The sequence below is a fragment of the Microcaecilia unicolor genome, chromosome 10 (assembly GCF_901765095.1).
Source record: "Microcaecilia unicolor chromosome 10, aMicUni1.1, whole genome shotgun sequence".
Taxonomy (NCBI): domain Eukaryota; kingdom Metazoa; phylum Chordata; class Amphibia; order Gymnophiona; family Siphonopidae; genus Microcaecilia; species Microcaecilia unicolor.
This window is the reverse complement of record NC_044040.1, coordinates 56,675,731-56,747,819: the sequence shown is the minus strand read 5'-3', so window position 1 is coordinate 56,747,819 and position 72,089 is coordinate 56,675,731.

Below are 72,089 nucleotides of genomic sequence, written 5' to 3'. Positions count from 1 at the left end.
TCACATTTTATACTCTTCTACCATTATACGGTTCTAATATTTCGTTAGCATAAGTTTTGACCACAATGTAGATAATTATTAGTTTCAACCACTCTGATCATGATTATTAGACAGGGCTAAAGCAGCATCATACTGATTAGCATGTTCTATTTCACTAGCAATCATTTATCTATGTTCCAGTAGCTTGGTCCATTTCGCCAGCAACTATTTATCTATGTTCCAGCCATTATATCTGCAAAAAGCCCCTAACCACATTCTTTAGTAAACACCTTGCATGGAACATTGCTTCATGTTCTTCTTACTGCAAGCCTGTCAGCAAGCCTGTCACCAGAGCTCATAAGCCTCTGGGTTACACAGAGGGCATGATTTTTAGGTCTTGCTGACAGCCTTAGGCCTCTGTACCTGTTTTTGGAAGGGCCTAGTTAGGTTCATTATATACAATACATAAATTTAAATTAATGCCAATTAGCACTGATAATTGATTATTAGCACATAATTATTGAAGCTAATTGGCTTGTTCATCAATTTTTTTGTGTGTGCAAATTTGGTCTATGCTCCTACTTGTTATTTATCAGCAGTCTGAGTTATACGATCAAACAATAACATTCCAATCATGATTCTTAAAAATAAGGCCAAGATACAATAGGTTCTATACATATAATAAGAATGAGTTAATTTGTTCAGAAAGCTTTGTATTTTACAAATACTAATTGTGAATGGATGGTCTGATTATGATTCTAGGTATAATACAAGTATTTCAAGTTACTTATTAATATTATGCAGCATGCTTTGAAATACTTGCATACTGTTCTGAAATATTTTTTATAGTTCAATAAAAACCAAGTTGTTTCAGAACCTCTTGGTGCATTATAAATGCTCATTAGTTTCAACTGTGTATTATACACAAACTATTGGCTAAATTAGGTATTTATTTTACTAGTATTTCCAATTACCTATAAGTACTGTACATAGTAACCTGACTAAATATTTTTCCAACTATACACTACATTTTTGTCACAATTTAGGTAATTTACACATTAGACAGATGCTGTGAAAACTTCCTGTATTAGTAATTATTTCAGTCCCAAGAGGCTGATTTACACATTCGCTACCTCCATATATCCGCTGAATAGAGGAGCTTCAAGCATAGGAAAAGGCAGAAATGACCAAGACTCAGAACTGTATATCTGTCTTAAATGTTGTGGGCACATTCCATAACTTGGTGCCAAGATGTAGGTACCATAATGGGGTATGCTTAGGGGTGAATTTCATATATGTCACCGAAAAACACACTGTTCTATAAGCTGTGCTTAAAGGGGTCCTTTTACCAAGCTGCGGGAAAAAGGACCCTGTGCTAGTGGCGGGTAAAAAGCCCCCAGACAAACATGACCATGTGGTAAGAGAACTCTTACCGCATGCTCATGCAGCGGGGAGCCCTTACCACCACCCATTGAGGTGGCAATAAGGGCTCCCATGGTAACCCAGTGGTAACCAGGGAGCATACGGAGATGCACGATTATCGCTGGGTTACCGTCACTCAAGTCATTTCCGAGGGTTTTCTTTTTCCCCCGGAAATGGCACATGACCGGGGCGGAACCACCAACGGCAGCCACATTGAGCCGGTGGTAGTCCCAATTTAACATTTGGTAAGCCTGCGTTGGGCTTACTGACGCTTTGTAAAAGACCCCCAAGGTTAGGTATAGTTTATAGAAGAGTGCTTATGCCTGGAAATCGAGCCTAACTTCAGGTATGACCATTTGCATCAACTGAAACTGGTGCAAATGTACATGCCTAAATTAGGTGCGCATCCCCCCTCATTCTATAACAATGTGCGTAAACGTTAGGAATGCCCCCATTCTACCCATGACCCTTCCATTTCCATGCCCCCTTTTTGAACCCATGTGTAACATATAGGTGCAGAAAAATAAATATCATTAAAGCATTCACAGAATATCAGGGAAAAAGAAAGCGAAGCAGAAGAGATGGATTTGGGTGAAGTTAGGAGGACAGGACTTTGAGGATGAGTGTTCTGATTTTGATGAAGTAGTAGGTGAAGTAAAAAGAGTAGATGTGGACAAAATGTAGATGTTTACAAAGAGTAGACCTGGAGATTCGGAATAAAATGATGTTTTCCTACCTAAGCATATGTGCTGTGCAAGCCATATGCTTAATCTGATTGTAAGCACTGACTTCCAGAAGTTAATAACCACTGATGGAAGCAGTTGCAAGCACCAGATAAGAACTGTATTAGCAAAGTGTTCCAAACAGCGTAAGTAGAAGTACAAAGGCTCCAGATGCTGTTGAGTCTATTACAGGTTTGTCCCTTCGTACTCCTGATGAGACTAGATGGAATATAACATACCAGCGCCTTATGGAACCATGTGTTATGCCAACTATTGTCATGGCCTTAAATAAGCTTCAGGGAGAGAAAGTCTGTTACCTTGGATTACTCATGCCAAGTATTCAGCAGGTCAGAAAGAAGTTGCTGAGTATTGTATGAGCTATGGAACACAGTGGTTCTGTGGCAGAAGAACTGAGTCACTGTGTTGAAAGACGCTTCCCTCATCATTTTTTAGTATTCTAGTAGCTCTGAGGACCTTTTACTAAGCTACAGCAAAAAGTGGCCTGCGGAAGTGTGAGCGTATCTTTTGGGTGTGCACCAGGCCAGTTTTTGCCGCGTCCTGGAAAAAGGGGCTTTTTTAAAGGGGCCAGAAAATGGACGGGCGGCAAAATAAATACCAGCACACGTCCATTTTCAACCTGAGACCTTACTACCATTCATTGACTTAGCGGTAAGGTCTCACCTACTGCCATTCACAGCTGGGTAAGCGCCATGCGGTAGAAAATAGAAAATATTTTCTACCGCATATTTTTGACATGTGCCAAATTCAGAATTACTACCTGGGACACGCAGTAGCCAGGCAGTAATGCTGATCTGGTGCACGCTGGATGCGCGTAGGGCTTTACGCACCTTTCTAAAAAGACCCCTCTAAGACTTATGCTGCACCAGTCAGTCATCCTAATATCAAGTTCCGCTGGGTGTCACTTGACAAGAAACATTGGGTGAAATCAGCCTTTCTAGATGAAGCAAGAAAAATCACTTCAGATGTTGGTAAAATAAATGAAGGTACCTCCATGACTACAGCAGACAATTTCTTCAATTTTAATGATGGTGAAAATCTTGGCAAATTTTGAAAATTAAAAATTGAAATCATGTTAAACACAACATGCCATAGTGTATGTATACAATTTAAAGATGTTTTAAATTAAATTCATTAGACGGCATATGGACATTTTACATGGCTAATATTATATTTTCTGTGTTTTTAAACATTAGTTTTTAAATATCAGTTTTTATTCTGTTTGAGATATTGTTTTCTATGTTATGTGTTATATGCTTTTACTTGAGACAATATTCTCCATGTTGTGTTTAACATGATTTCAATTTTTAATTTTCAACATATATATTATTCTCATTCTATTTGTATGTTATGTTTTTAGACCCCTGATGAAGGCTTTATAGCCGAAACACGGACCTTGTAGGGTCCTATTAAAGTCTATTTGGAGTTCTCATTCCGTGAGTTCTGACTGGTTTCTTGGATTGGATTTTCTTCCACTCTGCATTTGTTTTCCTTGAAAAAGAAAAACAGACATTATAAAGTAATAAAGTATGTAAAAAATTTGGATTTTATGTTTAGTGTTGATCGTCAAAATGGTATTTTGCATTTAGTATTTTAAATACTTTTTCTAACTTAGGGGCCTTTTTACTAAGCTGCACTAAAAAGTGACCTATGTTATTTTTAGCATGTGGATTCCCCGTGCACTGAGGCCACTATTTCAAATTTTCACGTTAATGGCCATACACTAATTTCCCAATTAGTGTATGGCCATTAACACGTGAGCCCTTACCGCCACCTATTTATGAGGCGGTAAGGGCTCCCATGCTAAAACTAAGGTAATTTGCAACATGCAGTGATTTGTTGATGAGCACAGGGCATGTCTACTCTCCACCCCTAAACACACCCGTGTTAAAAATATTTTATATTTTTTAGCATGGGATTGGCATGCGCTGAACCTATAACTACCATTGGGACACCTGAGCACATTACACAGTAGTGATTTTTAACTTGCAGTAAGCGTGCATTAAGCCCCTGATGCAGCCCATGAGAGGGCAAAACATGGCCTTGTTGGGCTGTTAGAGGAAGATTATATGTTGTTATTACTAATCTGTATTGAATAAATTCTGCTTTATCACGTGAGTTTGCTCCATTTTCGCTGTTCTGGATCTTGCAGATCATCTGCCTGTTTGTTTTTCTGGGACACTCTTGTGTATGCCAGCCATTTAGAATTTCAGACACATGCCCCCATGTGGCTTGGTGGCCATTTTATTTGTATGCATCCCTGCCATGGTGTTTGAAATTCATGAAGCCATGTTGCACATGGTACAGTGGCCATTTTGGTTGGGATGGACACTGCTGCAACCATGTTGAGTGAGGCTGCCTCTATGATGTCATGGTGGCCATTTTGTGGGTATCCTGGCATCCATCTTGTTGGTTGCAGACAGTAATTTTTACAGTGTCTCTATATTTGAAGATCTATGTTCCCAGTTTGTTACAGCTTTATACACTAGCTAATAATTTATTGTCAGAGAGTCACAGATGCTGGGGGTCATACAATGTGATATGCTACAATAAGATGCTTACACTGTGGTTTCTTGCTCAGAACTATTCGCAATATGCCACCATCGAAAAGCATGTGCAAGACAGCCAAAAGGCAACCAGCACCCTGCTCCAAGACTACAGCAAATAGACGGGTTATGAAGAGTGCCACGGTCTAGCCACTGTCCAACATGCATGAACCTCATCCGATGTACAGGCAGAGCAACCAGATATGGAAGCACTTATTTGTGAACTCCACCAGAAAATAAATAAATATGGGGCCTCAGCCATCATACAATGCCTGCAGGATACCTTTTCAGTACCCTCAGCAATTCCTTCATCTGCATATCTCATACAGAATGCCCCTGTTCTCCCATCCTTGCCTACTAGCTCCACAACCAGCACGATGCCCAGTGCTCTTGCAGCCACATCTGCCTCCACACTGGTAAATACCTCAGTAGCAGGCTGTACTAGTAGTGTCACCGGGGATTACGAGCTCTCCTTAGCTAATGTCATACAACAAGCCATTGAATCTTTCAAAGAAAAAGGATCCACTGTAAAGGAGATGTGGGGTGCATGGGACACTGTATCGATAGACAATGTGGTATGCGCCATATTTATTGTGATGAGTAACACAGTGTATTCAATCGACAAATTAGTTTTCTTTGCAGTTTTCACAATATATTATTTCTAATTCCAATTTTTCTTTTTCTCGTTTACATGATATCCACATCACTTCATTCTAGAAGCTATAAGATCCAGTACAAAAGCTTTTTTTATTTTTATTTCTATTTTGAAGACAATGTTCATATTTAAATTCTTGTTGCTGCCCTTTAATTGGTTATCAAAGGTCACTTAATCACAATCTCATTCACACATTTTGCATTTGCTCCACACTACCTCTTGGACACATTGTTCATCTTAGCTGCACTGTTGATCTCTTAGCTGCATCTTGAGTATCCATAAACTCATGTTCACCCATCCGCTCACTGTTTACTGTAGGCACGTCAGGTATAAGTATAGATCATACGTCATAGTTTTTATAAGCACATATGTTTTAAAATGCACATTCTTTTAGATCACATTCCAACTTGGTTTCTTTTCCCGTTATGTCTCCTCTTTCCTTTATAATAAAATTTTGTGTGCACATTGTTTTACAGTTACAGCCGCTAACTGTGGATGTTTTCCTGACATCATCACATTCTCTGTTTTTCGCTCACTTTTTCTTTTAAATACGGACCTAGCCCATCAGCTGTTTTCTATACTGCTTACTACAGTGCCTTACTCATGATCCTGCAAAAATTTTAAATCAACGGTCTTTTTAAAGGTGAGGTTGAAATATACTTTGTTTCATTCACTCCGCTTTTTCTCAACCTCACTTTGTTCACGATTTCACTTGAGCTGCCATATTCTAGATGTTATCCATTATTTAGTTTTTCTTTCACCACAGACTGCTACTATTTTATCTTTACTGCCACATTTAAACATTGCTCCAGTGACAGAGCATAATCCCTATTTCTGTCTACATCATCACCATCCACTAGAGCTTTTTAGATTGCTTCCTACCTGTGCGCATGCAGTTTGACTCTTTAAGATTTAATGGTTTCCGCTCTACATTCTCAGAATTCTCCAGGCATGCTAGCGCATTCTTCATTCTGTTCACATTTTTTCATCACTCCTATACTCAATCATTCAAATGTCTTTTTTTTTGCTCCCTCTGTGGTCTTCATATGAGGTAGTTTTGATTAATTCTTTTCATATTTTAAATATACACTAGTACACTATTGCCTTATGTTATATTATATATATTTTTAGTAATTATGTTTTCATTTGTTTAGACCATTACAATTTATCGTTGCTACTTCTGGACGTTCATTTGTTATTAATATAGAGGTCAGTCTCTTTAAGATTTTATTGTTTGTGTAACAAACACATAGCTTTTGGGGTTTTTTTTATACCACATTATCTTTTCTCGCACGTTGATCTAGGTTACATTTTCATTACAAGATTATCCAGACTTTACTTAATTTGATCATACAAACATAAACTTATGTTGAATTTCTCATCACACAATTCATCAAGATTACACTCTATGTTTATCCAAATAAATATTTTCATTGCTTTTATTAAATTTATGGATATATTTTTTATTTTTTTTCATCCCATTATAACAATTCATTCTCATTACAATGATCTTCTTTTGTAATGTATATTTTTAATATACATTTTGTTATATGCTTGGTAAAAATGTGTCATGTTTTATGTATGGAATATTACTATTCTTTTATATTGCACTTTTATCATGTTTTTGTTCTTGTATTATTCATAAAATACTTATATTTGTGTGTTGCATCTACATTATAAGTGTTAAAAATATAATAAATACATACACTCATACTGCACATTACTGTTGAATCTGATATGTTTATAATTTGCTTATTTTTATTTAATTTTTCTGTTTGTATTTCATTTTTATATATTGGTTTTAATCCATAGACTCCTGATGTAGGCCTTTTGGCCGAAACACAACGTTGTGCTGAGTCATTTCGTGTTCCAATAAACCTTAATTTACTGAATTACTACTGTGGTCCTGTCCTGTCTCATTCCCACTTTCCTCTCATTTTTACCATATTAATTTACTCAGGACAACACAGCAATGCAATTTTCCATGACAAATAAGCATACATTCTTGGTATCATTTTTATTGGTAACCCCACATGCCCTAGCCCCATGCCAGTATAAAGATATTACTTAGCAGCACCATGGTAACCTGATAATAATCCATGTTCCAGTTCATGTTTTTAATAGTCTGCTTCGTGCCACTTGAGTTCATGAATTCCAAAATAGTTCCCAAGTACAGCAAAACTTCTTTCCAGGAGATGAATCAAAAAGACCAATATTCCATCATTCCATTGTTAGCAGATTTATCATTAACAATCTCCAATTTATTAAGGATGGGGGGGGGGGGGGGGGGTCTGCAATCAACCAACAGTTTCCAACAGTGTCAATCCAGGGAACAAGTACCTGGCAAGATCCCAAAACAGTAAAACAAATTTTATGCTGCTCATCCTAGAAATAAGCAGTGGATTTTCTAAAGTCCATCTTAACAATGGCTTATGGACATTTAGGAAATTATCAAAACCATTTTAAACCCTACTAAGTGAACTGCTTTTACCACATTCTCTGGCAACAGATCCCAGAGTTTAATTACATGTTGAGGGAAGAAATATTTTCTCCTGTTTGTTTTAAATTTACTACATAGTAGCTTCATTGCGAGCCCCCTAGTCCTAGTATTTTTGCAAAGAGTAGACAAGTGATTCACGTCTATCCATTCCACTCCACTCATTATTTTATAGACCTCTATCATATCTCACCTCAACCGGCTCTGCTCCAAGCTGAACAGCCCTAGCCACTTTAGCCATTCATCATAGGGAAATCTTCACATTCCCTTCATTTTTGTCTCTGTAACATCTCTAATTCCACTATCTTGTTTGAGATGCAGTGACAAGAATTGCACATAGTATTCGAGGTGTGGTCACACCATTGAGTGATACAAAGCATTATAATGTCATTTTTGTTTTCCATTCCTTTCCTAATAATACCTAACATTCTGTTTGCTTTCTTAACCACTGATGCACAGTGAGCAGAGGGTTTCAACATATCATCAGTGATGACACCTAGATCCCTTTCCTGGTCTGTGACTCTTAATGAGGGATCCTTGCATCACATAGCTATAGTTTGGGTTCATGTTTCTCACATGCATTACTTTAGACTTGCTTGTATTTAACATTATCTACCATTTGGATGCCCAGTCTCCCATTCTCGTAAGGACCTCTTGTACTTTTTCACAATCCTCTTTCAATTTAACAATTTTGAATAACTTTGTGTTATCAGCAAATTTAATTACCTCACTAGTTACTCCCATCTCTAGGTCATTTATAAATATGTTTAAAAGCAGCGGTCCCAACACAGACCCCTAGGGAATCCCACTATCTTCCCCTTTTCATCAAGAATACTGATCATTTAACACTACATAAGTACATAAGTACATAAGTAGTGCCATACTGGGAAAGACCAAAGGTCCATCTAGCCCAGCATCCTGTCACCGACAGTGGCCAATCCAGGTCAAGGGCACCTGGCACGCTCCCCAAACGTAAAAACATTCCAGACAAGTTATACCTAAAAATGAGGAATTTTTCCAGTCCATTTAATAGCGGTCTATGGACTTGTCCTTTAGGAATCTATCTAACCCCTTTTTAAACTCCGTCAAGCTAACCGCCCGTACCACGTTCTCCGGCAATGAATTCCAGAGTCTAATTACACGTTGGGTGAAGAAAAATTTTCTCCGATTCGTTTTAAATTTACCACACTGTAGCTTCAACTCATGCCCTCTAGTCCTAGTATTTTTGGATAGCGTGAACAGTCGCTTCACATCCACCCGATCCATTCCACTCATTATTTTATACACTTCTATCATATCTCCCCTCAGCCGTCTCTTCTCCAAGCTGAAAAGCCCTAGCCTTCTCAGCCTCTCTTCATAGGAAAGTCGTCCCATCCCCACTATCATTTTCGTCGCCCTTCGCTGTACCTTTTCCAATTCTACTATATCTTTTTTGAGATACGGAGACCAGTACTGAACACAATACTCCAGGTGCGGTCGCACCATGGAGCGATACAACGGCATTATAACATCCGCACACCTGGACTCCATACCCTTCCTAATAACACCCAACATTCTATTCGCTTTCCTAGCCGCAGCAGCACACTGAGCAGAAGGTTTCAGCGTATCATCGACGACGACACCCAGATCCCTTTCTTGATCTGTAACTCCTAACGCGGAACCTTGCAAGACGTAGCTATAATTCGGGTTCCTCTTACCCACATGCATCACTTTGCACTTGTCAACATTGAACTTCATCTGCCACTTGCACGCCCATTCTCCCAGTCTCGCAAGGTCCTCCTGTAATCGTTCACATTCCTCCTGCGACTTGACGACCCTGAATAATTTTGTGTCATCGGCGAATTTAATTACCTCACTAGTTATTCCCATCTCTAGGTCATTTATAAATACATTAAAAAGCACTAGACTCTGTTTTCTATCTTTTAACCAGTTTTTAATCCACAATGCCAAAACATGTGGCCCGAAGTTGCACAAGGTAGGAAATACTTTGAACAGTGGGCATTCTGTTGTATAGTAGCTTTATATGCTATATGGGGGGATACATTTATTTACAAATGTTTGATACACCGTACATGCCTAGAACTGGCTTCTAAGCAGTTTACACAAGTCAAAACATAATCGTGTTGTGGCAGGGAAGGAATTGCTGAAAACCATCACTGTGTTTGTACACCTTTGGTATAACCTGCTGCCTAACTTAATGTGTTCTTAGAAGTATTACTTTGGACTTCATTTTCTATCAAAGAGTTTACTATTTTGACCCCCGAGGGGGGCCTTTCAGCACTGAGACATGGCCTGTGCCGGGTCTTTGACATTAAAAAATTTCTACATTGTTCCAGTCTTGAGAGCTTGATTGTACTTTTTTTTCTGTTTGAATGCATGTACATCAACATTTTATATTGCATTTACCACAAATGGACCATTAGGAGCAGAACAATGAGCAGTTCTTTATTAAAGAGACCCAAACAAAATAAAACATGGAAAAGAAAATAAGATGATACCTTTTTTAATCGACATAACTTAATACTTTTCTTGATTAGCTTTTGAAGGTTGCCCTTCTTCATCAGATCGGAAATAAGCAAATGTGGTAGCAGATAGTATATATAAGAGAAACATCAAAGCATTACTTTGACAGTCTGACAGAGAGGGAGGGTGGGGGTATGCATGGGGACATCAAAGCATTTCATTGATATTCTAACAGGATGGGTGTTGGTAGGTGAGAGGAGGGTAATAAACAGAGAAATACAGCTTTATGGTTTATAATGGGTTAGAAAACCCAGATCCTTATTAAGTCCTGTTTGTTGGGTGTCAAAATATTCAATCATTCTTATTTCAAAGGTCTTATGTTCCTGTATTGTTTTAAAATTACCTTTCAGTATTCTTACTGTGAAATCACTGGTGCAGTGTTCTGGTCTTGTAAAGTGTTGGCCCACAGGGGTGGGGGCTTGACTGGCACCGGCTATTTTCATGTGATGTCTGTGCAGATTGAAACTTGTCTTAAGCATCTGGCCTGTTTCTCCAATATAGCATCCTTCGTTACATTTTTTACACTGAATGATATATACCACATTGGAAGATGAGCATGTAAAATAGTTCTTTATGTTGAATATTTTTCCCTTGTGAATGACTGTGGGGTCTTGTGAAATGTTTTGGCATAGTTTGCAGCTGGATGTGTTACAGGGAAACGTGCCCTTTTCTTTTTCCGTCTGTGTTGGGAGTTTACTTCTGATCAGCTTGTGTTTTAAGTTTGGTGGCTGTCGGAAGGCCAGCACTGGTGGGGATGGAAATATCTCTTTCAGTAATTCATCTTCCTGGAGTAGCGGCTGTAGGTCTCTTATGATTTTCTTCAGTTTCTCCAGCTCTGGGTTGTATGTCACTACAAGGGGAATTCTGTCTGTGGCTTTTTTTTTCTTTGTACTGTAGCAGATTTTCCCTGGGTGTTTTGAGGGAGGAGGCAATATTCTTGGAGATTATTTGGGGATTGTAGCCTTTCTGTTTGAAAGATGCAGTCAGGGTTTCAAGGTGTCTGTCTCTATCCTCTGGGTCCGAGCAGATATGGTGGTATCTTGTGGCTTGGCTGTAAATAATGGATCTTTTTGTATGTGAAGGGTGGAAGCTGGAGTTGTGGAGGTAGCTGCATCTGTCTGTGGGTTTCTTGTATATAGATGTTTGTATACAGCCATCACTGATTGAGACTGTGGTGTCCAAAAAATTCACTTTTTCTACTTAAAGAGACCCAATACAGGCCATTGTTTGGTGACAAATTGTATGCATCAAGGGTAACACATATATGCAGGTATTCTTGCTAAGAAATACAGGTCTGCCAATAACAACAATAGCATGCAGTCTTATTTCCATTGTTTAATACCTTCTCAGAGCAACGAGGTAAGAACATATAATAAAAGTAGCAGTAATTGTCCTGCCTTCAGACAAAATACTGTTTTCCCATTTACCTCTGCATCAAGACTGCACAAAACATGCCCAGACCACCACCCCCTTGCCATACGGACATATAGCAATTTTAGGCATTCATATTCTGGCTTTATAAAATTGATATATGGATGTTTATGCAATATAGATGTCTAAATGTCAGTTTTCAGATGTCCAAAACAGGGATAGAACTTCTAAAGTAACCACCATGGGTTCCATTCTCATAATCTGGGGTCAAGATCATTGTGATGAGATATCAAACCATGTCAGATCCCATACCGTTAGGTCACTCTGTATTCATAGGCAGGTTCTGCTAACACACTCTTCTGAAACTATCATCAATCATATCAAAAGTTTTAGATCTCATTAAATGTCATTTTTATTAATATTAGACCATAAGTCTGTACTGATTTATGATTTGATTTATCCTTAAGAAGTCAGACCTGACATGTATAACTGAGTTCTTGATGTTGGTCTCTGATATTGTTATGATGAAACAATGTTGTCCTTAGTCCTACACATGGAATACTTAGGGGTCCTTTTAATAAGCTGTGGTAAGCACTAACGCATGCCTATGACAGCTAAAAATGCCTTACCATAGGGCACACTCAGGCATCCCATGGCAATTTTGGGATTGGTGTGTGCAAGTTTTTATTATTTTATTATTTTTTAGTGCTGAGTTGGGTCTGAGAGCGGAATGTGGGCATGCTCTGTGCTAACATTGCAGCGTGCTAACTGATTAGCGTTAATTGGAAAATTAGTGCATGGCCATTAATACAGAAAACAGAATGACCCGTGTAAGGTCGAGCTATGGTCACTTTTTACCGGAGTTTGGTAAAAGGGCCCCTAAATGTCATAATATAAAAAAGGGAGGTGGAGTTCTTGTTATACATGTATATAAGAATGGCCTTCAGTTAGTTTTTCTCTACTTATAGAAGTCCCATTGATGCATTATTGCTTGTCAACTCTTAAAGATCATTTAATTGCTGATTTTTCACCTTTTATTGATTTTATTTTTATCATGTGACTATATAGCACTTTTATTTTATGCAATATTAATTTACATATGGATATGATTCCACTCTCTACGGGACAAACAGATTTTCTGACTACATGGTCTTCCTTAGTCTTCTCTCTAATTGTTAAGTTCCGACACACAGGATAGTATTTTGTGTCAGTTCTGCCTCTGAAACTTATATCATGCAGCAGAAAAAGAGGCATGTAACTTGACTTGACTTCATAAAAGATTCCAACCGGCACCTGTTTCTCCAATAGCAGTCTTCTTCAGGGGAAATTTCATACTTTTAATATACAGACTTACTTGAGTGCTTCCAACCAAACACATACCATGCTGCCAGGCAGAAAAAGTATCACAAACATGGCGCCAATATTTAACTAAAACACCATCAACGATGTGAAAAAATGACGTCAAAAATTTGAAAACATCAATTTTATTGAAATTACAACCAGGGAAATGAAATCACAAAAACACTGAATGGCTTCAATCAAACTCCTTGTTTCCATTGATTGGAACTGAAAGATCCAATATTGCTCACAATGTAACAACTGTTGATCCCAATCATCATCTCTAATGCTTGGGGCGATCAATTTCATAGCATGACATTCAAAGTCCTCAAATTCATGTTAATGAAGAACACTGTGTGCCATCAGAGGGGCACCTTTTTCACGATGAAACAAATTGTACCTTTGCTCATTCATTCTAATATGTAAACTCCGTGTGGTATTCCCAATGTATATCTTATTGCAAGGACATCTGATCAAATACACCACCCCACAGGACTTGCAGTTAGTAGTGTTTCTGAGACAATACAATTTATCATCCACCGGATTCAGAAATTCTTTGCATTCCTTTGTAATCTTTCATGTGGTACAGTGATCATATTTAGAATGTCCTTTAGGTTGCCCCAATTGCAACGTCTCGAGGAAACAACACAGGACTAAGTAGCACCTTTAAATTGCGAACCCCTTGAAAAGGCTATATGTAGAAAATGGTTTTCAAACACAGGATGGGATTTCATAACATCCCAGTTGTTTCGAAGAACCTTGGCCACCCTTCCCTTCATGTATTTGATGACATATACATGTACGTCAGTGGCCACATCATTCTGGGCCTTTTACTGTCCAGTAATTTCATACTTTAGAAATACATTCACTAACAAATTTATTGGGCTGGTGAACAATTTTCCACACTTTAAGTTACTAGCCGAAGAATATTTAGACTCCCAGACCTTGGCTGAAGTTTGGCTACCTGCTGCATGATTTACAGTCATTTGATAGTCAGGAATATAACATTCCATGATCAATGCCTTATTATCAATGGCAAACATAAGGCTCCCTGGTATAGTTCAGCACCGAAAGAAGTAAAGTAAGCCTCTCAAAAATCAGAGAGAGCTTGAGAGAAATCTTTTTCAACAGACGATTGAGATTCTTTTCATTTAAAATCCTTAGAATATAAGTAGGCAGTTAATGCTGCTAGGGCTGTTCATTTTTAATCAAAAACTGAATCTGCTTTGAATCAGCCAAAGGAGCCATTTGAGATAGTGAAATATTTGACACAAACGAATAGAAACATAGAGCTAAGTACTAATTTTATACTTGGTGAAAAAATTGATAAAATAGTGATGTATATTCAGAATTTTAATATACTGTCTGGCTCCCTCACTCTATGTGGCAAACACCAGATTGCACCAATTTGCGATGATCTTTGATACTGAGGTTATATCAGTTTTAAAATCTTTGAAACCATCACAATCTTTTCTGAACCTATAGAGGGGCATTTTCAAAAGGATATCCAGTTCATAATGTCCAAAATGAACATCCATCTCACATGTCTTTTCCAACAGGAAATACGTCAGGATTTCATATTCAAAAATATGCAAGATGGGCATTCATATGCTGAGGACATCCAGCAAGAACAGTCATTTTACAAACTGAACATCCAGCTTAGGAACAGCAAAAAAGCAGGGACAAGGACATCTGTCTGGCAGCATTCTTAGAAGAATGGCCACACAGATGTCCCTGCAGAGTAGAGGGGCAGTCTAGTGGTCAGTGCAGTGGACTTCAAAACAAGGAACCAAGGTTCAAATTCCACTATTAATTATTTTCTGTGAGCCTATAGGAACAGAAAAATATATACTGTACCTGAATGTTCATCACTTCAATAGTTTTCAGGCTTGCAGGTGGCTTATATATTTAGCTACAGTACATAATTTTCTGCATCTGGAGGGCCCAAAATAAAAAGAAATATTTAAAGTGGGATTTGAACCTGGGTTCCTTGGTTTAAATCCAGTGCTTCTTTGTGTCGGTACGCGCCAGTACGACGTACCAGCACCTTTTTTCCTAGGGACAGCTCACCAGCTCACCTGCCCATCCTTAGCTCCCCGACAGCCCTGCTTTCTATTCCTGCGCCCCATAACGCGTTTAAATCTTTTTTTGCCTGAAGTTGCAGCGCTGACGGCGGCATTAGTGAAAGGACCATGCTCACCTCCTCCAGTCTTCCATTTGTTAGTTCATTCCCTCTCAGTGTTTCCGCGAGGGCGGGACATTGAGAGGGAATGAACTAATGAAAGGAAGGCTGGAGGAAGCAAGCCTGGTCCTTTCACTAACACCGGCACTGCAACTTCAGGCAAAAAAGAAAAAGATTTAAACGCATCGTGGGACGGCAGGAACAGAAAGCAGGACTGTTGAGGAGCTAAGGGCAGGCAGGTAGGGTTGGGGTTGGTACTGGAACTTGACGGGGGCTTAAAAGGGGGGGCAGGTGGAGGCTGGGGTGAGTTTCTGGACATGGAGGGGAGGATAGGGGCAAAGGAGAATTGCTGGACATGGATAGGAGGGGAGGGCAGGGGTGAGAGTAGAAATCGCTGGACATAGATGGGAGGGGAGGGTGGAGGAGAATCGCTGGACATAGAGGGCAGGGAGAGAGGAGAATCGCTGGACATGGATGGATGGAGGGAAGGGCAGGAGAAATGCTGGACATGGATGGAGGAGAGGGAAGACAGGAAGGAGATGCACATGGATGGAGGGGAGGGGAGAAAGGAGAAATGTTGGACATGGTTGGAGTGGAGGGCAGGGAGGAGAGGAGAAATGTTGGAGGGAAGGAAAGACAGAGGAAGGAGATGCACATGGTTGAAGCGGAAGGGAGAGAGGAGAAATACTGGACATCGATGGAGGTGAGGGAAGACAGAGGATGTAGATGCACATGAATGGAGTGGAGGGGGAGAGGAGAAATTCTGGACATGCATGGAGGGGAGGGGAGAGAGAGTTGAAATGCTGGACATGGATGGAGGGGAGGGAACAGAGAGGAAGTGAGATGAACATGGATGGAGGAGAGGAGAGAGGAGAAATGCTGGACATGGATGGAGGGGGAGAGGAAAAATTCTAGATGTGGATGGAAAGAGGAAGGAGATGCATACTGATGAAATGAGGGAAAGGGAAAACAGGAGAAAAACTACACATGGATGAATAAAATAGGCAAAAGCTGGATCCACTCTGTACCTTCTACAGACAGGTCTGTGGAGGACCCAGCTTTTACCTATGGATGTAGGGCAAGAAATGAAGAAGAAAGGAGGAAAGCAAAGAAATAAATGGAAAGGAAGCCCTGGAAACAGAGTTAAGGGAACAGAGAGAGCAGCAGAATCAGAGACTGGGAACAACATGATCAGAAAAACAAAGTCACTAGACAACAAAGGTAGAAAAAAAAATCATTTTATTTTCATTTTAGTGTTTGGAAGATGTCCAATTTGAGAATTTATATCTGCTGCCTTATTTTGCTGTGGGTATACTAGAGCTGTAATAGCTTATAGAAATTATTTATAATGAAAAAAATCACAAGTTATTTTTTTCTCCTATACTGGTATAGTATTTTCAATGTTACTGCTTATATGCACCATGGCTGGTATAAGGGGTATTGCTACTGTGGGTGTGGCTACTATAGGGGCAGAGCCATAGATGGTGATCCAACCCATAATGAGTACCGGTACCTTTTTTCCTACAAAAAGAAGCACTGTTTAAATCCCATTATACTAACCAGTAGGCTACTCCTCAGACTCACTTCCCCCTTTGCTAAGAATACCCATAATACCTGAAGCTGTTATGGCACCTGGTATCCCCTCTCAGTTTCATTCAGGGGAGATGAAGGGGAACAGCAACCACTGAGGTATTAAGGAAATGTCATGCCTTAATCCCTCTAGTGGTCAGCTGCTCAGTCAGAGCACCTTTTTATACCCTAGATGTGACTGAAAAAGGTCCCTTTTCTGTTTTTGTGAAATTGGGTTTTGGATGTTTCAAACACATGGATATCCTTTTTTTGGGCATTTTGAGGCATCCACATTCTTTGAAAATAATCTGCTTTCTGTCCACTAGTACTAAGAGGGTACATCAGGAGATTGTCCCTATTTTGATCTACTGTATATGATAAATGCCTAACTCAACTGTGGTTTTTCTCCACTTTGTTGAAGTGTGCAAGTGTGAAGAAACATAGAAGTATAGAAAATGATGGCAGATGAGAAACATATGACCTATCTAGTCTGCCAATCCATACCATCTATTATGACTTCCTTTTCTTTAGAGATCCTATGTGCTTGTGCCAGATACAGCTTTGTCTCCATTTCCTCATGTGGCAGGCCATTCCATGCACCCACTGCCCTTTCTGAAAAGAAGCATTTAACCCTGAGTCTATCCCCTTTCACATTCTATGTCCCCTTGTTCCAGTGCTTACTTTCAGTTGAAAGTGACTTGCCTCCTGTACATTTATGCAACTGAGTTTTTAAAGAGGAAGTTGTCAACATGGACTACTGTTAAGACGGGTTATTTTAGCACAAGTCATACTATGTTAACACAGGAGAAATACTATTAATAGGTAATTTTAATATGTCAGATGTTGGTTGGGGTATACCTATTGCATGGTCTTTTAGAAGCAGGGACTCTCTATAGGGGAAACTATTCTAGCAGTTGGTAATGGAACCCATTTGGGATGGGGTCATACTGGACTTAGTGCTTACCAATGGGGAGAGTGTTTCAGATGTTATAGTTAGTGACCATCTGGTATCCAGCGATCACCAGATGGTGCAGTTTAATATTAAGAAAGGTATAGAGAGAGTTCATTAAAAACTGAAGGTTCTAGACTTAATAGAGTAAGTAAGAGGAAAAGAAGGCCACTTTGGTTCTAAAAGAAATAGTTGAGAAGGTAAGGAAAAAGAGGTTAGCCTTTATAAACCACAAGCGATCACAGAAAGGGGAAGACAGGTGACCGTCTGGAAAAGCTAAGAGAAGCTGGTAGAGTAGTCAGGAAAGCAAAAATGCAAATGGAAGAAACAATAGCTAATATGGTAAAAAGGGGGGGACAAGACATTTTTTTAGATATGTTAGTGATATCATCTCAGGGCCAGGACTTTATGCTTGGGTTATCCCTTAATTAAAAACATATAAGTCTATTCATAAAGTTTATTTTCAGTTCAAAGAACAAGACTTTGCAATTCACTACCTATGGACATTAAACAAGCGTTATCACATTTTCACTTCCAGAAATTTTTTTAAGACTTACGTGTATGCGTATTAATTAACTTTCTGGATATTACGTTCCAATGATTTTTAAGTGAAGTAAGGTATGTATCTAGTATACTAACTGTTTGTTTCTACTAATTTGTAATGTTTTCTTCATATGAAGAGTTTCTCTTGAATATGTAAACCACCACGAAGTCCTCTGTGGACCAATGAGTGGTATATAACACATAGATAGGATAGGATAGGAGAAAATGCAAAAATGGCACTGTGACATTCAAAGGTGAAGGGGAGAAATATGTAGAAATTGATAAAGATGAGGCGGAATTGCTTAACAAATATTTCTGTTCTGTATTCACAGCTGAAGGGCTGGAAGCAGGACCACAGAAGACAAACAGGAATGTGGAAGGAAGAGAGTGGGACCTACAGGCCAGTTACTCTGACTTCTATGGCAAATAAATTGATGGAAACACTTTTAAAACAGAGAATAGTAAAGTGTTTGGAATCCAGTGGAGTACAGGACCTACCAATGGATTACAGGACTCAAGGCAACACGGTTTCACTAGAAGCAGGTCTCGTCAGACCAATCTGATTAATTGATTTGATTGGGTGACCAAAGAGATGAATCAAGGGAGAACGCTAAATGTGGTATATTTAGATTTTAGCAAAGTCTTTGATATTGGCTTTTTAAAATTTTATTTATTTCCAGACATGTGATATACCACAAATTGAGTCTATATAGGCAACTAAGCGTTTATAACAATAAAAACAAAATTCTTCTCATTCTAAAACTTTGAGTGGAGGCAGAAAAAAAATAAAGAAAAACAAGTAAAAAACGAAAGGGCAATTAAGCAGAGGGAAAAGTGGAGAAGAGAAATGTTTTCAAAAGTACTTTGAAAGACTGAAGAGGCATATCAATTCTAAGATGGGGGGGGGGGGGGGGAGAGATTGTTCCATAACCTAGAGCCTAAGTAACTGAAAAAGGTATCACGGGAAAAAGATAAGTGAAGAGCAGTAGTAGAGAAAAACACAAAGCAAATTACATGAAGAGGATCAGAGAGAGTGTGAGGGGGGTATAAGGAACAAGGAGTTTGTGCGGGTACGCTGGAGCAGTAGGGTTGCAGCCCTTAAAAGCAAGCATAAGAAGCTTGTACCTAATATGATAGGAAACTGGAAGCCATTGTTCTAAGCAGAGAAGAGGAATAACATGATCAAAACAATGTGCACAATGAATGAGTTTGACTGATGTTGATTGGAATAACTAAAGACGCTTTAAAGAACAGACTGGAAGGCCTGCGTACAGAGAATTACAGTAGTCCAACCTAGTTATAACAAGTGACAAATGAGAGAACGGATAGATTATGGTGACAAGAAAGGCCGAACTGAAAGTATACACGAGAAAGCAAAAAAGGAAGAGTTAGTCATGTTATCAATCTGCATTTTGAAAGTACGTTTTGAATCAAAGACTACCCCTAAGATCTTAACAGAATCACTGTAAGAAAAGGAGTGCCATCAAGAACTGGAGAAGGGACAGGTGAATTCAGATTAGAAAATACTGTAGTTTCACGTTTAGTTTTGTTCAAAAAGAGACCATTATCCTTCAACCAAGCAGACACCATAGTGAGACAAGTATTCATTGTGTCTGATGAAGAAGAGGTGCATGAAGAGTGAGAAAGAATCTATATAGCATCTGCATAACAGAATGGCTGACAATCATTTTCCTAGTGATAGTCAATAAAGGAGACAAAAAAGATATTGAATAGTGTAGGGGATAAAATAGAACATTGAGAGACACCAGAAAGAACAGGATAATTAAAGGGAAAATATCTTGAATGACTGAGTTGATAAGAAAGAAAACTGTGAAACCACGAGTAGACAGTACCAGAGATCCCAATAGAACTAAGACAATTCAGAAGGAGAGCATGATCAACCAAGTCGAACGAGGATGAGAGGACAAGAAAGATGGGGAGACAGTAGAACTAAAGGACATGAATTGAGGTTGCAAGGTATAGATTTAGAAGTAACATTAGGTAGTACAATTTCACAGAGAGGTTGCTGGATGCCTGGAATATTCTCCTGGGTGAGCTGGTGGGAATAAATATAGTGACCAAAAACACAGAGGATCCCTAAATAGATACAGCATGGAATCAAAGCACAATTTAAATGACCTTTACACTTTGAAGAGGGCATGAAGGGGTGTAGAGTATGAGGAGCAGTGGGTAAAACTGACTGCAATTAGCGTGAATTGCCATTTACTGAGAGGTTAATCCAAGCTCAAAAAAGTTGTATGAATTTGCCGATGGAATGGTTGGCCCACATCTTCTACAGATGAGGACTGAGGGTGGAATGTGGAAGAAAAAGTATTTGATAACCCCCATAATTGGACAGAACAGAGAATGTAGACAGCTGAAGACTTGGATAAGTGGCTTGATGGTTGCACTAGTGCTTTAAAGGCAGTCTAGCTCAAGTGAAAAAAGGGCTTTTATACAGAGATTTCTATGGTCTGTACATAATACTTTTATAATTTAATTTTAGAAAAGAATCCAAAAGTTAGCAACTTTCAGGTATTATATCTGTGATTTTGGGGGCAACCCACCCTGCAATTAGACATAGTATGGGATGGATATAATGGCACATTGTTTTGTATGTTGCTTTCATATAACATTGCATGATTAAGTTATGCTGCAGCCAAATTGTTGGGCAAACTGGATAGACTATACAAGTCTTCATCTGCCATCGTTTACTATGGGGCCCTTTTACTAAGCCACATAAGTGTCTATGCATGCCCAACATGTGCCAAAACGGAGTTACTGCACAACTACCATGTGGCTCTTTTGGTAATTTCATTTTTGGCACGCGTCCTATATGCATGGCCAAAAAATAATTTTTATTTTCTGCCGTGCGTATCGGACGCATGCCAAGTGGCATTTGGCATGCGTAGGTCATTACCACCCGGTTACTGTGTGAGATGTTACGGCTAGGTCAATGGCTGGTGGTAAGGTCTCAGACCCAAAATGGATGCACGGCAATTTTCATTTTGCCGCACGTCCATTTTCGGCAAAAATGTTAAAAAGGCCTTTTTTACAGGTGCGCTGAAAAATGATTCTGTGCGCACCCAAAACCTGCGCCTACTCTACCGCAGGCCATTTTTCAGTGCACCTTAGTAAAAGGACCCCTATGTTACTATTTTACTATGTTATGCTAGAGGGGTTCACAGTTAAAATTAATGTTCAAGTTAATGTATACTGTTGTAGTGTTCTTTCACTTAATATTACATTACAAAAAAATAGTAAATGTTCATTGAAAATTGCATTCAAAAGGAATAATGTTTGGAAAAAGATTACAGCATGAAAAGAAAGGGAAGGTAGACAAAAAGAAAGCATCTTTTTTTGGGAAAGACAATGCTGTCTTATTATATTGTAAGGAAGTGTTCTAATATGGCTTTTTGACACACCAGATTTTAACTACTCCATATATTATCTCGCATAATATGTTTAGTAGTGTTTCTTGTAATGTAATTTTAGATGCTTACTATTCAGGTTGCAAATGTGGGTGATTTAAAAGCTTGCACTGCCAATAGTAGCCAGTGTCTTTATTTAAACAAAAAAATAGCCCAGAAATGGAATTTTAATAAACTAATAAAAATGCTATTGTTCAATAGGTAAGAAAACTGGCTTCATATAACCTGAAAAATATTGTTTAGGGTAATTAATACACAATACCACATTATGCATTTGGTAATGTTGATGCATAATTTTTTTAGTTCTAATGCTATAAAGTAATTGAGAGAGCATGCTCATTTGTTCTAATAACTACCAAGATGCACTTAATAAAGTGAAATGTAATAATACTTGTAATTTGATCTATTCATAGGGGTAATTTTAAGAGTCTACTACTCTCCTTAATGCAGATAACATTCATAATTTATAAAGTGTTGTGATGCCGAATTGACAATGCCTTTGTTTTTTGTGCACTTTTGAGATGATTCTGCAGCCTTCATTATCTGCATACCAACCTGAGGATTATCAAGGGCAAACAAAAGATAATTAACACCAGAAACAGGCAATGCAGGAGCTACTAACTGAGGTTTCTCATTTAATGCAAAACCTTGAGAAACTGGAAAACGGAATAAATATGAGAAACCTTTTTTTTTCTCTCAGCAGAAAAGTATTTCATAGTCATCCTTCTTTCAGGATTAAAAAAAAATGCTATTTGGAAGGAAAAGGTCGTTAAACATAATAATGGTGAATTTACACTTTTCTTAACTATAATCAGCACAAAGACTGTTTTATGCAATGCTTGAATGCCAGAGATAAATCAGTTGAGTTCTTTGTGTATCTTCTCCTCAGATTGTCAATTTGCAAATCTGGGTAGAGAAGGAGACTAATGTACTAAACTTGTGGAATTTCCTGAGAGTCAGTGGCCTTTTCATGTACAGATAGAAATCAATAGTATAACAATTGTGCACGAAAATTCGTTATGGGGCCAGAAGAAAAAAAAATAGCAATTCATCTATGGTTGTAATTCGAAAATAAGTGTGCAAAGACATTTTCGTTTGCATGTTATTGAAAATTGTAAACAAAAAATCACTCATGAAGGGCAATTCTATAATCTAGTTGACTACATTTACATGTGCATTACATATTTAAGAGGCCCTTTTACAAAGCAGTGGTAGGGCTACTGCGTGTGTAGCATGTGCCAAATCAACATTACCATACGGTTAGTGCGCCCATCCGGCGGTAATTTCAAAGTTGGCGTGCACTGTTTCCTGCGGTAGAAAATATTTTTTTATGTTGTATTGCAGGGGGCATTCCTTGCAGTAAATGGCAACACAGCCATATTTGCATGTGCTGTATAAGTACTGCGCATGTAGCAAGTGAGCCCTTACCACTATGTCAATGGGTGGCGGAAAGGGCTCAAGCAGTAAATAGCCATGCGCTACTTTGAATTTTAGCACATGGCGATTTACTGCCCCCATTTAAAAGTGCTTTTTTTCCCAGCCACTGTAAAAAATGGCCCAGTGCGTGCCAAAAACACATGCCTACACTACTACAGGCCACAGTTTCCTGCGGCTTAGTAAAAGGATCCCTAAATGTCTTGATCCTAGCACTTACTCATGTATGTGTGTGCATACCCACATAAATGCTAGCAGGGCTCTAGATACTGTTCTAAAAGTATCCACTTAACTTGCATAGTGCATATTTGCAAGGGGGCATAAAACAGGGGGTCAAGCATGCACAGTAGGTAGTGCTCCCACTTAGAAGGGTAGATTCAGATTATTTTAAGCTACACATGCCCCTGTCTCATTTAGGGGCCCTTTACTAAAGGGCGGTAGGGCTACTGTGTGGGTGGCATGTGGCAAAATGGTGCCCCATGGTATTCTATAATCAGCGCATGCCAATCCCCACACTAGATAGTATAAGTTATTTTCTAGCAGAAGGGGCGGTGAGTTGGCATGTCCTTCAGTAATCAGGCAGCGCATGGCAATCTCTGCATGTTGCCCGATTAAAGCAGGATTAGTGTGTGAGCCCTTACTGTCAGCAAAAAAGGTGACACTAAGGGCTTAGGCAAGAATGGCCACACACCAATTGTGAAATGAACGCACGGCCATTACTGACACAAATTACATTTCCAACCTTTTTCCACCATGCTAGAAAATGGCCAGATTGTGTGGCAGACCCAAAACAGTACAATATATTTTATGTTGCTTATTCTAGAAATAAACAGTGGATTTTCCCCAAGTTCATTTTAATCATGGTCTATGAACTTTTCCTTTAGGAAACCATCCAAACCTTTTATAAACCCTGCAAACTAACTGCTTTTACTACATTCTCTGGCAACAAATTCCAAAGTTTAATTACACATTGAGTGAAGAAATATTTTCTCTGATTCATTTTAAATTTACTACTTCGTAGCTTCATTGCGTGCCCCCTAGTCCTAGTATTTTTGGAAAGAGTAAACAAGTGATTCACGTCTACCCGTTCCACTCCACTCATTATTTTATAGACCTCTATCATATCTCCCCTCAGCCATCTTTTCTCCAAGCTGAAGAGCCCTAGCCACTTTAGCCTTTCCTCATAGGGAAGTCATCCCATCTCATTTTTCTTTTTCGTCGCCCTTCCCTGTACCTTTTCTAATTCCACTATATCTTGTTTGAGATGCAGTGACCAGAACTGAGCACAATATTCATGGTGCGGTCGCACCATTGAGCAATACAAAGGCATTTTATCCTCTTTTTTGTTTTCCATTTCTTTCCTAATAATACCTAATATCCTATTTGCTTTTTTATGCACCATCACACCCTGAGCAGAGGATTTCGACATATCATCAACGATGATACGTCAAAACTACCTTTCCTGGTCGGTGACTCCTAACGTGGAAACTTGCATTATGTAGCTAAAATTCGGGTTCCTCTTTCCCACATGCATTACTTTGCACTTGCTCACATTAAACGTCATCTGCCATTTAGATGCCCAGTCTCTCAGTCTCATAAGGTCCTCTTGTAATTTTTCACAATCCTCTGGTGATTTAACAACTTTGAATAACTTTGTGTCAGCAGCAAATTTAATTACCTCAGTAGTTTATTCCCATCTCTAGATCATTTATAAATATATTAAAAAACAGCAGTCCCAGCACAGACCCCTGGGGAACCCCACTATCTACCCTTCTCCATTGAGAATACTGGCCATTTAACCCTACTCTCTGTTTTCTATTTTTTTTGTGTGTGAAAACGCCACTCCTAATATTTTCTGTCCTTCTGGTGATATTATGTAAGCTAATATTCAGACTGCAGGAGGGAGCCTGGTTAACTCCTGCAGTCGGCAGTCAGCCTAGATGTTCAATGCTGGGCTGTTTCCGGTGACCAACATTGAATATATGTTTATTTTTGGCCAGTTTAAACTTAACCGTCGAAGTTGATCTTCTGAGATAGCCGGTTAAGTTTAAACCAGTCAAAGGTATTCCAGCTATTTAATCGGCCCAATGTAGCCACTTATAATAGCCGGTTATGTGGTGAATATTCATGGATAGCCAGCTATATCGTCTCATATAGCCAGTTATCTCCTAGCTGCTAACTGGGAATAGTCTGGATAGCCAGTTAAGTGCTATTTAAGGGACCAGATGCTGTTCCTGACCGGTTAGATGTTTTTCAAGATCGGGGGGGACAGTCTTTTTCTCTACCTCCTCTACCGGGTGTAAATGTCAGTACCCAAGTTAGGTACACTGAAGCAGTATTCTATAACTATGCATGCAGCATTTTGGAAGACCCTCGACACAGCCCTGGCCATGCCCCCTTTTGAGTTACACGCTATTAGAATTAGGTGCCTTGCCTTATAGAATAGCAAGCAGCCAGATGCATGTGCAAATTCTAATGAGTGTTGGCATCAATAATTGGATGTTAGCGCCCAATTATTGATGGTTAATGACTCATTAATCCATTAATTTGTGCACACATCTCGGCAGAGTACCCAAATTTAGGCATGCAAATTTGGGCACCATATATAGAATCCTGGGACTTGTATATGTAGGGAGAGAGAATGGAGACTCTTGTCCCTGCATGCTTAATACCAAAAAGCAACAGATCAATGGCTAGTTGAAAGCCATGTGGGGACTCGAAAAAGGATTTTTTTTCCAAGGATCTCTATGGTTTCTTCCATGTGTAGTAGTGCTTACTTTTGAAGTGCCATTCACATTTTATGCATGCATAAACTGGTACTTAAATGTTTTAAACAAGATATACATGTCTAAAATTGTAGAATGTGCACGTGGTAAGGGGACATGGTATGGACATGTTTTGTGTAGGTCTAGGGCAGGCCAGTGTGAATGGTCTGGGCATGTTTTGGGTGGGTCTAGGGCAGGCCTAAAAAATGAACGCTTACTCCCATTTCAGAAGGAGAATAAATGTTTATGTCCTAACAAATCAAAAGTGTGATCTACACCTGCTACCTATGACATCTAGGTTTTATAAAGTGTTCCTATTGATCAGTGCTCCCCTACAGGATTTAATGGAGGTCACCCCCTTAATCCTATAATGCCACCCCCTCCCCTGAAAACCAACCTGGCAAATGAAAACAGGCTTTGTGACATCTCTGTTTCTAAAATGGCTAAGGTAAATATTTATGTTAGGATACAAACATATTTATATTGCTATTCCACAACATAAATAGTTGTGTGCCAGTGTGTAAATGTTATGCCTGTTTTGACCCATTGCTATTTTAGATGGGTGGTACCTCCTGAGGGGTTCAAAATCATTGTTCAATTTACTACAGTCAATAGTACAGAAAAGGAAAGAGAGACAAACTCCATCATTCATAGGAAAGTATAGAAGAGATAAAGGCTAAAATTAATGAGAGTCCCACAATCTCCAGCTGTCCAGCAGTTCTGCCCAAGTGCAAAGGGAACTGACTAGTAGTCAGTAAAAGTGCTATATACTGAAAGCATGCCTAAAAAGGAATGTCTTTAGTTCAGATTTAAATTTTATTAAGTTTGAGTCCTGTCATGAAGGAACTGGCTGTATGATGTATTAAGGCCATCTAAGTATATATTGAAATCTCCAAGGATGATCAACTGAGAGAATTATAAAGAGTGATTTGTAAATAAAGTCTGTAAATGATGAAAGGAACTCGAGGAGAATGGAGGGAGATAGTACAGTAACAAAAAGTTGATGATGTCATCAGACTGAATTCTAAAGATTCTACTAGTTGATGGGGGTTGGTATACAGTAATTAGACTTTTAAGGAGGTGAAATAAATAATGGCTAGACCTCTGCCTCTCCTATTTTGGTGGTTACTAGCAATATTGTAAATCTAGTCGAAGTTGCTTGGTGAAGGTAAGTGGTGTCTAGTCCACCAGCCATGTTTCTATTATGCTGCATGCATAATTATGAAGTCTCCAGCCAAAATCTGCTTTCTGTAAAGAGAGCAGATGCTTAAAAGACCTATGTTAAGTGTTTAAGACAGTGTTGAAAATAGGATTTAATATATGGAAAATTGTTGGGATAGGTGTTAAGATCTTACCTTTGGAGGTTCCCGAGGACATATTGAAGGAGATCTCAAACTCTAAGTCAGAGCAATTGAGAGTTGATTTGACATAAAGTGAAGGAGTGTTAAGATCTTCCCTTTAGAGGTTCCAGAGGACATATTGAATGAGATCTCAAACTCCAAGTCAGAGCAATTGAGAGTTGATTTGTTGTAAAGTGGAGTGATATGAGAGAAAATATGAAACAGATGGTAGGGGTTCCAATAGTCATCATTGGTCATATAAAGATGCGCAGTCAGGGTGCACATGAAGTGACATGCATGTAAGAGGTGTGTGCCACAAAGGGCCTCCTAGCAGTGTTGTATCTTGAAGGGGACACGTCAGACTGAGTCAGAAACAGCTACGTTTATGGCAGTCGAGATAGTGGAACTGAACTGCTGGTACAGTGGGCAACTTGGTGATGTCACTTGCAAGGGAGAAGTCATGTAGATCCCACATCAGGAAATGGATAATTTTGGGGCAGCCTTTTTGCTATCCTAGCTTTATCCAGGCACTCACCTGGTTATTAGACTGAAAATCACCACTAACCAAGTATGTCCTTGCCCCCCCCCCCCTTGAGTCTGCCTCAAGACTGCCCTGGCACTACCTGGGTAGTGCTGTGGTGGTCACAGCTGATATTCAGTGGTACTGTTTGGTTAAGTGCACTGAATAGCAGAAGCAGAGCCAGCCATTGGTAGGACAGAAGGGATGGTCAGCCTTGAGACAGTGGACTTACCAAGACTGAAGATTAAACAGTTTTCTTTAAGCAAGGTAATGACAGAATCGAGACATTCTTGGATTTGTAGTATACCCAGACAGTGCAGATCATGACAAGAGAGAGATACAAGATATCATTTGCATAGTTGAAGGTAGTGACATTGTGTTTCAGGATAATAGTGTAAACTGGGCTTAAGAAAATATTAGAGAAGTGCAGCCAATACTGATCCCTGTGGGACACCACATGGACCTGAGAAGACAGATGAATCAATGTTAGTAATAAAACCTGATAGCTACAGTCTGAGAAATAGGAGCCTAACCAGCAGTGCACAATACCAGAGATCCCTCATGTGAACAACAAATCATGATCGATGGGGTCAAAAGCTGAACTGAAATCAAGAGAGATGGCAAATGTACTATGACGTGTGTTAACCAAGGCTGTGAAGAGTGTCTCAATAATATGTCCGGTTTAAATCTGGACTGACATGGGTGATATGAAAGCGTTCAATATGCTGTATAAAAACAAATTTTTCTGCAAGCCTAGAGAGGATTGGCAGATGAGAGATAGGCATGTAATTAGCAGGAACAGTTGCATCAACAGAAGATTTCTTCAGAATGGGACAGATAATAGCCATCGTTCATTTGGATGGAAATTCACCAAGAGATGGATTGATTATAACAAGAGAGGAATCAATCCATAAAGTTTAATCTAGGGATTTGGCAGATGGTCCTAGGATCATGTAGTAAGTCTAGCAAAGGCAAGCAGTTTTGTTAACAAGATAGGTATGGCCAGATTAAAGTTTTCCCAATGACTGGAAAGTGAAGATGGGTAAGGTAGGGCAGAAGTAGGAATCAGGGTGGCAGTTTTTTAAGACCAGAGAGTCAGGAGGAGGGTTACCAAGGGTAGAGATAGAGATTGGTTGTGATACTGGCAAAGGGAAAGAAGAGTGCAAAGGAGGAGAGTGCCAGGTAACAGCAACAAGGTCTGGAAGAAGAGAGCTGGGATATGGTTTTATTTATTTATTTATTTATTACATTTGTATCCCACATTATCCCACCTCTTTGCAGGTTCAAGGTGGCTTACAATTCGTCATGGATACTGAAATAGAAGAGAGTATACATTTGGCTTTACAGAGTGTTTTGGGTTACATGAAGACGAAATACATGATAGTGTAAGAGCAAAAGGCATTATAAGATAATGCTGGATGTATTAAGGGTTGTACAGTTACATGTGTTGCTCATTGTGATATATCTTGTCAAAGAGATAAGTTTTTAATGCTTTACGGAAGTTGGTCAATTCATAGACCGTTTTCAGGTGACGTGGCAACGCATTCCAGAACTGCGTGCTCATGTAGGAGAAGGTAGATGAGTGCATTAGTTTGTATTTCAGGCATTTGCACTTAGGGGGATGAAGATTGAGGAATGTACGAGAAGATTTCTTTGCGTCCCTGGGTGGTAGGTCTATTAGGTCCGACATGTAAGCTGGGGCGTCGCCATGGATGACAGTGTTTTTGAATGAATATTGGAGTTGTTCACCTTGTCAGTCTAATATTGCCACTTTGCCTTTTTGATTTTGTGGTGGTACAGATGAAGGTTTTAAGTATGTGAAAGGGTCATTTCTGTTTGGTACCTATGCCAAAGATGCTCCATGCATTTGACTTATCTTTTCAGGCAATATACTTTACTATGACATCAAAGAGAACTGGTATATGATGAGTGAGAGGATGATTGGAAGGGGGTTAAAGCATCCAGGGCTGACCAAAGGGTAGAATTCAAGATGTATATTTGATCTTGAAGGGGAAGGCATGAATAGTCCTCCAGGAAGAGGGAGGAGAACAGAGCAAGGGAGGATGGATCAATGTCCCTGAGATTTCTAGCTGGAGGAAGGGCAGCTGAATTCACAGAGTAGTTATGGGAGATGAAAGTTACAAAGGAAATTAGGAAGTGATCTGACCATGGAAATAGCAGGTGGAAGGAGGAAAGGTGACAATCAGATATGTGTTTGGTGAAAACTAAGTCTAACATATGACCAACACAACGTGTTGGGAAGTGAATGTATTTTTGTAGGCTCAGGTGTGGGAGACGCTGAAGAAATCTTCTGTCCTGGGATCTTACAGGTTGGTTGATATAAATATTAAAATCTCCAAGAATTAAGAGATTTGCAAAGTCCACAGAGGCTTCAGATAGGGTTAAAGAGAGGGATGAGGGGAATCAGAAGAAGGGGGTAGTAAAACAACAGTCTGTGAACAGGAGTGGAGAGGTCAAGATGAATAAGTAATTCTTCAGGGTAGGATACTAGATTGGAAAAAAGTTCTGAGGCAGGAAGATATGAGTTGTGAACAGCTACGCCACCACCCTATCAGGTGGAGCATGACAAAGAAAAAGAAGAGTAATTAGGAAGCAAACATTCCATCAGAATAGAATTTTCCCCATTGTAAAGCCAGGTTTTGGTAAGGCTAACCCCTCCTGTTTATTAAGCCATGCTAGCGGCTGCCATGCTGCAATGCTGACACAGCCTATTGTACTTAGTCCCCCCCCCCCAGACAGGGTTATTTCCCAGAGATGTGGTCTCAGGACAGCGATGTTATAGTCGTGGCTGCTGTCAGAAAACACACTCAGGATTAGGGGACTAGTGCAGGATACTATCCTCGTCTTCCGCCCTCAAAGGACGGAAGAGGAATTAAAACTAAAGTTCAGGATTTTTCTGATAAAGGAGAACAAACTTATTTTCCCATGTTGTTTAAACAAGTTTAATTCAATAACTAAAGCATTTAAAACGAACATAAACTCAACTTTCTTGTACAGTAAATCAAACTTTGCTTAAAACTCTATAACCAAACATACTAATAACTTTTTATCTTCCTACAGATACCAACATCTACTTGTATCTAGCTCACATTCAGATAAGTGTCTTTTTCTGCAATCTGTTCCTTAGGAAATGTAAATGTTATTATGTATCCTTCACGTGAGTATAGTCTGACAAGAATTTGATTCTTTGCTTTGCTCTCTTTTCAGGTTTTCAGTCACTTTTCTTTGCCATGGACTTTGGGTAAGTATCTCTTTTTTTATTTTCTTTCATGTGTTTCTGTGTATGTCTCTTTCCTATTATGTTTCTTGTTCAGTGTATACAGTTACTTAGCTGTCGAAGTTTTATTTCTTTTTCTTCCCGGCCTTGCTTGCGTTGGAGCTCGTGAGTTGTCCGGTTTTCTTCACTTTTTCTTTGGTCTTCCTCCTTCACCTCTCTCTTAATTAAAATAATTGGAAGGAAAACCTTACTCTTCCTACTTTCTTCTTTTAATAATCTTTATCAGGGAGTGCTGTCAACAGCGTAACTGTGGGCTCTATTTAAGTAAAATCAATATAAATAAATGGCCCTTACTTTCCAGTGCCTATGCTATTGATTTCTTTTCCCTACTTATTCAGAGAGAGATTGACCGTCCCTTTCACACAATTACTCTTGCACAATTCTCAATCACGGTTATTCAAACTCCCATTGGTAAATTTTCCTTAAACTATTACTCTACTTCCATTGAATTATTCCTTAAATTTATCCCTAAAACCTTACCCAAATACACCTAAAGCTACTATTACTATTACCCCAATAACCCCTTATTAACAAATTCCACTTAACTCCTACCCTGTACCCCAGTTCATACAAACCTAACAAAATTTTAAAACTTATACTAGAAATCACATCCTCCTTACACACCTTACTTTCATTCACCAACAATTCCCAGAAATTTCCCCCAAAATCCTCACTTTTACTTTTGAAACCCTCCTCTCACTACCAGCACCTCCTCAACACCTCCACTCTCTCTGACCAACAATCTCACTCTGACCAACTGCAACACCCCGGTTGCCTTGGAAACCAGCCTTGGCTTGCGTTCCAAACCAGCCTTGGCTTGCGTTCCAAGACCCTTCCAGCCAATCCCTGACTAGTACCAAGATTCCACTCTCCACTGCTGACCAGCGGAATTCTGGCCAGCAGTGCAAAATCCCCATTTTAACCCCATAGAAACTAATGGAAAAATAATAAAATTAAATAAAAACCCTATAAAACTATATCCGAATCACCCCAAAATTTCTACACCAATTAAACTTCCCATCCCCTATTAAATCCTGCTTTTAAAATTTAAAAATACCACTTTTTACGGTCCGCCCGCAATTATCTCTCCTAAACCCCCCTCAAAAATCCCAAAATAATTTAAAACCCACTCTAAAAATTCAATCCCCCTCCCCTCTACCTGCTACGTCGAATTTAAAATTTTACCATGCAATTAACCCCTTAAAACCCACACTACACCAGAACACCCCCCAAAAATATTAAAATTTAAAATGTAACCCCCCACAAAAATAAACAAAAATACCCCGATTCCAAATATGCAAAAATATTTCCAATCCGTCAAACCCCCGATTTTTTAAAAATAAAAAACCCAATTTATGTAAATTAAAAATCAACCAATTAAAATTCCGGGCCAAACGACCCCTTACCTTAATGTATATTTTCCCCTCACTTGATCCCAACCAACTGATCCGGTCCCGCTGGTCCTGGCCCGAAAACGGAGTCAAAAATAAAAAAGCACCGAAGCCGGCCCAAAATTTAGGCCCCGGCTTCGTCCTACTCGCGAAGACGCGCGTTCGCGAAATGTGCATGAGGCGCGCCGCCTCATGCACGCTCGCGCCGACGTCCTCTACTCTCGCCGGCCATTAAAAATGCTGGCTCTTCCTCGCAGCGCTGTACACGCGTTCCGGGAGACCGGAAAACTTCCGCGCTGCCTCCTGCAGCGCTCCTCCGGCCTCCCCGACGCTGTCCACCGCCCTGGCTCTCCTCTTCACTCCCGAGGACGCGCCCACCCGTCCCCGGGAGCCAAAAACCATGGCGCTGCCCGGCCCAACACCACATCGGCCCCTTGACCCTGCCACCGGCCCAAACGGGCCCGAAGTCCATCGGGAATGCCCCCGGCAGCGCTCCCCTCGCATGCACGGGCCCACCAATCGCCCCGGGAAAAAACTCGTCGCTGCTTCCCCATCCGGCGATCTCCTCAAGCCAGGGCCCCACTCCCCAACAGACGGACGCCCCCAAGAAATCGCCACCAGCCCCTACAGCGCTCCTGAACCCTCCAAAAACCCAGGTAAGTTTTTTTTTTCCCTTTTATTCCTTAACCCTGGTTACATTCGCGCTGGCTTTAAGATCGAATATTGTCCTCAATATTCCCTTCACTTACCAACACTTTTCACAACTATTAACCCAAACACACCAGACATTCCTACCACTCTTACCCTTCCACTCCCAAGCTTACCCCAAAATCTAGTTCACATCACACCACTGACCCTAGCCACCACATATATACCCAACACTATTTTCAATCCTTTCACTCTACCATTCTAACAGTCTCCCAATCCACTTCTCACAACCACAGTTTCCGCAAATTCCACTTAAAACTAATAAAGTGAAATACCTCACCCTCTGCTCCAACCTAGGGCACATATAAATCCCCCTAAGGTTAAACAAAAAAAACAGAAACTATCTCCCTTTTTTTTTTCTCCTAACAGCAAATATCATTTGATTGAACCCAACAGGAACCACAGTTTATATATATCAACAGCATCCCCATCATATAGAATGCGTGTGAATGAGGGGAAACAGAATTTTGATCGACATCTATCAAAATTCTCCAAAATCACCATCCCTCATTCACCAGCTTAGCTCTCCCTTTACGGGATACGAAGTAACCAACTTCATTATGAACAAAACACCCAATATCTAACTCATTTTAATATATAATTTTCCGTTAGAAATGTTGAACACACCCCTTTATTACTTCTATGTGAAGTTCTCACCTTTCCATCAGTTATACATTCACTTGTCAAAACCCCAGGATTAAACACAAATTCGGTAATAACAGCATAACCCTTTTGTTTCTCTTTTGGAAGTACTACCGGAATACCTTTCTTATCCTCTGGAAAGACCAATTTTTCTTGAGTTTGTTCCCCTTCAATATTTATTTCCTCTAACACAAATTTTCTTAACAAATCCCTGTGAACTGTTTTATCCCCAAACTTTTCATTTCTGATTTTTATAACATTGAAATTCTCCCCAAACATTTCCACCACGCTATAAGGAAAAGGTTCCCAGGTGTCCTGTATCTTGTGTCTGCCTGGAAATCTCTGTCTCCGCAACAAGACCCGATCCCCCTCCTGCAGCACTCAAGACATCTGTGAGGAACCTGGACCAGCATCCTTTCTTGTGTCTGGAGGAGATACATAAACTCTGGTTGAATTTCTCTTTACTCAAGGACGATTCAGCTGCTGGACCCTGTCTGGCTCCACTGACAAGACGACCAGAATGGGTAACTGTCCCAGCCTTCCTTTTCAGTTCTACCACCTCAGCCTCTGCGTACTTCTTGTCCAAAACATCCACTCTTTCAGGATATTCTTCAGAACTTGTATCATCCAGAAATGGGCGGTTCAACTCTTGAAGACTTAGTCCCATGACTTGTTTAATGTGCACGTCTTCTTTCAATTTTTGAGCCTCCATTTTCAGGGTACTCTGTGTCAGTGTTTGCTTCCGATCCCGTTCCTCCCTCTCATGTTCCAGACCATACTGCTGCAGCCAGACCATATCACTCTGGAAACTTGCAGGCCTCTCGTTCTCTTTGCTCCCTTCAAACTCTTTGGTCATGTCCCTGATGTTGGAAGGATCAGGATCCACCTCACATGGTACCACCAACTCTGCTATTTCCAACCACTCAAAGTTACCCAGCACTTTCTGTATCTCTTTCTCTTCATATTCAGTGTCCGGGCAACTGGTTAGCTTTTCTTCTTTCTTCTGTCCAAAAATCAGCATTTCCTTCTTGCTCGTTTCCAAGCCAGTCACGATCACTTCTTTTTTACTCTTCCCACAAACGTTACCTCTTAACGATTGATCACTGTCTGTTCTGGTTTGTTTTTCCCTGTGCTTCTGTGTAACCAGGGTATCAGCTACTAAGCTCCTCTCGGGTAAGTTCATCTTTTTGGTAGCAGAAACCAGTACCGCTGCTGTACTCTTCCTTGTTTGTTGACCAATTAAGAACTTTTCTGGCATTACCGGTATGATTTTGCTCACATTTCCCTGCATCTTTATCATGCTACTAGATTCCCTATTTTTGTTGGAACGCTTCTGGGAAATGCTGGACCGAATACTCGCAATCTTCACGGGCTCGCCCATCAAAGAAAACAGGTCTCTGAATAATCCCTCCAGGTACCGAAGGACATTCATGCCTACTATGCCGTGTACTGTCTGACTCTCTACCTGTCCATTATTGAAATTATCTTTAACAACGAAAATGCATCGCTCCGGCACTACTTGTCCCAAGCACTGAACATCGGCATCTATATATCCAAGCACAGGCAGGTCAGTCCCGTTCACTGCTACCAACGTCAGTTGACTGGCATCTTGCAGGCAGCCGGTATTCGGGAAGTTTTTATAAAAAAAACTCGCCAAGATGGTTGAGACGCTGGAGCCAGTATCTACTGTGCAGAGCGTTTCCACTCCATTTATTAAAACTTTTAGTATCGGGCTGTTTCCAATCGCTCGCTCCCCAAAATAACTTTCTTCCGGATTCTCTTCTTTATTCACATATTTCTGCATCCGGACAGATGGCTTTCCATCCCCTCCCTTCACAGGAGCCAAAGTATCCTCCCGAGCATTATTTGTTTTGAAAGTACCACTTGTGCTGGGTTGTTCTGGGTTATTCCTGTTGTCCCTAACAACCGGATATTTGCCTCCCTGCTCATTTCTTGGAAGGTTACTTCTCTCAGACTGGCAATTCCTAGCTATGTGCCCCGGCTCCTGGCATCGATAACAAATCAGCTCACCCATGGCAGTTCTTGAGGGTCTCTCTCCATAGGAATTCCTAGGGTACTCTCTTCTAATATTGGAGTATCTCATTTGCTCTCTCTCCATCCTTTGACGTCTCCATTCTTCATCTTGCTTTTCACATAATTTAGCAACCATGTTAGTCAACTGCTGCATCATGGAAACCGTTGCAGACTCCTCAGGACGATAATAATCTCCGGCATCTTCTCTCGGTCTTTGTAGAATACGTTTAGGCCCTGACTCCCAGGTTGCCAGACCTCTTTCCTCTCCAGCCCACCTGATGGCTGCTTGCATCAGCTCAGCGAAAGATAATCTTGGGTTGTCCTCGCTTCGCTTAGCCACTTCTCGCTTCAATGACTCATCTCTCAAGCCCAAAATAAACTGCTCCTTCAATGTCTCGTCAGGGTCTCCAACACGTCTTCGGTCTCGGGCGATGATTGCCTCCAGCTTCTCCTGCAATTTATATGCATATACTCTGATGGAATCCCTATCCCCTTGGCGAAGATTGTAGAATTCTTGGATTCGTAAACCCAACGCCACCTTGTCGCCATACACCTGCTTCAACAGTTCAAAGATCTCCTCAACTGTACAATCCCTGGGAAGAGAGTACTTTACTGTGTCCAAAGCTATCCCCTTCAGATGGTCACGCACCATGTCAACCTGGTCTTCTGCTGGAATCCTCATAAGTCTCATCCGGGTCCTCATTTTTTCAATCCACTCACTGACCTTTAAATCCTCTGGTCCTTTAGGAAATCCACTAAAGTCAGGAACAGACCTGTCCTGCGGGATGATCACCGTATGCGCTACGACTTGAGGCACGGGAACAGCGTGAGCTCCAGATGCTTCCCCTTCCATGTTCTTCTTGCTCCAGGAACGGGTGTTACCACCGAAACAGAGACTCCAGGCAAACCCAAGAACACCTAACCAGAACACTTAACCTTATCCTAAATAAATCACACTTTTATTTTTTTAATTAATTATCTTTATTGATAGTTACCTCCCTTTAAAGAATCTCTTCCGGAGTGGCTATACCCACACTCCAAATTCTGCAGATTAAGCCCCCAAATTTAGGAAAATCCTGCCGACTACGCCAAATCTGTACTTAGTCCCCCCCCCCAGACAGGGTTATTTCCCAGAGATGTGGTCTCAGGACAGCGATGTTATAGTCGTGGCTGCTGTCAGAAAACACACTCAGGATTAGGGGACTAGTGCAGGATACTATCCTCGTCTTCCGCCCTCAAAGGACGGAAGAGGAATTAAAACTAAAGTTCAGGATTTTTCTGATAAAGGAGAACAAACTTATTTTCCCATGTTGTTTAAACAAGTTTAATTCAATAACTAAAGCATTTAAAACGAACATAAACTCAACTTTCTTGTACAGTAAATCAAACTTTGCTTAAAACTCTATAACCAAACATACTAATAACTTTTTATCTTCCTACAGATACCAACATCTACTTGTATCTAGCTCACATTCAGATAAGTGTCTTTTTCTGCAATCTGTTCCTTAGGAAATGTAAATGTTATTATGTATCCTTCACGTGAGTATAGTCTGACAAGAATTTGATTCTTTGCTTTGCTCTCTTTTCAGGTTTTCAGTCACTTTTCTTTGCCATGGACTTTGGGTAAGTATCTCTTTTTTTATTTTCTTTCATGTGTTTCTGTGTATGTCTCTTTCCTATTATGTTTCTTGTTCAGTGTATACAGTTACTTAGCTGTCGAAGTTTTATTTCTTTTTCTTCCCGGCCTTGCTTGCGTTGGAGCTCGTGAGTTGTCCGGTTTTCTTCACTTTTTCTTTGGTCTTCCTCCTTCACCTCTCTCTTAATTAAAATAATTGGAAGGAAAACCTTACTCTTCCTACTTTCTTCTTTTAATAATCTTTATCAGGGAGTGCTGTCAACAGCGTAACTGTGGGCTCTATTTAAGTAAAATCAATATAAATAAATGGCCCTTACTTTCCAGTGCCTATGCTATTGATTTCTTTTCCCTACTTATTCAGAGAGAGATTGACCGTCCCTTTCACACAATTACTCTTGCACAATTCTCAATCACGGTTATTCAAACTCCCATTGGTAAATTTTCCTTAAACTATTACTCTACTTCCATTGAATTATTCCTTAAATTTATCCCTAAAACCTTACCCAAATACACCTAAAGCTACTATTACTATTACCCCAATAACCCCTTATTAACAAATTCCACTTAACTCCTACCCTGTACCCCAGTTCATACAAACCTAACAAAATTTTAAAACTTATACTAGAAATCACATCCTCCTTACACACCTTACTTTCATTCACCAACAATTCCCAGAAATTTCCCCCAAAATCCTCACTTTTACTTTTGAAACCCTCCTCTCACTACCAGCACCTCCTCAACACCTCCACTCTCTCTGACCAACAATCTCACTCTGACCAACTGCAACACCCCGGTTGCCTTGGAAACCAGCCTTGGCTTGCGTTCCAAACCAGCCTTGGCTTGCGTTCCAAGACCCTTCCAGCCAATCCCTGACTAGTACCAAGATTCCACTCTCCACTGCTGACCAGCGGAATTCTGGCCAGCAGTGCAAAATCCCCATTTTAACCCCATAGAAACTAATGGAAAAATAATAAAATTAAATAAAAACCCTATAAAACTATATCCGAATCACCCCAAAATTTCTACACCAATTAAACTTCCCATCCCCTATTAAATCCTGCTTTTAAAATTTAAAAATACCACTTTTTACGGTCCGCCCGCAATTATCTCTCCTAAACCCCCCTCAAAAATCCCAAAATAATTTAAAACCCACTCTAAAAATTCAATCCCCCTCCCCTCTACCTGCTACGTCGAATTTAAAATTTTACCATGCAATTAACCCCTTAAAACCCACACTACACCAGAACACCCCCCAAAAATATTAAAATTTAAAATGTAACCCCCCACAAAAATAAACAAAAATACCTCGATTCCAAATATGCAAAAATATTTCCAATCCGTCAAACCCCCGATTTTTTAAAAATAAAAAACCCAATTTATGTAAATTAAAAATCAACCAATTAAAATTCCGGGCCAAACGACCCCTTACCTTAATGTATATTTTCCCCTCACTTGATCCCAACCAACTGATCCGGTCCCGCTGGTCCTGGCCCGAAAACGGAGTCAAAAATAAAAAAGCACCGAAGCCGGCCCAAAATTTAGGCCCCGGCTTCGGCCTACTCGCGAAGACGCGCGTTCGCGAAATGTGCATGAGGCGCGCCGCCTCATGCACGCTCGCGCCGACGTCCTCTACTCTCGCCGGCCATTAAAAATGCTGGCTCTTCCTCGCAGCGCTGTACACGCGTTCCGGGAGACCGGAAAACTTCCGCGCTGCCTCCTGCAGCGCTCCTCCGGCCTCCCCGACGCTGTCCACCGCCCTGGCTCTCCTCTTCACTCCCGAGGACGCGCCCACCCGTCCCCGGGAGCCAAAAACCATGGCGCTGCCCGGCCCAACACCACATCGGCCCCTTGACCCTGCCACCGGCCCAAACGGGCCCGAAGTCCATCGGGAATGCCCCCGGCAGCGCTCCCCTCGCATGCACGGGCCCACCAATCGCCCCGGGAAAAAACTCGTCACTGCTTCCCCATCCGGCGATCTCCTCAAGCCAGGGCCCCACTCCCCAACAGACGGACGCCCCCAAGAAATCGCCACCAGCCCCTACAGCGCTCCTGAACCCTCCAAAAACCCAGGTAAGTTTTTTTTTTCCCTTTTATTCCTTAACCCTGGTTACATTATTCAAAGTGAATGGGCTGTGTCAGCATTAGTGCACTGCAGCTGCTAGGGTAGCTGGGGGGGGGGGGGGGGGAGAACTGGAGGACAGCCCTTAATTATTTGTTTGTCCTTCAGATGGTCCAAATCCCTGGTTACTCACTGCACATGTATTAATTTGCTTCTTGAAATTATTGTAACTTGTGTTATATTCTGTACATTATTATGCTTTATTCACTTTTTTGTTTGTTTGTAAGCCACATTAAACTTGAGTCTATTTCAGGCTAATGTAGGGTATAAATTTCATGAATAAATAAATAAATACAAGGAAGGAAGAGGGAACAGCCTTTCTGAAGTGCAAAGGGAGACACGTGGGGTAGGAGCACAGTGTCAAATACAACCAGAAGGACAGGCAGAAACAAAAGGACAGTGGCCTCAAAATGGGGTGGGGTGGGGGGGGGAGGGTAGACTGGGTTCTTCCAAGGAGCACGACCTGCTCCTTGGACTTGTTCATTAGTCCTTTTACAAAGGCATGCTAGCATTTTTAGCACATGCTAAAATTAAGCGTGTGCTAAACATTAAAGATGCCACTCTCTAGCGTTTAGCGCATGCTAGTTAGTAGCGAGCGCTAAAAACGCCAGCATGCCTTTGTGAAAGACCCCCTAGATGTGCAGCCATAGCACACACCAGACCAGCATGGCGCAAATGCTGCAGCAGTGTTGCTAAGATAGTTACCCCCTGTTTACTAAGCTTTGCTAGTGGTTGCTATGCGCTAATGTCGACACAGCCCATTCACTTTCAATGGGATCTGTTGGCGTTGCCCTGCAGCTTAGTAAACAGGGAGTTTACTGTGTGATATCACCTTGATGTGTTGAGGGAGATGGACACAGGAGGCGGAGTCAGCTGTCAATAAGCAGAGAACAGGTTAAAGCAGGGTCTGAAAAAAACAACAGCAGCAGGTTAGAAACAGCTAATAGCAATATGAAGTAAACAGCACAATGATTCTTAAACTGATCTGAATGCTGTAGTTTTACTTGCTGGTTCCAGGATCAAAGTCTAAGGATCAAGTTTTGTGGATTCACAGTCAGCAAAACGCGAACTGGTTTAGATTCCGTACTAGCTGGTTCATGTACCATGATTGAATACAGGCTAGTAGCAAGAGTCTGTTCAGATTTGATGCTGAATACCTATCAGACACTAACAGCAATTTACTAAATACTCTTAAGGAGGACTTGCAGGTACTCAGATGCAAATGTCTGTGGGTATTAAGTATCTGCTGCTACAGACTTGAAGGAAAATCCCTGGACTGACAGTGTATTGTACACAGTTGAGAAATGTAAGAATGGAAGCTTTGTTTAGCATATCTATTTAAAAGTTTTATTATAAGCTAAATAATTATCTTTTAGATTCTGACTGGCTGCTTTAGATAAATATTATGAAAAAAAAAAACCCTTTTGAAACCTCTTGACCTAACCAAATTTTAAATTTAGCAGGAATAATCCCCTCCGCTTACTTTCAGCTAACATTTTGATAATGCTTTCTTCAGAGAATTTTTCCCATTTTTTCTACCACTATCAAAAGAAAATCCCAACAACACTTGATACATGGATCTATGTGAAATGCCAGTGGTAGCTCAGCTAAAACTGTCCTGAAGTTATGAGGAATTGCTATACTGGGTCAGACCAAAAGTCTACCAAGCTCAGTATCCTGTTTTCAACAGCATTCCAAAAAGTAGAGGGATTTCATGTTGCTTGACCCAGGAATGAAGCAGTGGTTTTCCCTACGTCTGATGTATTAATAACAATTTATGGACTTATAGGAACTTGCATATAATGGAGGTGGTGCATGGAAATCTGCCATGCATATTTTTAGGGATATCCTGAAAACTTGACTGGTTTGTCCTCTATATATTCAAATACTGGTACTACAACTAGCCAAATATTTAAAACAGTGGGTTAAGAACCAGGGATGTCAGTATTCAAATCCCCTGGTGTTCCATGTGATCTTGGATTTCACTTACGGACCCCTTTTGCAAAGCGTTGGCAAGCCCATAGCAGGCTTACCACATACTAAATCAGAACTACTGCTGACCCAACGTGGCCGTTGGTAGTTCTGTCTTGAGCACGTGACATTTCCGGTGCACCAGAAACATCTTTTTTTTTCTAGCGCGACGTTAAGCCTGCAGTAATCAGGCATCACCATGTGCTGCCCAGTTACTGCTGGGTTACTGCAAGTGCCCTTACCGCTACCTCAATGGGTGGCGGTAAGTGCTCCCCAGGACATGGTCATTCAGTAAGAGTTATTTTGCCGCATGGCCATTTTTTTTGAGGGGGGGCTTTTCACCCACTGCAGTAAAAGGGCTCTGGCCCCCCACTGCTACCGCATGGCCCTTTTTCCACAGCTTAGTAAAAGAATCTCTTAACACTCCATTATCTCAGATACAAAACAGACTAAGCCCAGTAGGGAGAAGGAAATATCCAGCCTATGTTATGTTATGCCAGTTCTGGAGGGATTCCACAAAACAAGATCCATACCATTTAATCCAGAAATTAAAAACAAGTTATAAACTGTATTAAATTAAACATATTATATTAATTAGTCAGTTTGAGAGACAAAACTTACGAAAGAGAAAGATTTCCAAATTCCTTCTAAATAAGAGATAATGACCATAAGATCTTAAGGCAAAATTAAGTTGATTCCACATCTCGGCCATCTGATAGTAAATGGTAGAGGAGAATCAGCTGATAGATTCAATTGGAAATCTTAGCAAAAAAAGATGTTTTGTATCTCGTAGTTGACCCCCTGCAGTACAGACACTAGGTCCAACATGTAGAAAAACTTCATTGGTTAAAATTCTAAAAAAATGTAACATACATTTAAACTGTATTTGTGCAGGTTATGAGAAGCCAATGAAGTTTAGAATAAAATATTTTAAGTGACTCATATTTAGATAAACCAAAAATTAGTCTGTTAGAAGCATCAATGCAACTGTACTGAAAAGGCAAGAACTAAATAAAATCAGTCATGCTGGAAAGACAAATTCTGAACCTTAAAGGAAAAAAATGTATTGCTAATTATTTTATTAAGTAATATTAAACAAAACAAAACCAAGAGTAAACAGTTTTGTACAGCAATGAAAGTTCATTTTAGTATGGGTGGTCTGCATTTTCATACCTAGAGGAAAATTATTAGTAAATAAAGCCCAAACAAAATTTTGTGCCTTAGGTATAGAATGGAAAACATTGCTGGAGTTTATTTTCCCACATTTCTTGCCTATTGCAACAATGCCTATTGAATGGATCCTTCAGTATTTTAAATACAGAGGTATTCTGAAAGTGTGATAAAAATCACCCACTATGATTAATCCAGTACATTAATTAAACATTCAGCCTTCAGAGGGAGGGTTAAACATGTTTTTGATTTAATGACCTACTTATAGTATCGAGGAACAAATTAAAGTGAACTATGATTTTCAAAATGATTTCTTTTATTGTTAGCTTATAAGTAGTAAGCATCTTATAAAAATGCAGCCTACTGTGTTTATTGAGCAAATGTGAGGGTTAATGACGAACAGATTAAACATTGGTTGGCTAGAAAAATTATATCTTTGTTAGACTGATACATGCTTTTTCTTAATATGTCAGATTGGCAGGCTTTCCTAAATCAAGAAACATTTTTCAATGAAACACTTAATTTACAGTAAGTAGAATGCATCATGAAAAAAAACAAATAGATCAAATTAACAACATTTGAGTCACTTGCACAGAATGCTTTGGTTCAATATTAGATAGCACGAAACTGAAGATTTCTCTCTTAATTGTCAATTAAACCTAACTTTATTACAAGATACTCCTGCATATCAATATTAGATTAAGTACTAAACATGAATACGTACTCAGGGGCTGATGCTCAAAACTTACTAGGCTTGTAACATTTCATTTAGACCATTTTTTAGCTGTGTTATGAGCGTATATTATCGTGCGACTAATGCACAAAGAGGGTCTTTTACTAAGGCGCGCTCACGTTTTTTGGCACACGCTAAAATTGTGGACACGCTAAATGTTAGAGACGCCAATGCATTCCTATGGGCATGTCTAACGTTTAGCGTGCCCACAATTTTAGCGCGCACTAAAAACATGAGCGTGTCTTAGTGAAAGACACCCAATGTTTTTCAGCACTGCTTTTACCGTTCACAAAAGCAGTGACAGATAACACACTGCAAATATATTAAAAACAAACTCATTAGTATCAAAATGGGCATTCCATGTGATGCACAGATGTTCCCATGCAATGCACAGAAGGACGTGGCAAGTCTGAGGTGTGAAAGGGTAGCTTCTCAGTGGAGTGATCTGCGTGAAATTTTGAATTCATACGCGTGTATTATGTGTGTGTGTTCCACTCAGAACAGTACCGTAAAAAAGAAAAATGTAATGGAACAACAACAAAAAAAAAAGATAATCCTGGTGCATGCATGTGACGTCCATCTAGGATGCATGGTGAAAGCATTTTGCTTTATGGCAGGATCTCTCGCAAGTTTTCTTTCACCATAAAATTTTGCTGCAATAGAAATCTGTTCTTACAAGTGTGTGTGTACCTTGTGCTCTGATAAATGTGTTTGTCTTGTGCGTCTGTCTTACACGTGTACATTGTGCATGCATTCTGCTGCAACTGGAGATATGAAAGGTGGTTTCTTCCTGTGCTTGTATGAAAATGGTGAGCAGAGATGAGAGAGGACAATGAGGAAAAAAGGAAATGGCAGTTGATGCCATTTCTGCTTTTGTTTTTCCAGGGCATGTGCAGAACATCAATGCTTACCGTGAGACCATTTTTGCATCCAGACTTTCCATGCCTCTCATTTGCATGTGAGTTCCTTTGAACATCGATCGCTGTTCCACATTTGGTCACTTCAACCACGGCTATAAACACACACAGATGTTAATGGCGACTTTTGAGCATCAGCCCCTCGGTGTAATGCCAGTCTGCTGAAACTATTATTTTAATACTTAGAAATGCTATGAACAATGATGAACCGGAAATGAACACCTGCTTATTGATCGATTGTATTTAGAAATACTATGAGCCATGATGAGCTGTAAATGGACATTTGCTTATTGACTGATTGTACTTAGAAAGTCTAAAGCAATGGTTTTCAACCCAGTCCTCAGGGACTACCTGGCCAGTCGGGTTTTCAGGATATCCACAATGAATATGCAAGAGAGAGAGATTTGCATAAGAAGGCAGCACATGGTCCCTGAGGTCTGAGTTGAAAACCACTGGTCTAAACACATGTGGTAATTTCAGTATCATAACAACAATTTAAAAACACCCAGTAAGGATACAATAACTGAAAGGTTCAAACAGCACTTTATCAATAGTCAGGGCAACACACAGAGTAACACCATTTAACCTGTTGCTAGTATTCTTGACAAAAAAATGTTATTTTCTTAGTTCAAAATCTAAAAAAAAACACTATTGCCAGCAAGCCAAAAGAATTATTTAGTGATGGGAAAATGTCCTTTGGTACATTTAAGATACGATTACAAAAGGGATCTGCATCTTTATAATTCTGAATTTGCTATCAGAATCATGCTAGCTTCAAGTAATGTCTTAAAATTCAAAAGTGGGGTTTTAGCATATATATTTAAGGTACTACGTCTCTTCCAGTTCGCATGGAACCTACAGATGTGCAAAGCATAATACATAAATGAATGGCAGAAGCTAATGAAAGAAATGTGTGTAAAACTGAAAAGGAATGATAACAATGTATCTTCTCAGGCCCTGCCCAGGGTTCTTTTTCAAGTAACACCATAGGATGTTTTACAATAAAATGTATTGAAGGTCCTTTTACAGTCAATCTTTTCCATTTCTGTCTCAGTCCTGACTTTTTATACAGTATAAGTTACCATACAGTAATACTGATGCTCGCTGATGTTTCTGACACATTAAAATTAGGGTACACCCCCAAAACATTTCCCAGGAAGTAACAATTGAGAAATTGAGATATATATTTGGTAGATATGTCAGCCTTACACTGTTTAAAACATGCATATATATAACATAATTTCTGAGATTCATAGGCCAATGGTTTATTTTTTTTTATGCAAATATGTAAAGGTTAGTAGTTATGCTTTGAAGTCACAAACCAGGAGCCACCATCTAAGGCACAGTCCCTACTAAACTGCCCCCTCTCCCACCCCCCACCCCCGTCCCACCCATGAATTTGAAATGCATTTCAAGCTGCTTCTGAATGTTTGTGGAGCGAACAGTGCCGTTGCCTTTCAGTTCTTCCTTCTACAGTTAAATTCTCCAGTCTGCCAAACCCCCGACTCAGCTGAGGGATAGTTACTTGAGGACCAGCGCTCAAAGAGAAAGCATTTTAGAAACATGGGGGGGGGGGGGGGGGGGGGGGGGGGGGGAGGCAGTTACACACGAGGGCCGTACTATGCATTTTGACAATGCTACTTCTGTATTAGCACTTGAAATCTTTCACCAGGCTTTAGAGCAGAAAATCTCCCATCATTCCTGTCTCCAGTAAGTCTGAAGCCATTGTGCATTATTAGAATTATGAACGTAAAAGAAAAAAAAGAACAGATGATATTGCTTTTATGAAGTCATCTTAAATGTGATGCTTCGGCTGTAGAGCCTTAAAGAAACCCCAACACTGTAAAAAATGTTCAAAAAAATGTCTCGAGTTATGTAACCATCGGACCTCAGTGGTGACTCGCTTCACATGAGATTCACCTTTCTCGTCATTGGCTCAGATAGTTTATCTTTCCACTGATTATTTCTTTATTTTATGTTAACAATAAACCAAACTTATCTTGTTAGTGGGATCTGCATAACGAGGCAAAGATGCTTTTTAAAAAATTTTGTACTGCTGGCAATTTAAAGCCATGCACAGTGTGTCTTCAGTTACCTTCTCTCAAGTCGTTCAGTGAACAGTTTTTTTCAACATAAACTTTCTAGACCTGTATACTATTGCAACATACTTCGCCTGAAAGTTTTGAAATCACCACAGTTTTAGCTTCCATTGTCTCTCTTCTAAATGACTTTTCCATTTGTTATTTTTCTACAAATGAAAAGAACAATATGCCAAAGTGACTAAGTGCAATTTTTTTTTAATCTATTGATCATTTTGAACTCCAAAGAGAATGAATGGCAATGAGCAACATTTACCTGACACGCCTGGAACATTTCATAGAGACAAGTTGATATGAGTTTGTATAAATACTAATATTAAGCAGAATTAGCTTTGGAAAAAAAAATAAAGAAATTGTACTGAGGTGAAAATTGTCACTGTCAGGAAAAATGAAGTTATATCAGAGAACAAGTGACATACAATTTTCTCTAGAGTGTGTTTTTTTTAATAAAAATAGCTTTTCTTTGAATATTTTGAAGTCAAACATGAGAGGCAATCTGTGCATTTGTCAGAGTTTGAGAGTGTGAAAAATTGCTGCCTTAAATCATTTAAGCTGAAAAGCAACTTCTTCCTGCTGAGATAATTTCACATTGACTTACCGTGCAAGCCCTTCAGGCATTCCCAGTTCAGAGCAGAAGTTTTCAAGGTAAAAACAGAGAGGGAGAACATGAGAGAAGCTGGGACAAGGATCAGCAGCAACTCCAGGCGTTCAGGCAGATCTGACTTTGATTAATTAGAGAGTCACTTTTCTATTTCCACACGTACTGTCTGATGGAAAGGTAGTGTGGATCGGGATACACAAACTTGGCGCTGACTCTGTTAGATAGCAGCAGGTTTTGACATCCTCTGCAGAGCTTGCAGGATATCTGCTTAGAAGGACTAAATTGCTGGAGCACACTTTTTTTTTTTAATTTATTCGCTCTTCCAATGCAGAGAAATTGTCTGAAGTGAAATAGATTTGATTTGCCTCTGCACGCGAACAAGATAGCTACTGTAAATGTTTATGTTGCGTGACTGCATGACTGTAGTGCCACGTAATTAACAATTTGCTCCTTAAATGATTTCAGAGCATCTTTCATATTTTTTTCCTTGCAAGTTTTAGAAGGCCACACGATCCTTTCTTGACTTATAGGGGGTATCATAAAAGCATTTCCTTTGCAGTTTTTACTATGTAAATCGGTTGCTAATTGACTTTCACGTAGGTAGCCTATTTCAAGGCTTTCTTCTTTCATGTTTTTTTTTTTATCTAACCCTTTTCAAAATTTCTTAATTTTTTGACAAAAATCCATTATACCTATTCTTATTAAAATTCATAGCCATTGAAGTAAAAATGTTGGAATTGTTGATTTTCAGAAAAAAAAACCCTGAAAGGCATAGAATTAGTATAATTAGGGGGTTTGGAAAAGGTTACTTTAAATGGCAGTGGTAGCATGTCAGACTTTCGTAGCTCCCTGTTATTAAGTGGCATTTTTGAAAATCATTCTGAAAGATACATGCCTATTGCATTCTCCCCATCTGTGCATCATCATCTAATCTATTTTCTACTTCTTTACCTAATGTCAGAATGTTAGGAGGGTGATTGCATTACAACCCTCTGGAGTTCAAGTTTAGTTATAGGGCTATTATCATTTCACTAGGGCTTCACAGATGTCATTGCATTTTTTTTGTATTGTTATAAGACATGATTTTGTATATCAATCTCTGTTCCATTGCTTTGCATTTCCAATAAAGGGGGTTTATTACTTTTGTAATGTTCTCTTTGTAGTAATTAGCAGTGTAGTCGAGGGTACCCAATGACCAGTCTCTTGCCATTAAATTGCTTCCATGTGAGCTGATTTCTGCTTCCCTTTACCCTACTGTGCTCTGTGGGATTCACTAGCACCTTATGGAGCTTGTCACAGCATGTATATGCATATTCATAATTAGCCATGTGCATGCAAGAACTCTACTAGAGAAACTACAGCATGGTGCCTAGCACAGCACAAGGTATGGCTTTTGAGCAGGAAGAGCTGGTAAATATGTAAAGGATGTTGGAAGAGATAGCTTTAAGCTGTAATCAGAAAAGGGGATCACTTTTGACTTTATACATTATCCCCCAGATTCTACAAATGGTGCTTTTCTGAGATGTGTGCACAAACTGGATAATGAGTTCTGAACTAGGGTGCTGACAATCAATTATTGATATTAATTGGCACTCATTAAAATTTGCATGCACATTTGGATGCACACTATTCTATAAGGCATGGTACCTATATCTCAAAGGGGAGAATGGCCATGGACATGTTAGGGTGTTCCTGAAAGCTGCATGCAGAATTATAGAATACTGCCTCACCATGTCTAAGTGGATGACAGCATTTAAACTAGGTTTCAGCAGGTGTAAGTCCAGTGCCCAAAAGCTAGGTGCAAGATCTACTCTAAACATTATTCTATGTAAGGCATGTACCTGTTATGGAATAGTACTTAGTGTTAAATTTTTTTTGGTGCTCAAGTTTCTGTACCATTTATTGAATTCCCTCCTATATGACAACCATAGAGACTTAAATAATATGGCTAATCCTTCACTATTACTTTCTATGAGTCATATTCAAACTGTGAAAACATATATCCCAGGATTCTATATATCGCGCTGAGACTTTTGCATGGAAATCAAAGTGTATTCCATATCAATGTTCATAACTTTTAATTTTTTTTTTTTTTTTTGGGGGGGGGGGCTGTACTGCAACTTAAGGCCATTAGCATTCAATCTTGCATCAAGCAGCCTAGTCTGGATGCTGGTATTACAGCTGACCAACTGTTGTCTTCCTTTCTGCTACCCATTCATGAGACTGTCAAATCCTTTCCCAAAAAGTATTCTTCCTCACATTGCCTTTTGGATGCTTGTCCAAGTTATTTATTAAAAACTGTACCAACAGGATTCACTGACCTTCTTCAAGCTCATATCCTATTTATGTTGACTCAGGGTGCTTTTCCTCAGTAAAAGGTTCCATAATACTTACTCCAATCCCTAAGAGTACCTCGGCTTCATTGGAAGATGTTTCTAATTGTAGGCCTATCCCATTGCTGACTAAGGAAATGGAGGGAATAGCTGGTAATCAGCTTATGAACCACCTTTCCTCTTTACCCCTCTCACATAAATCCCAGTCAAGCTTTATGCCTTGTTATAGTCCCAAGACAATCTTGACCGCCTTAGTATCTGAATTTAGGAAAGCAATCAGTCTAGGCTTTAATTTTTAATGATGCAATTTGATATGTCAAGTGCCTTTTGACATCGTTGATCATGAGTTGCTTTTAAGTTATGTTTGTTACATTTGTACCCCATGCTTTCCCACTCATGGCATGCTCAATGCGGCTTATATGGGGTAATGGAGGGTTAAGTGACTTGCCCAGAGTCACAAGGAGCTGCCTGTGCCTGAAGTGGGAATCAAACACAGTTCCTCAGTTCCCCAGGACCAAAGTCCACCACCCTAACCACTAGGCCACTCCTCCACTCCAGGCCTGTTGGATCAGTTTTGATTGTGTGGGAAAGTTCACCAATGGTCCCGTGGCCTCCTAAAATCTAGATTGTATCAGGTGAAGTTGGCAAGTTCTCTCTCACCATCCTGGTCTCCTGACCGCGGTGTGCCACGGTGCTCACTGCTATCTCCAATCCTGTTCAATGTTATGATGGCTCTGTTAGGTGAAAGACTGGAGGCAGCAAGGTTCTACACTTTCTTTTATGCAACAATGTCACAATCTATATCTCTTTCAATAGCAGTCTGCCAGAAAATTTCCCCAAGATTAGGCTTAATCTTGATGTGTTCAGAATGTAACTTTAAATAGAGATAAGACTAAATTTCTTCTGGTAACTAACCCCTTTGACTGTACCATGTATAATAATTTTACTATTGACAATGCTTCCTACTCCCTAGATACTACACTTAGAGTATAGGGTGTATTAATTGACAGTCACCTCACGTTCAATCCTCATGTTTCCTCAGTAGTGAAAAAAATCCTTCAAGTCTCTTTGGAAGCTGAGGAGAATCAGATCATATTTCTCACCTGACATCTTTAGACTGCTAGTTCAATTCTTACTTTTAACTCAGTTCGATTACTGCAATTCTATCTATGCTGGATTTAAAGGAGGGTGTCCTAAAATGGCTGCAAACTGCTCAAAATACAGCAACTAGGCTGGTCTCACATTTTAATAGAACCAATGCATTATTATGCAAGCTGCACTGGCTGCTCATTAAAACCAGGATTATTTTAAAATTATGTATTTTTGATTTTCAAGTGTTATATGGTATGACACCGGATTACTTTTATTTTTTTAGAATAGCCATATTGAGTCAGATCAATGGTCCATCCAGCCCAGTATCCTGCTTCCTACAGTGGCCAATCCAGGTCTCAAGTGCGTGGCAGAAACCCAATTAGTAATCCATGTTCCTAATCCTGGGGGAAGAAGTGGCTTCCCCCATGTCCATCTCAATAAGAGACTATGGACTTTTCCTCTAGGAACTTGCCAAAACTTTTTTTTTAACCCAGATATGCTAATCCCTGTTACCACATCCTACGGCAGCAAGTTCCGGAGCTTAACTATTCATTGAGTGAAAAAATATTTCTTCATTTTTGTTTTAAAAGTATAAACATGTAATTTCATTTCATTTCTCCTGAGCTTGTACTTTTTGAAAGAGTGAAAAATTGATTCACTTTTACCCATTCTACACCACTCAGGATTTTATAGACCTCAATCTGTTTTCCAAAGCTGAAGAGCCCTAACCTCTTTAGCCTTTCCTCATATGGAAAAAGTTCCATCCCCTTTATCATTTTGGTTGCTCTTCTTTGAACCTTATCTAATTCCGCTATATATTTTTTTGAGACACGACAACCAGAATTGAAGGCAATACTTAAGGTGAGGTCACACCATGGAGTGATAGAGAGGTATTATAATATTCTTGGCCTTATTTTGCATCCCTTTTGTAATAGTTCCTAGAATCCTGTTAGCTTTTTTGGCTGCCGTCACACATTGGGCAGAAGATTTCAGTGTATAGTCTACAATGACACCTAGATCTTTTTCTTCAGTGTTGACCGCTGTGGTGGACCCTAGCATTAGGTAACTAAGATTCAGATTATTCTTTCCAATGTGCATCAATTTGCATTTGTCCACACTAAATTTCATCTGTCATTTGGATGCCTAGTCTTTCAGTTTCCTAAGGTCTTCCTGCAATTTTTCACAATCTGCATGTGTTTTGAGAACTTTGAATAGATTTGTGTCATCTGCAAATTTAATCACCTCACTCATCATTCTGTTTTCCAGATAATTTATAAATATGTTAAATAGCACCGGTCCCAGTACAGATCCCTGCAGCACTTCACTTATCACCCTTCTTCTTTGAGAAAAATGGCCATTTATCCCCACCCTCTGTTTTCTGTCCAATAGCCAATTCCTAATCCACAGAAGGACATTACCTCCTATCAAATGACTTTTTAATTTTCTCAGGAGTCTCTCGTGAGGAACTTTGTCAAAAGCTTTCGGAAATCCACACTACATCAACCAGCTCATCTTTATCCCCATGTTTATATATGCCCTCAAAGAAATGAGTCAGATTGGTGAGGCACGACTTCCCTTGGCTGAACCGTGCTGACTCTGATTCATTAAACCATGTTTGTCTATTGGGCTTATTTTCGAAAGAGAAGGGCGACCATCTTTCGACACAAATCCCAGGGTCGCCCAAATTGACATAATCGAAAGTCGATTTTGGGCATCCTCAACTGCTTTCCATTGTGGGGATGACCAAAGTTCCCGGAGGCATGTCGGAAGCATAGCGAAGGCGGGACTGGGGCGTGCTTAACACATGGGCATCCTCGGCCAATAATGTAAAAAAGAAGGGCGTCCCTGACGAGCACTTGGCCGACTTTACTTGATCCATTTTTTCTTGCGACTAAGCCTCAAAAAGGTGCCCGAACTGACCAGATGACCAACAGAGGGAATCGGGGATGACCTCCTCTTACTTCCCCAGTGGTCACCAACCCCCTCCCACCCCCCCAAAAAAGCTTTTTAAATATTTTTTGCCAGCCTCTATACTAGCCTCAAATGTCATACCCTGCTCCCTGACAGCAGTATGCAGGTCCCTGGAGCAGTTTTAGTGAGTGCAGTGCACTTCAGGCAGGTGGACCCAGGCCCATCCCCCCCCTACCTGTTACACTTGTGGTGGTAAATGTGAGCCCTTTAAAACCCACCAGAAACCCACTGTACCCACATGTAGGTGCCCCCCTTCACCCCTTAGGGCTATGGTAGTGTTGTACAGTTGTGGGTAGTGGGTTTTGGGGGGCTTAGCACCCAAGGTAAGGGAGCTATGCACCCGGGAGCAATTTCTGAAGTCCACTGCAGTGCCCCCTAGGGTGCCCGGTTGGTGTGCTAGCATGTGAGGGGAACCAGTGCATTACGAATGCTGGCTCCTCCCATGACCAAAGGGCTTGGACTTGGTCATTTCTGAGATGGGTGTCCTCGGTTTCCATTATAGCCGAAAACCAGGAACAACCATCTCTAAGGACAACCATCTCTAAGGTCGACCTAAATGTGGAGATTTGGGCGTCCCTGACCGTGTTATTGAAACGAAAGTTGGCCGCCCATCTTGTTTTGACAATATGGGTTTCCCTGCCCCTTCGCCGGGACATCCTGCGTGGACATCCTCAGGAAAACTTGGGCGCCCCGTTCGATTATGCCCCTCTATGTGTTCTATAATTTTGTTCTTTAGAATAGTTTCCACTATTTTCCCTGGCATTGAAGTCTGGCTTACCAGCACAGTGCTCTGTCATACGGGCAGCATACTGAAAAGCTACATTTAAATATAATTTAAATGAGCTCTGCGGTACTCCCTAGTGCGCTCACTGCAGACCACCTCCAATCATGCCATGCTGGTAAATGTGGGAGCTAGTCCGACACTAGTGGTCTGTAGCACCCACACTTACCTTTTCTCATCGGGGCATAACAGATTAGCCTGGGATTAGCACATGACAATTAATAGGGAAAATGGAGTCAGCCATTTTCCAGCTGCAATAAAAATGGCTTTAACATGCCAGAAAGACCCACAAGGGTGAGATAAGGCCTCTTTTTACCCCAGCTGGAAAATGACTGATTTTCTATTTTTTCCTATTAAAGGCCAAGTGCTAATGTTGTGCTAAATTTGACCCTACATAAATTAAGCTGGTATGTGCAGAACAACATCTAGGCACCCTGCTTTGTACCTAAATAGATATGAGCATAAATACATGAATAAGGGCTAGTACATAAGTACATAAGTAGTGCCATACTGGGAAAGACCAAAGGTCCATCTAGCCCAGCATCCTGTCACCGACAGTGGCCAATCCAGGTCAAGGGCACCTGGCACGCTCCCCAAACGTAAAAACATTCCAGACAAGTTATACCTAAAAATGCGGAATTTTTCCAAGTCCATTTAATAGCGGTCTATGGACTTGTCCTTTAGGAATCTATCTAACCCCTTTTTAAACTCCGTCAAGCTAACCGCCCGTACCACGTTCTCCGGCAACGAATTCCAGAGTCTAATTACACGTTGGGTGAAGAAAAATTTTCTCCGATGTGTTTTAAATTTACCACACTGTAGCTTCAACTCATGCCCTCTAGTCCTAGTATTTTGGATAGCGTGAACAGTCGCTTCACATCCACCCGATCCATTCCACTCATTATTTTATACACTTCTATCATATCTCCCCTCAGCCGTCTCTTCTCCAAGCTGAAAAGCCCTAGCCTTCTCAGCCTCTCTTCATAGGAAAGTCGTCCCATCCCCACTATCATTTTCGTCGCCCTTCGCTGTACCTTTTCCAATTCTACTATATCTTTTTTGAGATACGGAGACCAGTACTGAACACAATACTCCAGGTGCGGTCGCACCATGGAGCGATACAACGGCATTATAACATCCGCACACCTGGACTCCATACCCTTCCTAATAACACCCAACATTCTATTCGCTTTCCTAGCCGCAGCAGCACACTGGCTAATATTCTAGACATTTACACAAGTAAGGGGCGTGTAAATGTGGGCACCTAGATTATAGAATTGCGCATTACGAGGGTAATCAGAAGCACTTAGATTAATTTATGTCAGCACAGATAGAACATATGCTCTGAAGGTGTTCTACAAATATTGCAGACAACTGTAAATACTCAGGGGAACATAGCAGGGCCCTTTTACTAAGTTGCACTAGAGGACTTAGTACAGGCTAATTAATAAGCCCATTATATTCCTATGGGCTTCTTATCATTTAGCATGCACTAATTATTAGTGAATGCTAAATCTGTTAGCACAGCTTAGTAAAAGAACCCCTGTGTATGGTAAATTTTGAAATCTCTGCATGACCATTGGAGAAAGTTTTAACTGGTCTATGTATTTATTTGGGTTTTGCTCACACCTTTTTCAGTAGTAGCTCAAGGTGAGTTACATTCAGGTACACTGGGTATTTCCCCTGACCCTGGAGGATTCACAATCTAAGATTGTACCTGAGGCAATGGAGGGTTAAATAAATTGCTCAAGATCACAAGGAGCAGCAGTGGGATTTGAACCGGGCACTTCTTGATGTCAAGACTGGTGCTCTAACCACTCCTCCGCTCTTTGCAAATTTGGCCATGGCCAGTATCTCACCATGGCAGGTTGTTTATAATATCTAAAACAAACAAATGTTAAATATAAAATGTATACTGCAACCAAAATTATAAAACCATCTTCCAAGATTTGCAGTTGGTATTGTGGCAAAATTGCCAACTGTCCTATTTGTGATGCCAGTATTTCACCATATAGGAGCGTAATCTGCATAGAGTGGCAGATGAGGCTTTTGCTGCCTTGTTGGGCAAAATGGATGGATGGTGAGGGTCTTTATCTTCCAGCATTTACTATGTTACTATGCTATTGTACGTCACCTTCAGCCACAACTACTTAAGGCAACCCTGATAGACCAGGGTATGCATAAAGCAGAATTTAGCCCATTCAACTGAGTAAAACATCCAGTACTCTCCCTTGAGGCATTATACACCATTTTGAATAAAAAGAATAGCTTTGAATATTTCTGTTCTACAAAATATAATATTTATTGTAATTAACTTTAGCAATAATCAAATTACAAGCATCCACTTGTTAAAGCAAAATGGAAGAAGAAAAAGAAAATAAGAGGAAAACAATCAGCATCAAATGCTTATGAGATAAGAAGAATTAGAGTATCTTCCTCATTAGACAATAATCAAATATCAAAGGGGGAGCAGAAGGAATCAAAAGGAGATCATAATTAGGCAAAACAATAATATTAAAAGATTAACATGAAACCATCCTCAACTATAATTATATGTCCAACAAAGTTCTTTAAGCTGTAATTTTCTTCATATCTAAAGAGGATCTCAGCTGGTCAGGAGCAAAAAACATATATTTTAATCTACTAAATCTAATTATACATTTGCATGATTAAGATAACAAAAAAGATGCTCCAATATCTTTCTTCTTGTCTAATGGCCAAGAAAAAAGAGGCATAGCTAGGTGAGGTGCTAGGGGAGCAACTGATCCCCCAAATGGATTTCCGATGGGGCTGGCATCTATTTTTCAGCACTCCATCACGCCTATGTAGTGCACATGCATGCCTACGTAGGTCACACGCACCCTACGCTTTCCACTCTCTGCTTTCCTTGGCGTGACAACCTGGCTACACTTATGCAAGAAAACCTTCCTCCTCTGTTGAGTAGATCCATATTCTTTGGCCATGAAAGTGTCAGAGTTACAAAAATAGAACCTTATGATAGCATTCAAATCCTGTTCAAATACAAAGGATACCACCAATGTGAATCTTCAGTACATTCAGATATAGGTTCTTCAAGAAATACTGATAAGTTATTCAGATCAAGGCCACTTTCCTTAATTCACCTTTCTGATTTTTCTCCTGGTTTCTCTCTTGCGGCATTTGGAATGAAAAATATTCTGTTTAAAGGGGGAATAGCTTCTGGGGCAAATTTAAGGGTCTCAATCAAATACTGTTTGAAGAAATCACCAGGTTGAATAGCAGGGTGTTTAAATTTTTCTAATCTGTTCTATTGTCCCCCGATATTCAAAACTATTTAACTGGCCAGGAATGGCTCCTAGCCGGTTAAGTAGTGTTTAAGCGCCTAACTGCTGATATTCTGCCCGAGGTAACCAGTTATCTCCTGCTGAATATACCGGGTTAACGGCTAGTTTCTAACTGGCTACATTGTGTGACATAGCCAGTTAGGAGTGGATATTCAGCACCAAACCGACTATGTGGAGTGGTCAAAATAGGCTGTTTAAATAGCACACCTATCTTTGACCACTAAACAGTTAACCAGTTAGTGCTGAATATTGGCATAGCCGATTAACTTTTTAGCAGTCAGAATAAACCTGGCTATTCAATGTCGGTCACCAGAAACAGCCCGGCATTGATCGCAGTACTTACGTGGGCTTCCATCCACTGACTGAATATTGGCCTCTTTACCTTTAGCAGTTGTAATATTAAGTTCTTGAAGAGTCTTAATATCTTCCTTAATTTGGTAGTTTGGGTTAGCATAATTCAATTTTACTCCTTACATTGTTTTAGATAGTCCCCCAACTTTTACAGAAAGAGCATATACCTCTTCTGTTGATTTGGTCACTGTGGTGTCCAAATGCTCCAGATATACTCCAACATCACTGCCATGGAGGAGGTCAAAATATCAATAGCCCCTTCATTCTTCTCTATAGTGATCCAATCAACAGAAACTGCACCCTTGCCAGAATGACCCTGGACCGCGACTCCCATTTCCAGGGCTTCTGTGCCTATTGCTGCTTATACCTCCAGATACAGCAGTGAGTTGATTCCTGGAAGAGAAAGAGAGATGTCTGTCCCCAGGATTCCCAATGCTCCTTCATCTAGGGTCACAGCAGGGCTTTAAAGCTGAGGATCCCACGGCATAACGGTCAAGCTTCTGCTGGACAGGTGAGGATGTCCAAAGTGGCAAGGGAACAGTTCTGACAATCCTCTAGAACGCTGCCTCTTGCTGAGGGAATCATGCTGCCATCTTGCCACTATAAAATAGAATCTTGATGATGATGAACATTTGACATTATTTGAAAAATCATATATGTTCAAGGATTGGATCATGTGTTTATAAAGGGGTTGATAATTAAAATGACTTAACCAGGCAGGAGAGGCTGTAGCCCAGTTAAATCACTCTGGATGGACTTAGAACAGATATTCAGCAGCACTTAGAGGGTCTTTTACTAACCTGCGGTAGCAGTTTTAGCTCGTGGTAGAAATCAACTGGCTGTAAATGCTGAGATGCCCATAGGAATATAATGGGGCATCTCAGCATTTATCGCCAGCTGATTTTTACCGCAAGCTAAAAATGCTACTATTGCTTAGTAAAAGACCCACTTAACTGGATAGCGCTGCTGAATATCTTCTCTGATCACTGTTCACTATCCAGTTAGTGCTGAAGTGATCTGGGAGCAGATTCATGGCAAAACCAGAAGTTATGTAGACTTTGCAGATATGCAATGCCAGTGCCTGGACAAATAATCAGGCATGCTGGACTGCATATAGGAGTAAATTCAGTAAATGGTGCCCAAATTTGGGTTCCAAAAATATGAGTGCTGAGCACTAGTCTACAAATGACACTCCATTTATAGAATAGCACTTAGCACTGGGATCTGCACCCAATCTGGGGCGTATTTACATCAACTGAAACCTGGTATAAATCCTTGCACCTAAATTAGGCGCAAATCTCCCAAATATGAAGTGAATGCCCCTGACCCACCCATACCCCTCCCATGGCCATGCCCTCTTTTCAGTTGCACACTGAAACATTTTCCTGCACATCTTTATGGAATAGCGCCTAACAAGATGCATGCGTAAATTCAAATTATGTGGTAACATAGTAGATGACGGCATACACAACTTAACCAAAGATCGTAACGGACATATCCTTACTCTTCTTCCCTCTCTAAGCTTTCCCCAATTGTCTTTACCTTACATGTATCTCACTCTACCATAATATCACCTTGATATTAATCGCAACTTGTATTTGTTCATACCGAAATCGGTTAACGCCGATTACGGTACCATGTAAGCCACATTGAGCCTGCAAAAAGGTGGGAAAATGTGGGATACAAATGCAACAAATAAATAAATATAAAGACCTGTATGGTCCATCTAGTCTACCCAACAAGATAAACTCATTACATATGGTATGATTTGATACTTCATATATATACCTGATCTTGATTTGTCCTTGCCATTATCAGGGCACAGACCGAAGAAGTCTGCCCAGCACTGTCCTTATTCTAAATTTCTGAAGTTGTTGAAACCCCTGAAAAGCTCCACTGCAGCCCATTCAAATCTATTCAGCCATGATCAGGGCACAGACCGTAGAAGTCTTGCCCAGCACTGGCTTTGCTTCCCAATTAGTGGTGTTGCTACCTAATCTCCGCTAAGCTTCTTTGGATGCATTCCTTCCAAACAGGATTCCTTTGTGTTTATCCCACACATTTTTGAATTCCCTTACTGTTTGCATCTCCACCACCTCCTGCGGAAGGGCATTCCAGGTATCTACCACCCTCTCAGTGAAAAAATACTTCTTGACATTGTTCCCGAGTCGGTCCCCTTTCCACCTTAATTCATGTCCTCTAGTTCTACCACCTTCCCGTCTCTGGAAAATGTTTCTCTGAGGATTTATACCTATCAAATATTTAAATGTTTGCATCTTATCACCCTGGTTTCTCCTTTCCTCCAGGGTATACATGTTCAGGTCAGCAATTCTCTCCTCATTTGTCTTGCTATGCACACCCCATACCATTTTTGTCGCTTTCCTCTGAATCGCTTCAATTCGTTTTACATCCTTAGCAAGGAACGGTCTCCAAAACTGAATGCAGTACAATAGCACCAATAATTGGATGATGTCAATTATGGGCACAAATTGTTGCAATTAATGTCAATAATTGACTGTCAGCACTCAATTATTGTGCTAATTGGTTTGTTAATTAAATTGCACATACAACCTGGGCACATAGCCAAATTTGTATGTCCAATTTTGAGTGCCACTTATAGAATTTGGGAGATAATGCTGTCTTATCTCTCTGCTTAGCTATCCGAGTATGGCACTGAATATCAGCTATACTCAGATAATTTTCGGGCACTGCCAAACACCTGCATATTTAATGCCAGTACTCAGATACGGGTTGATGCTGAATATCCCAGTCTAATTTAGCCAACAGTAGTCAGTGTTTAACGAAATTCTGACCACTGCTGGCTCAGTATTGCCTCCAAACGTTTTAGTTACAAGGAAACTGGTTTCATAGAGACTGACATACAAAGCTGCAAATGTTTTCACAATGGCGCAAAGATGTAAAATAGTGAATGCTGAATTGTTCAGAAATTGTAGTATGATTTATTTGCCATTTCTTCAAAACTGTGCTCAGAAATTATGCAGAAGATCAGTCTGCTTCACTAACCGTTAGGCTACTCCTCCACTCCTGCACAAAAAATAAGAGGGGGGTCCTTTTACTAAGCCACCTAAGTGCCTATGCATGCCCAACACGTGCCAAAATAGACTTACCACACAGTTACCCCTGTGGTCCTTGTGGTAATTTCATTTTTGGCACTCATCTGCTACATGCGCCAGGAAAATATATTTTTATTTTCTGGTGCACATCAGCTTTGTGTGCCAAGTGGCATTTGGTGCGCATAGGTTATTACCGCATGAAACTTTAATGGCTGGTAGTAAGGTTTCAGACTCAAAATGGATGCGCGGCAATTTTGATTTTGCCACACGTCCATTTTTGGCAAAAATAAAAAAGGGGCTTTTTTACAGGTGTGCTAAAAAATGGATTGGCATGGGCCCAATACCCACACCTACACTACCGCAAGCCATATTTCAGCGCACCTTAGTAAAAGGACCCTAGAGTTTCTAAACACTGACCTTTAAATAGTGACTAAGTAGCAAAAGATAGAAAAGCAAGGATAAATTGTTGAAAAAGTAGTATTTCTGGCAATCAAAAACTAGCAATCTATGTACAGACTGGCAGCATAGCTGCCTTTAAAAAGCTAGCACTACCCATGATTCTAGGTGATTGACAGCTAGAACAGGGTTCATTAAAAAAGTGAAAATAATACTCAAAGAATGACCAAAATTCTGTAATATCCTTTTTTATTTTCAAAAAAAGGCCTTTTATAAAAAGATGAGCAACATATTCTTATACAAGGAATTAACAACAAGTAAATAAGTGATGAATGATAAGAAAAATAAAAAATAAAAATCAGAAAAATAAATACGTTATGTATAAAATAAAAATATTTAAAGCAAGGAGCAAAGATGGAAAAGGAGGAGAAGAAGGGGGATAAAAGGAAGGAAGGTAATGAAGAACGCTAACCAACCCCCAAAATATAATACAGAATGCCAAGCTGTGCCCTGATGCTTCTGGGCCATCTTTAATAGGGGCAGCACGTATTAAAAATAATGTTCCCCACACATTCCCCTCAATCAATCCCCCCCCCCCAATACTAATCCCCCCTCAAGGTGTGCTCCGACCCAACGTCAAAAAGGTCCGCTTTATCCCCTGAGGGTATGGGGATGAGAGAGGAGCAATCCCCAGTCACTCCTGCCCTGTGAGTGCCAGGATCCATAACGGCACCAGCAACTCTATTGGTAGTCTCACAGTGCTAGAGGTCACCAGTGCCAGAGTATAGTGTTTACATAAATGAGTTGCTTTACATGCATTTGCATGTTTTTCATCTCATTACTTTGTAACACCCCCCCCCCCCCCCCCCCCCCGGTGACTTAAATCTCTGTGTTAGAACACCCATGTTAGTACCCTTTGAGTCGTGTAAAGAAGCAAATAATGTGGGTTATTGCTCTAACACAGCTTGATAATTTTCCTCCCTAATGGCACTATTCACATAGGAATAAAATAGTGCTGAAAAATTGGCGCTGAAAAACAATAACATGCTAGGCGCTGTTCTATAAACGATGTTGAAAATTAGGTTCTGTTTATAGAATATGCTTGGTGCCTAACTTTAGACACGAGGATTTACACTAAGTAAATCCTGGTGTAAATCTCACATCTAAATTAGGTGCAGATTCCCCTTATTCTATAACAGCATGCATAAATTCTAGGAATGCCCCTGATGCACCTATGACCATCCCATAACCATGCAGTAGTTTCAGAATTGTGCATACGATTTTCACATGGATCCATACAACCACAAATGCGCAGGTAAATTTCATTTAAGGCCAGTCAGTGTCAATAATTGAATATTAGCACACAATTATCGGCACTAATTGGCTAGTTCAGTTACTAAAGTGGGCTGAAGAATGGCCTGCAGTAGCATAGGCGCAGGTTTTGGGCGCACACAGAATAATTTTTCAGCACACCTGTAAAAAAGGCCTTTTTAAAATTTTTGCTGAAAATGGTTGTGTGCCAGCCATTGACCTAGTGGTAAAGTATCACGTGGTAACCGAGCGGTAATGACCTACGCGCACCAAATGCCAATTGGTGCGCATTGGTGACGCGCGCCAGAAAATAAAAAATATTTTTCGGGTGCACGTAGCGAATGCACGCCAAAAATGAAATTACTGCAAGGGCCATGTGGTAGCCGGGCAGTAACTCAGAACTGGAGCACATTGGGCGCATAGGCGCTTATGCGACTTAGTAAAAGGACCCCTGAATTGCATGCACAAATTGAATGCATGCCCAAATTTGAATTCTGTTACTGTTTGCATCTCCACCACCTCCCGCAGAAGGGCATTCCAGGTATCTACCACCCTCTCAGTGGAAAAAATACTTCCTGACATTGTTCCTGAGGTGCATAAAATTGCACAAGCAATTTTATATGCCATTTATAGAATTTCGGGGATAGTGCCACTGAATATCCATCGATAGACCCGGCTAAGGCATTTTCTGGATAAATCCTTCTATATATCGACCATGAGCATTCTGGTGTATTGTATAGCATCCGACATTCCAAAAGTTTGGGAATCCAAATACAGAGAAGTGGCAGCATCACTTCAGAAGTTATGATCTCTTGAGTTACAGTGATCTTGCCACCATAGAAGAAGGAACTTGTGTCTTGGGGCTGAGTGTTTTCATAAGTACATAAGTAATGCCATACTGGGAAAAGACCAAAGGTCCATTGAGCCCAGCATCCTGTTCCTGACAGCGACCAATCCAGGTCAAGGGCACCTGGCAAGCTACCCAAACGTACAAACATTTTATACAAGTTATTTCCAAAATTGTAGATTTTTCCCAAGTTCATTTAGTAGTGGTGCTATTCTGCTGAAATTTCTTTCAATATACCAGCTAATGATCACTAAAGGGTCAATAGGTCTCATTTTCACCAAAGAACATACATAGGGATACACTCTTACTTTGTTTTATTCTTTCCCTATAAAGATGTTTATTTTTACCCAAGACTGTCATTTAAAATGTTTTCAGAAAATAATTTTTTTCACAATGAAGCTTAATGAAAAACGTTTTCTATTTTTAAAGAAGTATTTTAGTAGAAACATCTATGCATACTGATCAGCAGTGCACATGTGTTCCTGAATGCAAGGTCTAGTTCTTTATGTATAACAAATATATAGCCTCATAAAATGTTGGTATAGACTCAATGACCAGACCCCAGAATTTTGATTCATAGATCTCCAGGAATTCAAGTACAAATCACTTCTACAACAGACTCTCAGTGGTATCTAAGGCATCCCTTTATTTCTCTGACTGTAATTGATGATAACAATAACATCATTCATTCTTCCATATCTTCTTCAAAATCTTTCTTGCAAGTGGGTGCTAAAAGCCATCCATCACAAAAATTAATCCAAATATATTTCTGAACTATAATAATTGTAGATCATATTTCGAATAGAGGTGCTTTTACCAAATCATGGTAGTGTGGTAATGGTATGAAACATCTTTAAATGATTATTATTATTAGTAGTAGTAGTAATAAACTTTTTTCACATAGTCAAAGAAAACAATCCAGCCCACATTAATGGAGATAAAGGAAGAGAAAAAGATAGGAAACTAAATATAGGCAAATCAGATTATACAATCTACTTAATCACCAGGTATATCCAAGGCCATGTTACACCTCACCTAGCTGACAAAACAGAGATTCATCATCTTCATTTCTCCTCTCTAACAGTAATTGTTCTAACTGAGCTGGTTCAAAAAATACATAATCAGAAAATTTAATCAAGCACTTGCAGGGGAACTTCAGAAAGAAGCTAGCCCCAAGGACAAGCACTTTACTTTTAATTGAAGAAATGCTTTCCTGCGTGTCTGTGTTACATGGGCCACGTCAGGAAAGATCCAAACCTTACTTCCACAAAAAAAAGGAAATCCTTCTTTTTTGTTTTTGGAACCATTGACATCTGTAACCAAGAAGATAGCCCATGATGTAATATTACCCTCAGAAAATTGAAGAAAATCAGTTAAATAAAATGACTCTTGTGGTACCAGAAGATCAGGCTGTCCCTCTTGAGTACTTGTCTGAGAAATATTTTGATGCAAATAATAAGAGGAAATAGAAAGATTGTCAGTATTTGATAAAACTAAAACTTTTGAGATACACTTTAGGAATTCTCAGCTGATAATAAAGAACAGAAACATTCAACATAGGTAAATTCTTATTCCTATATTGATTCTCTGTAGTTTCCAACTGCCTGTGGTGGTACTAGCAGCATGCAGTGTCCCAAATTTAGAAACCATGGTTGTTAAACTAGACTCCAATTTAGTGACTCTGCTTCATTATCCTCAAGTTTAGAAACAACTTGGTGAGAAAAATCACAAAGCCAAGATACTGGTCCTTTCAAAAGACATCTGCCAGAGTTACTTCCTTAACAGGGGAAGATTTTACACTGACTACCCCAAGTTCCAAAGTCACAGGGCTCTTTGATGTTTTCATAGCTCACAATGGAGTGCAAATTGGAGATCCAGAGCAGGGCCCACTAGAGTTAACTGTAATGGGAGGAAGTATGGTTCCATTGGGCTGGAGACATCTTTAAGCCCAGACATGAGGCTACCTCCTCTGCAACTGAGTGGCGAGTTCCTCTGTCCATTCTTTGGAGCACTGGTTGTTGGGAGTTCGAAAAGCTGTTGGACAGGAAGCTAAGATAAAGTTATTTAGAATTTAAACTGTGTGCATGAACCATATAATTAAGAAAAGGAATAGAGATCTCCAATCAAATCAAGATAGGAAAGTAGATGACACATTAAAAGTACAATCCTAAAGTCTACATTAGGAAGAGAGATCAAAACTTCATTCTAATAGAAAAAGAAAACAAAACAAGGGAACCATACCCTGGTACATTAAGCCTATAAATATCCCAATCAACCCTTAATTCCTCAAACCTAAGTTTCCACCTGTTCCATAACAAACTCTCTCCAGTTGTGTTGGCTCAAAAAAAAATATACTTTTTCCCACTATAGAGCAGAAGGCATCTATATGGGAAACAAAAAAAGATTGGAAAAATGTCCAAAACGTGATACAAAGCGGCAGATGGTCATTTTGTTTTGACCAAAATGTACAAATTTCTATTTTCAAAACCCATTGTTAAGACATTTTTCTATGCAGTTCATCTGTAGTGCACCCAAATCACAAGGGATTTTGTCAGGGGTGGGATTTGGGCATTCCCAAAACTTGGACGTTTTTCTGACATAATGGAATAAAGCAAAAACATCTAGGGCTAAAAGCAAGACATTTTAGTCTAGACCTATTTCAGTCATAGCTAAGTTACAAAAAGGTGCCCTAAATGACCAGATGACTGCTGGAGGGATTAAGGCATGACCCCCTTACTTCCCCAGTGGTCATTGACCCCGTGCACCCCCCCCAAAGATGTGAAAGAAACAGTACATATCAGTATCTATGACAGTTTCAGATGTTATGGCCAGTCCTATTAGAGCAGCAAGCAGATCCCTGGTGCAGCCTTGTGGTTGGTGCAGTGGTGGAAAGTGTGAGGCCTCCAAAACCTACCAAAAACCTACTGTACCCACATATAGGTGACATATGCAGACATAAGGGCTGTTACAGTAGGTTTTAGTTGGGTACAATAGGTTTTTTGGTGGGTTTTGGAGGACTCCCCATATAAGTGGGTAACAATGAAATGTGTACCTGGGACCTTTTATGTGAAATCCACTATAGGCCCCTCCCCCATAGGGTGCTCCACTACTCTGCTGGGATATCTGTGTTGCCAGTCTACTAAGAATGTTGGCACCCTCTTCAAAAAGCATCACAAAAGAAGAACGCACTGATCACAAGACATCTAGCAAATGGCCATTTTTGAAAGAAATAGAAAAAAACATGTTTCTGGTTTGAAAATCGCTATCACGTTCACCATTTTTGGACTTTTAGCAAACCATCCCAAATTGGATTTACACAGTATATCAACAATTCCTCTCCACATCATGTTGTGCCACCTTTAGTTCAATTGTACTAGCTCTCCATTAAATTTTGGATTCAATATACAGTTCTAATGATGGTCTTTCATGTTTTGCATGACCATGCTCCAAGTTATTTGATATCTAAGTTGAGTTCGTAAGTGCTGGGTATTGTCTTGCGTTTATCTGGTAAAAGATTGTTATATGTGGCAAGTATTAGACCAGTGAGAAAGTCTGTACAAGCTCAACTACTGTGGAAAACTCCCCGTAGTGTTGAGGAAGGAGAGGGAGTTAAGTAAGTTTAAGAAGGGTTTGAAAACGTATTTTTTTAAAATGTGCATATGAAGGGGCTAAGTGAGGGAGGGATTCTAAATGTTGTTTAGTTCTAGGATTATTTAAATGTCATGTACTTGACATGGAGCAGTTTTTGAGATGTAGTTTATAAATGTAATTAAAATATGGAACAGATTGTCCATTCCATTAACTATTCTGTACTCTATAATCTGTTTATTTCTTTCGACTACTTTACTAAGAATGCTGCTTTTTTTTTGTTTTTTACACTTCTTACCAGAAAGAGGAAGGATGGGAAAGGGGGACAATCATGGGCATGACTGAATTTAGCAGCTGATTAAAAAGAGGGACACATTGCTGTGTGGGAATAGGCTGTATTACCCAGTTTCCTTCTTGCAATACCTCCAGGATGACCTTGCATTTGAGAGCGTGCATCTCTTTCTAGAAAAACAAATGAACTGGTTAAAAATATATATATATAGTATAGGAGGGTTTATGTATCTCAGACACTTTTCAGACAACTTTTCAGACTGCCCCTTTTTTCTGACTAGCACAATATGTTAGCCTCAGAACACTTAATAAGACTCATTACCTATTTATTATTCAATACCTGAATCACCTTCATGACATCAATAACATCTGATATAGGGCAGAGGTAACACATTGAGCATACTTGGATGGTGTATGCTTAAAATAAAGGCAGGAATCTAGACATGTTTGCCTACACTACAATCTCCACTATTCAAATATGTGCTGCATACAGCCCACAGGAATTAATGGGAAAAGGATGAAAATGAGGTCAATATTCAAAACAGTTTATATGGTTAACTTCAGAGCTAACCACATAAATCGTTTGTCCTCAAAATTTGACGTTAGCTATCAGCTGAAAGTTATCCTTTTTGGAACAAGAACAGAAAAAGGAGAACAAGGAAGTGCTTTGAAAAGCAGAATGAAAAGTTATCTGGATAGCACAGATTTCAGCGTGAACTAGATAATTTTACGTAGGATCACATACATAGCTGCTAACTTCAACAGATAACTAAGGGGCCATTTTACTAAGCTGCATAAGCATCTACGCACACCTAACGCATGCCAAAATGAAGTTATTGCATTACTACCATGTGGCTCTTGCAGTAATTTCATTTTTGGCATGCATCCGATATGCGCGTCTGAAAAATAATTTTCAGACGCAAGTATCGGACACGTGCGAAGTGACACTGGACGCACATAGGTCATTACTGCCCAGTTACCGTGTGAGTCTTTACCGCTAGGTCAATCGCTGGTGGTAAGGTCTCAGACCCAAAATGGACGTGCGGCAATTTTGATTTTGTTGCATGTCCATTTTCAGCAAAAATTTTAAAAAGGCCATTTTTACAGATGGACTAAAAAATAGACCAGCATGCGCCCAAAACCCACACCTACATTACCGCAAGTCATTTTTCAGTAAAAAGAACCCTATGTTTAGAACTGAATTTTCAGCTATTCTACATAAATGGATAGCATACTATCCAATTATCTTTATGCAGCAGTCACCTCACTGAATATGGACCTCGATAAAATAAGGATTTTAATTATATGGTGAAAATAGTGCTATATTTATATTGGAGTGAAACAGAGAACAACAGTAATATCGGCAGCCACAGAGGTAGAGAACAGTTACATCCTACCCAACTTGTTCCTTTCAGTCATACAGAAAATAATTGAAGGTGTCTGTAGTATATTTTTAAGGTAGATAATTTTGATGTTTCTTTGTTTCTTGTACCTGTCAGATATACGTAGCAGATATAAGTGTTGATTTTTAAGTGGGAGTGGTATGAATGACAGATATGAGTGATAATATGTATATTTTAGAATGTGTGGGTGAGATAAATATATATAACAGTGACAGCTAATGGCAAGAGCAGTATGTGTAGGATAGTCATGAAGGTAAGGATTGTTCTGATATATATTATAGCACTTATGGAGAATAATTCTATAGCAAGTAGCCTTGGTAGGAAATCCAAGTATGTACCGATCTCGGGGTTATTTCATAAAGACAGCATAGGTGTCTATAAGGTAATTCTGTAAGGATGCACCCAGATTTAGACAGCAATAAGTTATGTAAATGCTGGTATTCCAATCATTTCCATTCAGAGTGAGGCAAAAATAATATTATATAACTTCAAAGAAACTTGTAGATGCCAGGAAAAAAAACACAATTTGAAGCACTTGTATACAAATGCTAGAAACCTAATAAATAAGATGGGAGAGTAATTTTACAGTTTTATTTGTTGTTACCATCTATGTTTATATGCTGAGTGGAATGAGATTATCTTTAAACATGCAGACTTTTTAGCAGGGCCACCCAGCGATTTTTTACGTGTTCAAAAATATCTACACTGTAAAACTACCATTATTTGAAGAAAGAAAAATCCAGGGTATCAGCTTGCTGTTAATGATGCCACAGTAACGTAGACTTTAAAAAAAAAAAATAGTTTGAATAATTTGTACTTGATATGATAATTTACAGATAATTTCTTTTTAAAAGCATTTTGGATCAGAACTGCAATCACAGGCAAGATGTTGAGAGCAGACAAAACGAGAATCCAAACACTGTGGGGCCCTTTTACAAAGGCGTGCCAAAAAGTGGGCTGTGGTAGTGTGGGCGTGAGTATTGGATGTGCGCTCGACTATTTCTCCAGTACATCTGGGAAAAAGTTTTTTTTTTGGGGGGGGGGGGCAGGAAATGGACGTGCAGCAAAATGAAAACCTGCATGCATCTATTTATGGTATGAGCCCTTAAAGCCAACCATTGACTTAGTGGTAAGATCTATGTGTTACCTGCATGGTCACCATCCATGCATGCCAACTGCCAATTGACACCAGGAATGTCTCTGCAGTAGAAAATAGAAAATTATCTTCTACTGTGTATTTTTGGCACACACTGACCTCAGAATTACCGCCAGGCATACGTGCTAGCTGAGGGTTAATGCACAAAAAACAATGACATAGGGAAATGTGGGAGGGAGGTTCTGGAAGCCAAATTTAAGCTCCTAAGTAGAAAGCTGAAGTTCAGATCCTCCAGGGTAGCATTTTCAGAAATGCTTCCCATTCCAAGCACAGGACCCAAGAGGCAGGCAGAGCTCCAAAGTCTCAATGAGTGGTTGAGATGATGGTGCAGGGATAAGGGATTTAGATTTGTTAGCAACTGGGAAACATCCTGGGAAAGGGGGAGCTTATACCAAAAGGATGGACTCCTCCTTAACTAGAATGGAACCAGGCTGTTGGTGCTAACTTTTAAAAAGAAAAGATCAGTCTTTAAACTAAAATGGTAAGGAAATCCGACAGTTGCCTAGGACTGCATGGTTCTATGTGGAGTATCCTTGAAAGATACTATTGAAATAGGATCTTTAGGGAATCCCAATAGAGATGTTTCAATAATCCAGGAGTGTCTAATGGGAGAACAGAGTAAAGGATGCAAATTATCCCCATCAACTTCAAAGAAACTTGTAGATGCCAGGAAAAAACACAATTTGAAGCACTTGTATGCAAATGCTAGAAACCTAAAAAATAAGATGGGAGAGTAAAGTATAGATAACACAATTGGCAGGAATGAAGGCAAAGCCAATCTCATCACAAAAATAGCTCAGGGTAAATGCACATAAATCCCAAGATGGAATTCTAATTGGGTCAGACTATTCTATCCCCACAGAGAACTAATAATACAAAGGTACATGGCACATATACAACCTGATGCAGACCTCTAGATAGCAGCATTTCTCCAATGGTTAGTCTTGTCTGACACAGGCTTTCTCCTCAAGCAGTATATTGATACAGTGTCCCCTATCTTTGATAAGAGCCCTTATTTATAAACCACAGACTGCAACTGTACTGATGATACACATTCTGGGCTTGAGGATGATGTACACACAACATTGCTATCCCCAAATATTGTGGCTTCAAGGGACAACTGATTGTCTCACTGGCACCACATTGAATGAGTCACCTTAACAAGAAGCCAGGGTTTCATAAACAATGTGCAGTTTGTCAGCCACAGCATCTCTCCAGCTGCAAGGATAATCCCAAGAGTCCTTGGCTGTTCTAGCTTTGACGTCGGTTTAGAATAATAAACTTGTTATTCTAGTACATTGAGAATCTTGTGTCAGCAGTTTTTGTCTGCATACAAGGTTGAGGCTTCTTCAAATAAGGCTTTAATGGTGGAAAGTATGAATCTGCAGATTAAAGTCAGGTCATTGATGTTGGATAATGCCATGTATTATATTATATTATATTCCCATATATCTTGGTTATATAGGAATACACTTATAATGCTCATAGTGCTTCTGAAGGGTGGACTGAACATTTGGGCAACCGAGCAGTGCCTGGGGCCCAAAGGCTCTGCTCAGTTGCCTGCTACCACCACACACTACTACCATGGGAAGCCTCAGCTGCCATTCTGAAAAAATAGCAGTGCAGGGCAGAATAGCAATAGTGGGCAGAAAAAAGTGGGGTTCTTTCCTGCCCTTGAAGAAACCACTAGACCACCAGGGCCCTTCAAGGTAGGACCGGGAAGGGCCCACTGAGGCTCGTGAGACTATGGTGTGTGGGTGGGGGCAGCAGCTACGGTGGTAGGGGGCAGCACTGTGGTGGGGGCAGATCACCCTCACTGCCCAGGGGTCCAAGCCACTGTCAGTCTGCCCAGTGCTTGTTTTACTCCTACAGAGTATATAGCACTAAATGATGAGGTAGATACTGTATAATAGGCACTTCAGAAACTTGGTGGAAGGAGGATAATCAATGGACACTGTGTTAACAGGGTACAAATTATAACACAATTAAGATAGAGGGAGTCAAATTGGAGGGGGAGGTTGCTCTATATATTAAAGAAAGAATTGAGTCAAACAAAATAAACATTCTATTTGAAACAGATAGCAGCATAGAATTGTTATGTATAGAAATTTCATGTGTGAAGAGAAGGAGTATTCTTGTAGGACTGTACTACCATCCAACAGGACAGAACTAAAAGACAGATGAAGAAACATTTACAGAAATTAGGAAAGCTGAGAAATTGGGCAATGTTATAATAGTGGGCAATTTCAATTACCAAGAAAAATATACTAGGGAAGAATGGAACAAACCAGAGAATTCCAAAAAATCCACTCTTTCAATGTGATACTGGAAGAGTATCACACAACACAACACAAAAAAATTGTGGAGAAAAAAGACCTCAGTCACAAGGAGCCATATCATTCCAGCACATAGCTATTTCAAAGGTAGACTCTCAGATAATCATAGGTCAGAAAAAAAAAAAAAAACCTCCACAAATTATCAAATGGGCAATCCAAAACCACAGTGGGCTAATGTCCATCAAATTTCTTTATAAATAAGGTCTATCAAAATAACATCTAGTGAACAGACAACAGCAGCAGTCTTCAAACTTTCAAAATAGCAGAAGAAATTACAATACTCATCTTAGTCGTCAGACCAGTGACGACTAAGATAAGTACTGCAATATTGACTGGATAAAATTTACATCAGGGAGTGCCAGGGAGATAAAAATTCCTAGTTGTAATAAATGACTGCTTTTTTGAGCAACTGGGCAAAGAACTGACAAGAGGGGAATCCATTTTATATCTAATCCTTGGTGGAGTGCAAGGCATAGTACAAGAAGTAACAGTGTTGGGTACGCTGGGAAACAGTGTTCAAGTCTGAGCTACTATCTGGAACGAATCTGGAATGAAGCTACAAAGGAAATCTACTGTAGCAACATTTAATTTTCAAATTTATGATAAAATGAGGAACATGGTTAAAAAGAAGCTAAAAGGATTGGCTGCAAGGTTAGGACATTATATCAGGCATGGACATTGTTTAAAAATGGCATCTTGGATGCAAAGGACAG